We start from the raw sequence: 72089 nt of genomic DNA, 5'->3' as shown, positions 1-72089 counted from the left end.
GTAATATAACATTATGGCTTTGAACCAGAAAACCATGATACTCTTTGCATTGTAAAGCTATATGAACTATCAGTCACAACAGGTAGTTGTGCAGCTGGAAAGTTTTCTTGTCATCTTCAGGCATGGCATGTTTGTCCCCAGGAGGATCAGCTCCATATGTCACTGGCACTTGGATCACTCTGTACTTGAAGGGGCATGGTATTGAGGTGGGTACAAGCAATGCACATGTGCTCATGGTGGCCTCCAGAGGGGCCATAAGAGCATACAGAACCCACTCTTCTATCTGTTCACCATACATGATGTACAGGACAGTGAAGAGCAGACATTCCTGCACCCAAGCCGACCCTGACCCAACTGTGCCAGGGTTTGGCCAGCCGGCCACAGGAATAAGAGGACTCCCTGGTGCTCTGTGCTTAGTGCTGCTAAACAGGCTTTTGTATGTGCTATACACAATGCTCCATCACTGGCACTTTGGACAGCGTGAGGGCTCTGCTGCCAAGGGAGCTCCTAGCTGTTGTTCTTTTCATCTAAGTTAAGCCACTTGGCCCGCGGAAGAATGGACATGGAGAAGAAAGGACGAGCAGAGAGGCCTGTGGGAGATGGCAAGATTCCTCCCCGTCTCCCTCTGGGACATGTTTCCCCCTGCATTTTATCCTCACACCCTTGGTCTGATTCACCATGAATTCTTTGGAACACTTTGGTAGCGCTTAATTTACATGTATGCCAACAGGCTTTTAATGTATTTAAAACTTGGATGATGTTCAAAGGAGGCTATAATTCCTCTGAAATAGGCCTTTTGAAGGCTTTATCTTGTTCTTTCTCTTCTGGCTAATCTTGGAGCCCCTCCGTATGCCAGGGCAATTTTTCTAATGCCAATTAAGCTTGACATTAGCATAAAACAGCTTTCAAAGTTTTTTTTTTCTTTGTGAATGAAAGAGTGATGTTAAATGGACACTTATTTACACTCCAATCGTCTGTCTTTGGAGTTTCAACACTGAGCAACCTCAGTGGGTCAAAAGGACCTTCGTCTTTGTTTCTTTTGTCTAGTTATTAGCAAAAGGGAATATGAAGGCCAAAATTCCTTCAATAACAACTCAACACATTTTTTTTTTGCAAATTAGCAGTCCCTGTGGTACAACATCACATAGTCAGCTTTGTGTCCAATTGGAGGTTATGCTATTAATGCAGAACATGTTGGCAGTCTCTCATTTCACCCAAGAACTGTAGTAATTGCCACAGAGTGCTAGGAATCAATTAATTAGCATTAGGGCTTAATTCCAGGGCACAGTGAAACACACAGCAAATGGTTTTTCATTAGCCACAAATGTGCAAATGTGACCCACGGGAGAAACATAAATTCTTAGCAGATTTCTTGCATTTCTGAGTGGAAGTTAAAAGCGTTGTTCTTTCTCCACATGGAGAGCAGGGACACATTCCACTCCCAGGGAAAAAGTGCAGGTCCCACTCATGGAAGCGCTGTGGGAAAACTCAAGCTGTTGTTGGGTTTGTGTTTGTCAGAGCTGAGAAGAGTGGGACCAAATAAATCTGCGGTATAAATTCAATTACTTTGTGTTGTGGGATTATTTGAATTATGATAAACAGCTTCATTAATCAAATCCTTTGAAGTGAAATTGTTTATTTAGTCGATTTCATAACATAAGAGAGCAGACTGATGTGGACAAGCAATCTAAAGGCAGTGGTGGTGATGAGGAACAATAACACATTTGTAAATACTTGGTGCAAGTTTATCTTATGGTTCATTTGACACATGGCAACAGAAAGTGAGCAACAACAAGAACAATAGCTGCATGCAAGCAAGATGCTTTTACATCTGGGTGTATTACTGTGTACTATATGCAGAAATGGGTTTCCACTGAAGCTCAACTTAGTGCTGTTCCCCCATTGCTGTTGTTTTACAATGGCCTGTCCATTGCAGTGCTATACATTACTATGCAAATACATTTTTCTATTTCCTCATTTACTCTCTTTCCATTTAGGTTTCTCATTACGCCATCATGCTAATGAGGCAGCAGGCACGACACCAGGGCCCTGAAACTGACACACCGAGAATGTAGTCATCATTAATGTTATTAATTACACCGGAGCTTTTCTTGCAACAACAAGCCATATGTCTGCATATATATGTATTAGTATTGAACCATCAAGCCTGGTACACACATGGGATGCGCACATGTGTTTTGCATACATCTGATTGGGAAAGAGGGTGGAGAATATATCTATTTTCATTACACACTTACCTGTGTTTCTGCTTTGATGAAGGTTGACCGAAAGTTTGGCTGTTTCATAAAAATGTAATAAAAGAGTTCTTTGTCACTTTTATGGCCTGATTAGACCTCTTCTCAGGACTGCGTGTGTGGGGGCTCGATTGACACCTCGCTGAATTTCCTTTGTTTGTGTCATTTGTTAGAGCAGGTTAACATACAAGTTTATAGCTCTGCCCGAAATCACTCCATTGTTCACTCATTGCAGACACTGCAGTGCAGTAAATTGAAATTTTAGACACTTATCAATCAGGCGTAGTGTTGCATGACTGTAATGAAGTAGAATATTTCTATGAAGTGTGATGCGTTGTGGCAACTTTTTTGTTCCATTTGACTTTTTGAGCAATATTGACCTTTTCCACTGCAGGAAAAGCATGTTGCATAAATTTCACATCAAGAATTTAGACACTGAAATAAAATGGCACACAGTAAATGAAGTGCATGATATAGTAAATAGGGTTTATTTCAGATTTTGGCCTCTATTTCTTATAGGTATATGGAGTTTGGGGGCCTGGTGTAAATGACAGCATAGCTCTGCCCATCTTCAACCTGAGTAAGAGGTTTAAATTGTGTGGGTGTGAAGGGCCTTTTTTATGTCGTTTAATTGGTCTAATAAAAGATCAGGTGCATTCCTGTCCCACGGAACAGTATCCACGAGCGGAAAAGCCTCCTCGCTAGGGAAAATGTCTGCTCTGCGTGCACAAATGTGTTCCAGCGAGCACAGGGCTGTGACAAATGCTCACTCGACCTTCACGACACACTCGCAAGTGCTCAACACTCGCTCGCTTGTCAAGTTGACTTTTGAGATTTTTTGGCGGCAGAATCATCAAGAAGAAGGTTTCGGGGGAAAAAAGTGGTAAAATGAGGAACAGCCACTTCTATAATGTCCTTAACACAAGTAAATCATGCATAACCAACATGTAACAGGGGCTGTTTGTGTTGACAGCAGTGACATATATGATCCATGTCGTATACAATTGCTACCACAAAATGTAGACCCAATGAATAAGTTAGTTAAGGTCAGATCTAGCAACTGCCTGAAGAACTTATTTTCACCTACACGCGACGGAGTCATTTCCAGTCATTCAAATGCTAAAACCAGTTTTAGACGTAGTTCTATCCAGTCATTACTGTGCAGTTCGCTGCCTGTAATTTAAAGCATTATCAAAGCACTGCATGCAATTTAAAAACCTTTTGAGATGAACTACTCTACCTTAGATTATGGGCTGCACATCCTGCTCAGTAACTTCCCTTGCCCTGTAAACATCTTACTCTTCACTGGAGTGTCTTTATAGACTGGGGAAATAAAAATCTCACACTTGAAAAGTATAGCTGATTCCACATCTAACCTGTACATTGTGGTAGAGACAAAAGTGGACAAAAAGCCCCTGGACCCTTGATCAAATGTTTCCTTGTAATTAGTGGGGATTAGGTATACTATTAAAATCCTTACATATTGGTACATATAGTCCTTGTATATTTTCTTGTGGCATGTAGAGGACACTTATAAAGGGCAGAGTTTCTTGTGCGTGTTGCCTTACATTTAAGCCACCTGTTAGCTTACTTGCCTTTCTCTTTTTGCGTTTCCCATAGAATTTATTCAGGTGACCCACCCACATAGATTTCCTCCCACCCACAAAAAGGTTTTTCTGCTGCATTAAGTCTTCTTTCCAGAATGTATATGAATATGCAGTATATTAGAAATAGGTTTCTTAATTAGAAGGGAGCCTGTGACTGCAGTCTGCAGATTTCTGGTGGTCCTGCCGTCGAGGTCAACCACCACAAAGAATTCCCCGGCCTGTGGGGAAACGCTGCCTGTTCTGACTACATGTTGGAAATGTGAACCTGCCGATTTTCTGAGATGTTTTTTTCTGATGCTCCTCGCCTGTCTGTTACTGACCATCATACGCCTGATCTTGACAAAGTAAACTGCCTTTTAACTCTACCTGCAGCGTGTTCTCCCCCGGTTGCTTGCTGTGTTACCTGCTGCCAAACTGACAGTTTAATTGTGAAGTATTGATACCCTGTATGAAGCCCAGCAAGCCAAGCCTCCCAATCATTTTGAGGATTTGACAAGATGTGTTTGCATGGAAATTTATACAAAGACAATGATTTTTAGACTGGTTGAGCAGAGTGTTGCTCTAGGAGCTGGTGTGTGAAGAATTTGACGATACTTCTGCCATACTGCTGAGTCTAATGCCAAAGCAGCTCTTGTTTCCAGTGTAATGAGTCCATAATCTGAAACAGGTACTTCAGTGATATCCACTAAGTGGGAAAAAGTGACCATCCATAAACATTGAGGGCGACAACATACAGCATCTGCAGTGTGAAGCTGAAGTGTAAAGCCTTTGCTCTCTGGTTTCTGAGTTAAGTAAACTCAGACATAGTGCTGCTTGCACATTCCTGAAAAAAGTTGGAGAAGACAGTAGTGCTGACAGGGAACAGGTCTCCAAGTAAAGAGGCTTTGAGATCACTTCTGAAGAGTCCGTGAACACATCTCTCAACACCCTCTTGTGTTTCTGTCTCGTTATCTGATTCTTTAATCACATCTCTGTTCCTTTGTAACGCTGCTGCGACAGTGCTTTGCCGCTGTCACCTCACAGCTATTGTGGGGTACCGTTGTGAATCCAAAGCCGATTCACTGCCTCAGAACAGAGCAGCCAGAATCACAGTAAGACAGACTTTAAAATGAGAGCCACATCTAGTCTCAGCAAAAGCTGGAGGAATATAAGAGCAAACAAGATAAATGTGCAAACTTCATAATTTTCTCGAAAGGAAATAAAGAACCATTCCTGTCCCAAAGTATGAGACAGCCCCCCCCTCAAAAAAGTGGGAGTGCAACCCATTAGCAGCAAGTCACTCGCACTGATCGTCAGCATTAGAAAGTGCTTTCAACTCTGCTGGCTGTCAGCAACTCTGGCAGCTTGGAAGAGCTTTAGCTTCGACTCTGACTCTTTGCAGAGAGGCTGTGGTCGGCAATGACAAAATCAGTTTGAACTCTTATGTGGAGGGTCTGTTAAAAGGGGTTTCGGATCAAAGCAGCCTAAGTGGGTCAAAATTACCTTGACCATCTGAGAACAGTCACATTTTGAGGGCGGGCGGGGGTAATCTGCAATGTAGAGGGTAGATTAACATTTTGCTGAGGAGATTCCTCCCAAAGACGTCAGATCAAAGCGGAGCGAAGCTTTTATTTCTTCTCTTCCGACGTTCCACTGATTCAGTGTTAATTTTGTAATTTGGCTGGTGCTTTTCTGCGTGTAGCAAGGCGAAATGTGTTTACCTTTTCAGTGTTTGGAGAAATGTCCGTGGGCCTCCATTGCTTTGCTTTTCATATGAAATGATACAAAAAAATAAAACGTTTATGAGGGTCTTTAGGAATATGAATGTGCTCAACATCACCTCCAGTGTGTGATGGTGTAAACTTTTCGCAGTGAGAAATGTTTTATTTTACACTTCTGAGCAGATTTACTGCTGAGTGCACACAGTCTGCTTTCATTTGGAAGAGATGGTGACGAACAAAATAGTAAACAGTACAGGGGTGTTATTTAGAAGGTCTGACAAGAGACAGAAAGGAATGCAATTTCGATGTTTATCCTTTGTTTAATTTCTCTTTTTAGCCATGCTAACTGCGTGGCTTTGTGCCTGACAACACCGGCTGTGTGGTCGGTCGGTTCACTACTTTGATTTCACAACCATTGGATGAATTGACAAGAAATGTTGTAGAGACATTCATGGTGTCCAGAGGAGGAATCCTAGTTACTTTGGTGATCTCCTGACTTTTCCTCCAGCGCCACCATGAGGTTGTCATTTGTGGTTTTGAGTGAAATATCTCTGTTGAATGGATTGATTTGGTACAAACATTCATGTTCCCCACTGGGTGAAATGTGCTAACTTCAGTGATCTCTTAAGTTTCCCATCCACCAGCAGGTTAAATTCTAATTTGTCCAATATTCTGTAGACTCTTAGTCTAACTTTCAAAGAAAAATGACTGCTGTCTTGTTGCTTTTTATTACTCGTTTGGGCTTTTGATCTCATCCCTGTTATGATATAAAACTGATTTCACCTTGCTTTTTACAAAGGTCAGCAGCAACCCTCGCCTCTCTCTCACTGCCAGTGTGAGCTTTGCTGGAGAGAAGCAACAACCTAATCCAGCCACTCCTGGCAAAAATGGTTTGGTATTGGAGCTGTAATGAGCCATGGCAGTTACTCAATGGGAGCTCTGTATGAGCAAATGGACAAGAGGACAGGAGCCATAATAGATTAAAATCAGACAAAACCTGTATTGATAAATCACTGCAGCTCTTCCATGCGCTTTCAGCAAAATCACCAGGAGGGTACAAATACCTGTTGGCTTCCCGCCCCTCCTGTTAATAACTTGCTACTGTATACTGTAGCTGCAGGGCTTTCTTTTAACCCTATAACCGCAAAAAGCAAACAAAACTGCACTGTCTGCGTGAAAAACCTTTTCTTTTTGATTTTCACCACTTTATATTAACAACAAATGTTTTCCTGTAGTAGAATCTGATCTAGAAACACTTCTCATGGTATTTGTTTTGTAGCACCAATTTCTCCGGCTTCTTTCTTTATATATACTTTTTAATAAATGGTAAATGACAGAGGGGAAATTGTGTGCTTTAATGGAGGACTTACAGAAATCATCTCGCCTCCGTTCATTAGCAGAGGTAATTTCTGTTTTAACCTCGGCCGTGCTAATTCCAGCCTGGCCTTTCGTACATGCGAGGCAGCCCTTTAAAGACGGCTCGCTTTTGAAGCCTGCTGGTCGAGCTGTTCAAAGCTGCAGCTGTTTTTGGTGGTGTTTGACAGCTTTAATTGATGTTTATTTTGGCATCGAGTTTCATTCCTTTCATGCAAATGTCCTGCATGCAGCGAAATGGGTCAGGGCAGCACTAGGTGGGCACAGTTTGTGTGTACCAGGATAAGAGCAAAGTGCTTAACGAATTTACATTTTAGATCACAGAATCTCAACAAGCAGAGCACAACAAAAAGCAGCCACACTAATGCTTAAAATGAAAAATGGCTTCACAGATCTCTTTGATTAGATAATGGCTGGTGAAAACATTAATGTCTTATATTACAAAGAAGCCTTTTCTTCAGTTTCCAGAACCAGATAACGAGGCTATAATTTTCATTTTCACCTTCATGTTTTGTGAGAAAAATACACATCCCTTTAACTTCTCTCTTAAGATGTTTCATTTTTCTTTTCAATAGTTTCTCCACATGTGACATATGTGTGAGCTCTTTTGCTGTGTTTTGCAGTAGTGTTGCTCTCAGTCTGCCCACCTGTAAAACGTGCTGAGAGTCGGCCGCCTCTCAGACAGGCTCACCGCATGTCCCCCACTCCTCCACCTCCCACCCCCATCCCACCATGCTTTACCCCAACACCAGGGCTGACATCACCATGGAGGCACGCAGGGGCCTCCTCATCTGCTCCCAATTACAGCCTCGCAAACTCCTTCATTGTAAAAGACTTCAAACTGTTATGAAGCCGAGAGGAACAACCTGAGACCTCAAGAAAGCGAGCCGGTGATGAGGCTCGCCACCAGCAAGCCTGGCAAGGTGTGGATCTGTGTGCGATCATCCGACGCCACTTTATTTCAAAGCATCAGCTGGGCTTAGAGGATTTTATCAGAGGCAGTATTATGGACGTGGAAATGTAAGATGTCCTGACGTAGCAAGCAAGGTCTGGATGTGCAGCAGCCCCGTAAGAGAGACTGGGAATATGATGTTGTTTGTCCTTCCATTCCCACTGAATTCGCATGAGAATAAACCGGACAGTCCGACTGACTTGTATTTGAACCTCGGGGTTGTCCTGCGCCAAATATATAGGAGGCCCTAAAATCCAGAGAGGTCAAAAATGAAACGGCACAAATGGCCTTTTCATATTTGTTGCTGTTTTTGGTTCAGTGTCAACATCTTTTTATCCTCACAGATTTATCCTGAGCTCAAGTTTTCAAAAGCATTTCTGATTTGATAGATGGAGGGAGATTTGTACATCGTACTGAGAAAACATGCCTAATCTTGGATTAAGCTGCACTACCATTTTTAAGGTCAGAGGTCCACCAGCAGTCATCATGCATCAAAGTCTGATACAGTAAAGTAGAAACAACACAGATACCATGGAAGGCCCTTTTTGAGTCTGTGGTCTGTGGTCATAGTTACATTGATATGTAACCATCGAGACACTGTGTAACGAAGCAAGAAAAAATAAGCAGATACTTAGCTGGTTTCCAGGACTGGGTTGCACCAGCTAATCGAAAATCCTTCACTAAGTTTGTGTGTAAAGTCCTTCCTAGGTTATTAGTAACTACTAGCTTCAAACTAGTGATTTACAAAATCAGGTTGCACCATTAAAACCGAAGAAATGTCTAAAAGGAATTTAGAAATGTGTAAACCGGTTGCAAGGTAATATCTGTAGACTGTCACTGCATCAAGAGCTGTAACATAACTGACAAGAATTACAGTTTCAGGGGGCCAAGTGATATATCAAAATTATGTATGTAAATTATGTAATTATTATTATATACACAATATTGTGTAAATTATGAAATGTGTATCAGATTAGTATTCTTCATTCAGTTTAGAGAGAGTTGGATAAATCTTAACTTGCGTCATTTATGTTGTTGGTTCAGTTAACTAACACTACACATACACCTGGCAACTACTGGCTTTAAATATTAAGCAACAACTAATCTCTACATAAGAAGTAGTTTCAGTGGTGCAACACGTATGAATACAGTGCTGTGCAGCTAAGTCTCCACTTAGAAAACACTTTGCCGCAAAACTTTAAGTGCTTGGTTGATCAAACATGTAAAATCTGTATACAACAATGGAAAAATGTATTTGTTTAATTGTTGGAATTTCACATTGACATAATACTGCATTATAAGCACTTTGAATAGGTCAGGATCTCAGATCTCATTGCATTCAGGTCAGTCAGCTCTTACCACAGCTCCTTCTTTACACTCGTACACAGCCACATATGGAAGACCTGTCATGAATAGCGTCATAATAGCTACAAAGATATTCACATTTGGCTCAACAAATATTCTAAAAATGTGTGATTTTATCTGCACATGGATAAAGATCCATGAAGCTACGTGCTAAACACGCTGAACACTGCAGGGATTCTGTGCTTTCAGTGGAAGCACCCAAGTGTTCAAAACGTGTAAACCAGAGCAAATGAAAGTGTGATGCCTCAGCACCGAGGCAGAGGCTCAGTGAAGAGTCACTGAGGTAATATGAGTATGTATCAAGTAGCTGGCACGCACAATGTTTTAACAGGTGATTGTGAAGGTCACTGACATCGAGAATCTCGCAGTGAGAGGTTGCGCTGCGACCCATATGCTCTCCAGATGTTTCCCAACATGCAAAGGGAGACAGACCTGACCCTGGTCCGTCCACCAATATAATACATCTGAAAACTAGAAAGCACTTGGAGAGCATATGCCTTTGCCTAGATATTTTCTATCTACATCAGGACCTGGATTTTCTTCAAACTATACACACTAGTGCTGTAACTTTTAATTTTAACCTCCTAAGAGGCGCTATCTTAATTTCTCTTTGCTATTTGGGCTTATTGGGACCTGATAAGTATAAAAACTAAGCATCATCTTTTGACATGATGTGGTTCCGCATACAGGGACAATTTTCAATTTCCATATAAGCAGAATTATTATTGAAAGTATTATGGTATAACCCAAAATGTGATGTCCACGCATGTGGATGCCAGGTCTTAGGAGGTTAAAGGGGAAAAGGTCAGCATTTGATCTGTAATCGAATTCAAAATTTACAGTGTTCCTAAAATGCCTGTGTGTTTGCTGACTTTGTGAAACGCCACTGCCTTGTGACGTTAGCTTGTCTCTCAACTGAGGCAGCGGAGACACCAGAAATGAACACAACACCGTCAGCCCGGATCTCGCCAGCAAAACTGTTCTCGCTTGCTGAGCAAAAAGGTGATACAGAAACATGCTGTGGGCAGTGGAATATTACGCAGAATGTACACAGCATCTGTTTCACTGTGTATGTGGAAGACAAAGACAGTAACAAATGCACCATTAAAACACATTCTAGTTACAAGTTGATAAGCAATAAATACAGGCGTTTATACACATTTACACGTGAATTTCATGCTTCAGACATAAAGGACTCGGAGGCAGTGGACACACGTGTACTGGCTAGGATGGCAGCAGATTGTCTCTGGAAGTCAATGCAGCTGGATCCTGTGTACATTGATCGTTAGGCTGTACATACAAAAGTGTTACACAGGTAGGAACCCTTGTATCATGTCAAGCCAAATAGATGTGTGTTCTCTGGTCATAACTTTCAAGTTTACTGTTTACCGTACTTTAAAAGGTAAAATTGTTGGTATAAACTGAGAGGTAGCATGGCTTTCTGTCAAACACTTTACTGTCATTACCCTTTATGTTCTTGCACTCACTGCAGACAAGCAGTGTTGCTCCTTCTCTGCCGCTTGTATTACCTTGCCATGTAATTCGCCAAAATTACATGCTTGTCCAAAATCGCTCGAACTAGATGGCTGTCATTTTTCAGTGTTTTTCAGCCATCTAGTCAACACATAGTCATAATCAATCATAGGATACATGGGGGCAACATTTGTTTTTCATTAAATTAAATGCTGTAGTTCATGATTATATGATGAAAATGTTGTAATATGTCCTATCATGCAGAGTTTAAAAGTCACTGGATCCAGTTCCGATTGCACTCCAAATCTCTTCTCTGTACCAGTAGGCAACAAAAGGCGCAACCTCCAGCAGGATGACATCACTGGCCTCCATGGACCCTCCACCCCCTTTCCCCTCACCTTCACCCCTACCCCCACCTTCAGAGCTAGTCGTTGGACCGCCAACCATCCACCCGGCCAGCCTTTCTCTCTCTGGGAACACAACTTCATTACAGAGATGAACTGTCTTATTGTGAGGACCGAACTGCCCCCTCTTGCAGGAGAGGGTGGAGCCTCGCTGGACATCGGGGCATCATGCGGTGACCCGGCTTCAGGGGTCAGTTCACCCACTGTTTGAAAAGCATCTCACGTAACGCATCACTGGATGACTGCCCCCTCTTCTCAGCCGAGGGCCCTCTCACTGCCACACCAAGCATCAATGCTCTGAACATCTTTGTACATCTTTTACGATATTTAATGAGTGTACACTTATGGACAGTACATATAAGTTGAATATGACTTTTTTAATACCAAATGGCCAGTTTGTTTGGGTAAGAGAAGAAATAGGAGAGAAATATTTAGCATGCCCGATGATTTTTGACAAAAAAGAATTTATTTGATCGTTTTTCTGGCCATATACTCTCACTTACAGCTGTACCTCTACTCGATCAATATTGTTGAGTACTTGTTTAATTCCTACTTTTTGAATTCGATTTTGGCTTTACTCTTCAGTGTGACCCTGGATGTACTGCCCCCTCTTATGATGAAAAGAGTTTGTGGATGGTCACTTACTGTGTGGATGGTCTTTGATGGTGGTCTACTTGAAGACTAACACCATTGTGTAGGAAAAACACTTTCTTTATCAAATTTGCATGCTCTTTTTGCAAAGTAGGCAGTAGGCAAGCAAACCCTTGGAGGCAGACATCTGTGGGGTGAGTTATGAAGAGTCAGGTTGGTTGGAGAGTGTTTTATCAGCTCCTGGAGGAAGCTGCAGTTTCCCCCTGTGGAGGACACAGTCCATGTATGTCACTGTAAACTATACGAGCCTGGACACATGCATCGTTCAACGGGATAGTGAAGCACACGATCTAGCTAACACAATCACAGTCATAATACTGCAATGGTAAAAAGCTAAAGTGGCTATAATCAATAATTTTATGATAACAAAATCAAATGACAAGGTGAAAACAATATGACAATGTGAAAGGGGTTGCTCATAATGCTGAACCCACAGAGAATTATCCCCTCAATCTGCAGCTCCCCTCGGCTTTTTGGAGCTTTATAGTGAGTTTAAGCTCATTGTTTAGATGTCCGGCTCACAACTTTACTGTTTTGGTGGAAAAGCTCTAAAACCCCACTGTAGAGGTGAAATTCTTGGTTCAAGGGAAACTCAAGAGTGACATCTTATTCACTTTGACCATCCACAGATTACCAGCTAATCCAAGGATTTCAATCAACAACATTGTTGGTTCAAGTGGACCTCTCTTAAAGAGCTACCACAAATGTATTTTTGATATCTAGAAAGAACATTCTGGACATCTGCAATAGCATTCTTACTATGAAAAATTTCAGATACCTACAATCCAATTATTACTAGTCATAATTTTAATTTAAGATATCCAAAATGAAAAACCATTCCAGATATACATAAAGTAATTTTGAATGTATTACAATGTATTGTAGTCAGTTCTATGTTAGTCAGAATGGCATTAGAGATATCTGCAATGACATTCTTATTAGTAGAAATTGTACTTCAAGATATCTAAAACTTCATTTCTCCTGTGACATTCTTCCTATCCACAATTGTCATTTCAGATATCCACAATGCCACAAATTATGTCCCTTTTGCCATTCATGTGTATTGGGCTTTCAATTTCAGATATCCACTATTGCATTTTTGATATCTGCAATAGAATTCTTACTAGAAAAACTCCCATTTTAGATATCTACAATCCAATTGTTTCTAGTCATAATTATAATTTCAGATATTCAGAAAATAAAGAAACATTCCAGATATCCATAATGTCATTTTGAATGTCCAAAATACATTTTGATTAGTAAAAATGTAATTCTGGATATGTACAACTGCAATTCTCAAATCTGAAATTATAAAGAAGAAGAATGAACATAATTGTGACAGTTGACGCAGTGTTTTGACTTGTAACTGTGCGTGACAGCTTCCTATAGTTACTCCAGGGTTTGTCAGTACACTGTGACATCACTGGTGGGTGTGGCTGCAGGTGCAACTGAGCCCACGTCTGACTGAAACAGACTTGGTTTAAGCCTGGTGTAAAGTTACACTTAAGTTTGGAGTGTCAACTGTTTTTTCAAGAAAGAATCTGACCAACTTTAGCAACACTAAAAGCTGGTGCGTCAGTTGATCTGTCACTTTAGTCCAGAGTGAAATATCTTTGCATGGATCTTTGGATTTGCATTCATGTTCTTTAAAGGATGAATTGTAATAACTGTAGAGATCTCTTGACATTTCATAAGTCAAAATGTAGCTTTCTCTATTACTTACAAAGTATTTTGCAGGTAGTGCTAATTAGCAAATAAGCAAACTAGGATGATGAACATGTGGTAAACATCATTATGAGTGTGTCGCCACGCTGACACTAGCATTTAGCTCAAAGCTCTGCTGTGCTGCTTCACAGAACCGCTAACATGGCTGTAGACTTATCTTGTTTAACTTTTATTTTAGCTTTGTTGTGTCATTACAGTCGAACCATATTCAAGTGTTGAGGCTGGCACTTAGACTAGTTTGGCTTGTGCCAGAAATTGTGCTATAAAAGGAATCAATATTCTTTATCATTTATTTGTTCATTGAAACGTACAGTCGTTGAAACATTTTATAGAGGTGGAAACCAGCCAGCAAAGAATTAGTGTTGCTTTTATTGCTTTTCTTCTGAAATGTCCTCACTGCTTTCTTGCCAAGCAGCTACAAGCAGAAGTCTGTGGGGGTGGCTGTGAGCCAACAGAGAAATGTTTTATTGTTGTGGAAAAATTATTCTAAGTACTTGCTTTACAATGCTGCTTGAGGCATGCCTGCTTCTGCTGACAGCACTGTAGCTTTTGTCTGGTTAAATGATATGCTTTACAAGATTTTTTTTAAGAAAACACATAAAAAGAACAATGTCAAAACAGTGTGTTGTGAAATGCTCTTTGGAATAGTCCTGTTAGCAGAGTGCTCCATATGATTATTTTTCTGTTGAGCGAGATCAGTGAACGCATGAGCCTTTAAACGTACCTGATCACCTCTCACCTTTTATACAGCCTGTTCAAGGGGGGAATGTTTTCTGTCTAAAGTAAATATAAATGAAATGTATAATGAAATGAAATGAAATATTATATTATTGATGGGCATTATCAAAGGCAAACTCAGTATAGAAAGATAGGGCTGGCGGTAGCAGCCCTGCACCAGCAAAGCTGTCTGTGTGGACACCACATGCGTGTGAGTTCAGCGAGGTAGCTGTCACGTACAGGTGGCGGTGGGCGGTGTGGCTGAGACGTAAACCGGCAGCGAAGGTAGTAACAGAGCCAAATCGACACTTGTGTAAAATGGGAGAGCCGGCAGGACGAGTTACGTGTGTGACCCACCACCGGGGGATTTAAAAAGCAGCTAACTCAAACAAGAATAAGAAGTTAGCAGCTAACATACAGCAACTGAAAATGTCTGGGAATTGGGGAAACGAGGAATTTGATAAAATTGTTGTTGTTGTGATATGGCTTGGCTTCTTTTGGCAGAGGTATGTATTTTGATTTTCCATTTTCGCCCCAAAAATGAGAAATTGTTCAGCTTGTTTTCCTGTGGATCAGTAGGTGAAAGGTCACAGGTTTGTGGACAGGAAGCCATTCTGCAACAAGAGCCCAGAGGCTCACAGCGCCGAGTGTTATTCCGAAACGGGCCTCTTTGCTGCGGAAAGTGCTGCTAAATATTTGGGTATTAGCCTGCCATTGTTTTCCTGTGTGGACCTCAGCCTCGCGTCTCAAGCTGAATGCCCTGAAGATGATATAACACTCAGTGCAATTTGATCGTGGCCTCTGTGATTGAACCCAAGCAGAGAGTGCAATTTCAAAGCCTCCTGAAACTATTCAAAACACCAGCGGCCCGTTAACGGCCCAACGTAATGAATTCCACGGCAATGTGTGGGAGACTCGGAGCTTAGCTAAATAAACCCTGTCTGGCTGAGTGGCCCCACTGGTGCCCGGCCCTATGGGGACGAGAGCAGCCTGGTCTCTCACAGGTCACTGGATGGGGTTCAGTGTTAATGACAGCCTCATTTACCCTAAACTCCCTGTTACATCCACTAGCGACATCCCACAAGTCACACCTCCACTCAATCACAAAGGATAGGCTACTGTTGGCAAGGGCATTGTTAGTGGCTCAGCTTGAAATGACAAACTGTGTCTACAGAGGGTTCATAGAAGTTGTGCTGGTTGAAGCTGATAGCAGAGATCACTAGTGTTCCCTGTGGTGGGAGTGACAGGCTCTGATTTTTTCCCCCCTCTCTTCATTAACCATTCACATTTGCACCTTACGTGCAGATCACCATCGCCACTCGACATGAGTCCAAGCAGTTCAAAGGAGCCGTTGCTTGGAAGTGTGCACGCCACCCCAGGAGTCGCCGGGCCTCGGACCCCTGCAGAGTGGTGGGTGCTGAGAGCTTGGGCGTGTTTGGATCAGGCACTGAATTTTCCTCTGAAGATGAGGAAAAGGTTTATGGCACGCTCCCATGAGAGTGTCTCCTGCTCTTTGAAGCTCCTGTCTTGGTGGCTGCTCTTATCTTGGGAAAGGATTATTTTATCTCCCCCCCTGTTCATTTCTTTCTCTTCTTCTTCTTCTCTCTCTCGCTTTCCATCAACTCAGGTTTTCTGCGGATCTCTTAGTAGATCTTCTCCTTGCCCTTGCCTTTTTACTCCACTCATTTCCCCCTTTCAGAGCACACCCATTCCTTTTTCCACCACCACCCCCACTCTCTTCCCTCTGCTGCACCCCACTCTCTTTTTCTTTTTCCCTATCTCCTCTATTCTACCCTTCCAACACATGACAGACTGTGTAATTAATGAGCATCATAAACCTCTCTTTCTATTAGCTACCCATTAGTAAACCTGGCAAGCCTGTCATTTTGGACAAAAACACACAGCTCCTTCATTTGATCCCCACATCAAAGGGGGAACCCCACTGTTTTCGGCTGAATACACTAATTGTGTCCTCGTTCTGGATGGGGCTACACCCCCACCGCTTCAAAAAAGCAGCCAGTGCCGAGTGCAGATAGTAAAGAGAAGTACAGAAGCAGAAAGTATTGATTATACAGGCATATATTTGGAGAGTTTTTGACGTAAAAATTCAGCGGCACGCCTAAAAGTCCGCACAAGCGTGTTTGTTTATCATCACTTGCTCTGTTCAGTTTCACTGTAGACACATTTTGCAAAAAAAAAAAAAAAAATGTCAGTTGGCTTAAGGCCCTGTTACGAGTGCTTATATGTTGCTGCTAAGATAAAAAGGAATTTTTAAGTGGGGTGGTAAGTATTTCCCTATTTTACACTACAAACCCATAATGTAAAGTACGGCTTCAGCAATCTAAATCTAAAATAAAAGTCCCATCTGGAGGATTTTTTAAATGTTTGCATATATTGTAGTCTCAAAACCTTCACTGTAACTTTGTGCAGCTTTATGACTTTTTGTGCTAATATGACAAAACAAATTAAGACCAAAATAAACTTTGAGGTTTTACTGTAACTGCAAACAAGTTATGTATACAGTTAATGCTATTGAAACTGCACTACTTCACACAACCCATCGTTTTGAAGACTTTAATATGTGCAGTTTACGAAAACATTTCATAACTTCGAATGTAAACGCATCCTTTGTGCCTGTTATGTGTGTACACATGTTAATAAAAATTGGTGTATAAATACATTGAATTTTACTTAGCAACTACGGAAGTGTTCATGTAAAGTAGCCTTATTGCTGTGAAAGCCCAAAATATACCAATATGTCCAGGAACATTGTGTATTCAGGCTATTTCCATTGCTTCCAGTATGCAGAATGGCAAACGCATGCCAGACTGTCTTTCCCTCCCTGCAGACCCTTTGCCTGACACATCACACGCTGGGCCACCACAATGGGCTGAGTCACCACCGCTGCAGGAATCAACACTGTACTTCAGTCATGATTGTCTTCTGCCCTTTACAACATCTATGCCCTTTTGTTCCTCAAGATAAAGGCAACAGTCACATGTTTGAGCTTTAAGCGCCCAGCAGCTGCTCTTCTCTCCCTCTATATGCTTCACATCCCCCTCCTCACCACCAGGCAGCATTCCCTCCGGTGGGCTCTCCAGGCATCAGGCCCCTAACATTGTTACAAGGACATAAACACAGACAAACCATTAGATCCCCCTGAATCTGGCCGTCTGAATGCCCCCCATTATGCCTGTTTCCAGGGAGAATGCCGAGTTTTACGGTGGAATGAGCTGGAGTTGGCCACCAAGGTAGGAGCTCCCCCAGGTCAATAAATATCAACATCAATCAGGCAGGTGTCTAGAGAATTCAGCTTTTGTTCTATGAAGCTTTTCCACCATAAAAGAAGAAACACAACAGAAAACAGGAGACAGAGTTCCACAGGATTTGACAAATGCCTCAATAACAGCCAAATATCTACTTCATTTATTCTCCGATTTGATGTTGTGTCAAGCTAAAATAACTGGATCCCACGATAATGGGGATTGATTGGAGGTTTGGGGGTTCATGAGATGGAACTCTGGCTTTAAACCCCCGCCACCTCCTCTCTTGCAGGCATCAAAGGCGAAGCTTGGAAATAGGGCCCGCAAAGCCATCTCTCGGTTGGCCTCTTCAAAGGACAGGAAGTGTGTCAGAGGGACAGGCCTTCTTTCCCAGCAAATTCGGGCGAGTTGCTATAATAACAAGCTCATCTGTGTGTCTGTGGCAGTCTAGTTCAAAGGGGAGCCTGATTCCTCTTGGTGCAACATGTGATGATGGAGTCAGGATGCGTAAACCACTGTTTAGTAGAAATGCAACTGGAGGGCAGCGTTAGAACCATGTGTCCAGGGTATAGCCACATCCCTAAAGATGTGAAAACCTTTCCCTGAAAATTGGGGACAGATTACATTTTTGATCTTGACTTCCACAGAAATCATCCCAACCCAGTTATATTTGCATATCTCACCCTTGGCTATTAGCTGCTTAACTATGTACAGGAATTCATAGGACCTCTTCTGCATGTAGTTGGTGTATTAAACTCTACGAAGGCTCAAGCTGGATTTACAGTTGTGCGTTAAAGGGTTACAGAGCCTGTGGCGTCTGTGCGTAGGCTCCTTATCTACGCTGTAGGCTACGGCGTAACTGATGTGTGCCTTCTCAAAAAAGTAGCTACCTGTTGGGGCTACAGAGACACCACGTGGGCACCGCAAGAACTGTGATTGGTCAGCATGGGCTACTTGTGTGTTCTCCTACAAGTTTCTGATGATAGAGACTGATGATAATGAATACAACAATAAGGAAGTTGAAGAAAGACTCAATAATTTTGCTGCTTTTCAATAACACACATCTAACAAAGCCATCTTTGCTGCAAAGCTTCAGCTCATTACAATCTCTGTCACAATGAATGAAAGAACTTTTTTCCTTTAGATGAATAAACTGATAGATAGATAGATAGATAGATAGATAGTCCTCCAACCAAGATGTATGTGATGGAGGCATGGAGGCACTGAATACAGGCCAGGCCTGTAAATGATCATTTAAAGGCCATACCACTCAACCATGTGGGAACCATCCATTAAATTAGTCATATATTTTGCCATTTAAGCAGCATTTCAACAAGTCCATACACTGTTACAGATGTTTAGTTTTCAGATTATGTCCTAAAATTGAACAAAGCCTCCCCTAAGATTTTAATCCGCTGTTTTTAGACTTAAAAGGAAAAATACACCATGACACAGAAATGACAAGAGAAGAGTTTTGCTCTAAAATTAGACATCCAGCTTTGGCACTTTGTTTTTTTACAACTCGATTGATAACACAAAGAAACACTACCTTTCAAGCAAAACTGCCCTCAGAAAACCTTTTAGATGAAAAATAGTGTATTATTTAAATGTATTTAAGTGCACTGCTTTTGAAGATGCTTATTTGTTTTATTGTAATGTGTAATGTGGGCAGTGATTTTATAAAACAGAATTACAGTACATCGAGGACACACTTTATAAAAACTAACCAAAATACTTCTGGAAATGCTGCAGCAATGAGTAAAAAAGTGCTATATTTTCTGTAGGCTATATTGTATTTTCATATTTCAACATTACTGTGAAATTTAAGTTATGTGGTTTGTTTCTAGTACAGAAATATACTGTTTTCACGTGCATATTTTTTTCCCCAATCATGGTATGAATGATTTCTCTTTGAGGGTTACTTTTCACAGAATTTCAGTGAAAATTAGCAATGTTGCTAATCTGGGATCGTTCAACAGTCACATATTGAAGATGCATGATAAGACCATGCATTGATAACTATTAAACATTAATGTGGTATCTCTTAAGAACCTTAATCAGTGCTTTCTCATGAGATGCTGCCCACAGTGTGTATTTATTAGTGCCACATTGGGCCACTCGCAGCCTGGCCTGACACGTGGCACAGCGGCTTCAGTCTTTTATTATATAATTGAAGACTTCAAAAGAATCTTTGCTTGCTTTCATCCGCTGCCTCAGTCCAATAAGTGTAACTGTGATTTGTGATTTCTAAACCTTATTCTCATATCAAAGACCCCAAACAGACAGATTCACACTGTCCACAGAACCCAATATCATACGATTTTGTCCCCAGGAAGCCCATCTGAGAGGATTATTGCTGGTACTGTTTCTTAGGCTGTTATGAAATGTTTTAGGGTGTTAATTAATTCTAAATTATGGAAAAAATCTTGTAGCAAATGTTTTGTGATTATATGTAGGCTAGGTGATTCAATTAATCATAGAGGAATCATCAGTCCTGCTCCACTGAGGCAAACTTTTTACAACTTCCTACTAAGTACCTGTGGCATTTTGCTTATCTTATTGGCTCTCAAATAAAATGCCATAAACTACATGGTGTGATTTGGACTTATTTGAGCTGAGGTGGTTGGTCCTGCTAACCCGCTAATGTCCTGGGACCCCTGCAGGAAGTCCCCAGACCTCATTTTAGGGAACCACCGACTCAGTGCGTTTACATGCTCTAGCTGGTAGTCTGGGGTGAGGTGCAAATCCGGATCTTTCGGCGGTTGAAATTAAGATTTTCTTGACGCCTGATCAGCCCTTTGAAGAGAAACAAGAGGGGGGGGCTGAGTCAAGTTTGCCAGAAAAAGTCAACTAACACCGGAAAATACTACATTAACTTTCATAATAAAAATATGAAATTTAAATACTAAATTGGCACGACATGGGCTGCTGTGGGCCTGTTTCTGATCGGTTGGTTCAGCTGTTACAGTTGATGATTTTACTACAATTTGCCTAGGTGAAATTTTTTTTCTCTGGTTTCATACATTTTAAACGTATAGAGCGACAACGTTGCAAATGTTATGAATATTTTTGTTCTACCTTTTTCAAAACTTAACACTAGTTGGCCATATGCCATCTGTATTTTTTTTGTCTAAAAGTTATTTTGTGTGGCCAAATTGTCGCAGCTATTACGTGTTTTATTCTGAAAGCGTCGACAGGAAGTCGCCCTGTGTGTGCGTTGTCAGTGGCGGCGCTCTGGATCAAAGGCTCGGTTGGCTCTCCAGTCATACGGTCCTGTACTGAGCGCAGTCTGCCCTCGGTCTCTACGGACGCTCCCCTGTCTGGATATTGTAGCCTGTTTCTTTTTTTTTCTTGGGATTATATTCTTCTGATGGTTTTCAACTTCAACTCGATGCATAGAAATGGGTAAACTGCACTCGAAACATGGTAAGATCTGTTATTCCTCAGAGAAATCACAGCTATAGCTCTTCTTCTGCTGCTGCGATACTTTCGAGTAACAGTATTCATTGTCTTCTGACTTTCTTTCTCTCAAGCTGCTATTTGTAAACCGAGGGAGAGTCCAGAAGGTAAGAGCGCTCCTTTTCTTATTGTACATGATAAAGTCCCACATTTCGGTCAGTTTGTGAACAGCAGAACAGTTTTCAGAGTGAGCTCTCGGCTCTTAAGCGATACAGCGCTGAGTCCGACTCTTTGAAGATGGACCGCTTATGGAAAACATGAGTGTAGCGCGAGGAAATATAGTGTGTAGCTGCTAATAATGCGCTTCTTTGTTTCAGGCGACAGCTTTGTAGTCAATGCCTGTTTGGCGAGGAAGGGAATCGATGACTGGCTCGTGAAGCAGAAATACTATTGCACGAGCTCTCGCCTCGAGCAACGGGACTGTCACCACAAGAATAACTGCGGTTTGACTGCACGGGTGAGTACGAGGCTGTCCACGAGGTTTATGGTGAAGCAGCACATCAGAATTTCTAATGTTACATTGTCTCCTCACGGTGCTTATTGTGCGCATTTCACACAGTTTTTTCAACTGTGCGCTTCAAGGATATCAGCAGCTTTACATGAGGCTGCTGTTAGTCTCCAGCTTATGTCTGTCTTTTGCCGAAGTCTTACTCTTCTAATGCACTCAAAGTCTTTGCAAACTTTTTCAAAGCTTTGCTGGTGGTCAAACTTTTAGCAATGGTGGCGGGGGTAGGTATTTGTCCGTGTACATCAGTGATGTAGACTACTATTTTGGAAACGCACACATAACTGCAGAAACAGTTTTGTGTCTGTGGCAGTCTTACCTTTGCTTTCCTGTTTCACGGTGACAAAATGAAACGACGGATTTTAACAGAGGTACACCGCTTATCTACTCATGTAGGGAACAAATGTTGCAATCGTCCTATGCACCGATCTGACGTTTTTTTTTTAAAGGTAACAATAGATCCAGCCTGAGTTGAAAGCATTGCTGTGTGGCAGTCTGGTGACAAGTGTGGATTGTAAAGGCAGGGGAGAAATGTTGGAGGTCATGCTTATTTTGTATTTTGGCATTGCCGTAAACACTGTGCTGTTGTTGTCAAGTGAGGAAATCCTTTGGAATTGCTTCAGAGGAGCCTTAAGCCTCTTTGGTTAGTGATGCCTTCCTCAAAGGCAGCATGTTTGAGGAATTGGAGCCCATCAAGACAAAAGGAACATCAGTTCCTCCACCCACGATCCAGACACTGCAGAGTAGAAATGCATCTATCTATTAAATGCAGTCTAGGATTCAGGATCTCTAGCATTTGAACACATTATAGAGCGCCGACTGTAATGTTCTGTTGTTATGTTGTGTGGCATGATTTTTCCTTTTTGACAGCCCCTTCAGTTGCACACCATTTTGAAAAAACTAGAATCCTATCATCATTAGCATGTGGCTGCTTGAAATAAACAGTCAATCTTATTTCACCTTTTCTTTACCTGTCATTTGCTTTTTATGATGATAAAGCTTTTGTTCTTACAGCATGTGTCAGTTCTTGTGTAAAGGTCATGTTATACCATCCATTTAAACTGATTATCATGCAAGCAAGACACAACTGCACATGCCAGGTTGAATTCTTGGAAAAAAAGGAGCCATTGGTATGAGGATTTATTGGCATGCTGGTGAGGAGAAGGCAAACATCAAACTTGAGGATGTCTTAGGCAACTGAAATATCTACTGATTCCTGCCTAAGTCCAGTCTAAAGTCCACTATTGTTTTGTCTTCTGCGGCAAGGTGTTTTTCATAGGTTTGCTTTGCCTGAAGGGCAGCCATGGTTTTGCATGGTGGGTTAGTGATGAAGTCCTTTTATGAATGTCTCAGTCTGAGGTGATGTGCGAGTGATTGAGTGTGGTCGAGTGTTGGGAGGTTGGGACTGGCTTTACATGTTGCACCCACATGGTGTCAAAGTTACTAATCCTGATACGGTCCGAAAGCTTCAGTAAATTTCTTCATATAGTAACAGGATCCAACTTGCAGGGCCATTTTTGGGGGGGGGTGGCTCTATGAAAAACACCTGAAACTATGTTTATTTTCTAGACCACGTCGGCTGCTGCAGCAGAAAAGTCATGCCATTTACATGGTTGCTTATGTGTTGTGTGAGGTTCATATGCTTTGGGCAATTTAAGCATTTAAAACCACATTATTACCACGCAATTACCATACATTATTACCACAAAAACAAACATTCATAACTTTGTACCTGGAAATATTTATGTGCTTCTTTTCCGAACAACAGTGGTGTGCAAAGTTTTGGCCCAGATGGGAGTTAGTGGAGCTCAGTTTGTATAAATAATTCAAGTCTGGGTGCCTAATGGCTTCTATAGCTCAGAGGGAAAACGAATAAAAGAAGAAAGGTCTTTTCACCATCAATATTTATTTGGGTGCTTGATCCTTTTGTTTTGTGATTATAAACTGAATCCAAAATATTTAATGTTTCATTTTTTAGTTTAAACTATTTGATTGCTTCTTGCCGTATTTTGAGTACCATAGAACCTATTTCTTCACGTTTATGAAGTCATGGTTTTGTAAGAAATGGGCAGAAAAATCCTTGTTCACGCATGGAGCTTTTGACATTGCAACAATCACGTATCCAGGACCTTGGCATTCAGACATTGATTTTTGAATGGGACAACTCCATGTTGAGTCTATAAACACATGGCTTGAGAATTCTGGAGGCACTAGCCATCTTTTTCCTCTCACCACAGTGGAACCACTACTGCAGGGTGGCGTGGGGTTGTAAAATAAGAACATAAAAGATGTTGCCAATTCTTACACAGACTGCCTAAAAAGTTGATTTTAAAACTTATTCTATAATTGGATGCTTGGTGGTGCTTTAATACTGGTGGCCTGTGCTAAAAACAGTCATGGCTTTTTGTCATGTGGGGTACAAGAATTATGCTAAATATATAAATAATTGCAACTTTTATAAGTCATAGAACATTGTAAGCTAATGTTTTATTTGTTAATTTTGCTGCTTTTGTGTTACACAAATGTTATGAGTTCCTGACATTTTCAGAGCATTTATGGATCAAATTCCAAGTGTGAAAGTCATTTTAGTTCAAGAGATATACACTCAAAATTAGAAATGATCAAAACGATGCCATCCCTAACCCTAACTGCATTAGAAATTGTAACGTTCTGAGAAGAAGTTTAAAAGCTCAACCTCGCGGTAATTTCATATGAAAACAGAAGCTAACCCCTTAGGTGAGAGAATGCGAGTCAACTCTCTTAGCTTTAAAAGCTGCCTATATTGTATAGAATACCTGGTGAGACAGTTATTTATAGCCGCTGTTCTTTGAGCCCCCCTCCCAGCTGAACCAGGGTCCAGGAGAATGTGGGTCGAGTGTCAACAGTAGGGAGCCCATGCTTGGAATTCTTTTGATCTGATCTTTTCCAAACCGTATTCCCTATAGGAGCAAAGCTGGTTTCATACAAGTCATTGTTTTGAAGAGCTGCTCACATTAGCAGTTAGTCTTCGTTAATGGTTGAAAATTGAAAATGTGAAAATGGATAGACTGAGCCATAAAGACACACTTAATGATGTCTCCACGCAGACTCATTCATGAGCTCTACAGTCAGATGCAGCGTTTGTTTGAGCGTGGCAGACAGTGAGTGAGTGGTGAGAGCAGGTGGATCTGTGGGTCTCAACACACGAGATCCGGGTCATGTGAGCCCGGGCACACTTTCTCCCCTGTTTACAGCATGGTGTCTACACCTACCCTTAAATTTGATATGTAATGTGCACCCTGTAGAATTATGTCGCTGACACAGGCATTGAAAGGGAGGAAGGTTTTCACAAGTTATGACTTGGAGTTTCAAATTTCTGTTGGTTGGTTTATTAAGTTGCTTCTCTTGGCATCAGATGAAAGAAGAGTCCATTATGTTTGTAGCATGTCAAGACTCAAAAGTAAAAAAATGTTTTTAAAATTCTTATTCCTCACAAAGTTACTCCTTTCTATACTTAAAATCCCCATCCCCCTCCTGGCTCTCCCCTCTCCTCCTGTCTCCCCTCCTAGTCTCCATCTGTTTCTTGATTTTACCCTGTGGTCCTGTGTTGGTTGTGGCTGATGAAATGAGACTGCATTTGAAGTGGGCCACGCAGGGAGGTGTTTGTAGTGACACTGATGGCTCCTCCTCCTCCTCCTCCTCCTCCGGGAAGCCCTACCCTCTGTGGAGTAAAAGCCACCTCCAGTCTTCCTGAGCCACAGCTCTTAGAATATACGTTTTTTTTTTAAACCGAGCTTCCGTCAACTTGTATGGAATCGTAGACAAAAAGCAAAGGTACATTTGACGACAGAATGCAACTCAAAAGTGAATCACAGTGAAACTTCTGCCCCTAACCCCCTTTTGTCTCGCAGTTGGTTGCCAGCTCTTTGATTTTTTTGATTTTTTTTTGAAAGTAGAAAGGTGTTTTTGGAAGTAGGCCTAAAGCTTTTAAACGCATTCCCTCAGCCTCCAAGTCTGATAAAAGACATGGCAGATTTCGCGCCCCCTTCGTCTCTCGCTTCGGCTGTTGTGCTTTTTCTCTCCTTGTCGTTTTTCACAAAGCTCGGGCCGTTGTCTAGAAGCTGAAAGCACCTTTCAAATGCAGACTCCTCTTCCTCTTTCCCTCCTTCTTTCTGTCCTCTCCCTGTGCGTTTTCTTTTCCCACCGGCTGGCCTCTTGTGCGTGCTGTGTGACGTATGCCCCTCTCCCACCGGGCTCTACCCCCTCTGTGCTCCCAAGGGACCAAGGGCCTGTTGTTGCTCTTTGAAGAGGCTGGGAGAAAAGTTTGGAGCCACACTCTAAAGAGAAGAAAAGCCTTAGCCTTTGGGGAGGAGGGGTAGCACCTGGCCATAGAGGGGCTCTGTGATTTTTTTTTTCATTTTCCCATGAGAAGATGGGGTGGAAGTCTTGAGGCTGACGTCAATGTAGCTGGGGGACTGGGAGGTTCGAGGACGTGCAGGTGGCTTTAATGTCACATCCGGCATCGTATGTCACATAGATTACTAAAAGCTGGAGGAGTTTCTCCTGTGTGACAAAGCAGAGCGGATAACTCTTGGTTGCTGTGAATTGTGCCTTCTGGAAAGGATTTTTGTGAAAGAATGATCGTGGTTTATCCACCTTTCTCTTTTTTTGTGCTAAAGCATCTCCTCTCCATCTCTCTATGTATTTCACGATGGCCATTATATATCACATACCATTTCCTGATTTTATGAAATAGTGCAGTATCTTTATTTGTTTTGTGTAGTTGTAGAGGTATCTTAATTCTTTAACAAGTAACGTGTTAAAAGTTTGTAAAAGCAATGATCACTTGGGGGTGTCATTTGGAATAAAACCATGTATTTGGCATTGAAACAGCATGAGTAAAATGGCGCTCATGTATGTGCAAATCTGTGCGTGCATGTGAGTGTGCAGCGTGTCTGGAGTCAGCTGTACGGATGCACTCCAGAGATCAAAGGCTTCTGGGGGAATGTGCTCTAAATCTCAGAGGATTAGCAGCTGAGATTGTGCTTTGTTTCCCCAAATATATGCTCAGTTTGGAGCGACGGATAGCTGTTGATCAAAGTGTCTCTCACCACCCTTTCACAGTTTACCCTTTCACATTTAGGCTGGAGGGGTTTGTTCCACACTTGAGGGTGGCATTTATTTCACAATTCTAAGAAACATAGATTTTTTTTTTAGGATGTTCGGAAGTTTTCCTTTGTTTTGAAACTGGACTAAGATTCCAATGACTTGCAGTTGATACGCATGTCCCTAGTATAATTAGTGTGATACTCTGAGCAGATAATCCATCTAAGTCTAGAGTATATTTAACTGACATCATCATCTTTGCCGTGATGCTTGCATATCTTCAACCGTTTGATGTGTGTGTATGCCTTAGACATGCTGATGCCTTTTGAAAAGCTTCAGGAAAGTGTTCCTTTCCACCTTTGACTTGAAATATTAAGTTAGAAAGGAGAGCAATTAATTGTTGAATATTTGAGTTGATAGATAATGGCTAGTTTCATGCAGCCAATATGGTAGATCAAAGACTTTTACTACTAGGCATGCACATTTTTATAGAATTCCTTTGATAGATTAATATTGATTTTAATGAAAGCGGCAGTGCTTCAAGAATACGTTTCAATCTATCACAACATTAAATATGAGGACTATGTGTTGGTTACCATGCTGGTTTTATTACAGCAAACTACACTGAAGAGAAGGTCTTAAAAAAGGTCTGTAAAAATGTATAAAACAGAAAAATAGCCCAATAGCATGGGCAACATATTCTATTAATACACAGCCATCACAGTGAAAAAGCAAACCATTTTCACTGTTGGTAATTTGACTTGTAGCACAGGTGTATCAACCAAGTGTCCCGCTAAGCCATGCCTCTGAGCCAGCATGCAAAATACCAAGACCCTGGACCTGGCTCACCTAAATGGAACTCAACACTATATGTCTGTTGTAGGTTGGGGATTGACAGGACTGTGTGTGTCGGTGTGTGGGTCTGGGAGAAACTCTAGGTGACTCGGGCTCCTGTGGTGGCGCTGAGCTCCTCTGAGCTTTCCGTGGGAGCTCAGTGCCCATTTTAATCATCCACTTAAAAGGCTCTGCTGAAGTGGGTGTTTAAGTGTTTAAACCCTGAATAATTCTCTCTTGTTTGTTTATCAGGTTCCCCTGCGGGTTGCGCTCTGGCCCGTGCAGTAAGTGCTGAATAATTTGACTGAGCACTCAAAGTGGCTCTCAAATAGGACGAGATCAACATCTGCATAAAACTGCTATCAAGCTCTCATGAGAGCGTGCCCGTGCACAGGATCGTGCATGCACACTTATGTGACATGAAGCACACAGGCACTCACAAATATACATACACACATTACCCATTTGTTTACCCTAATATGTGAATCCATTTATCACTGCTCACAGACGCACAGTCCCTGCGTGATTCCCTTCCACTTGTTTTTCTTACGAACTGGTCTAGGGAAACACCAGTGATAGACTCCACAGCTTCCACAAGCCCTGCTGTTGTATTTATCCTTCTTGTGTTTGGGAGCTTTTGTGACCAGGGCTCTAAGGCCACCTGAGGTAGAGGGAATGGAGGAAGTGGATATAGGTAAACAGAGTTGGGAGAGCATTGTGCCTCCCACAGACAGAGGGTCCAGGGCTCTTCGGCTCTTCCTGTGGCGCCAGGGCTGGAGGAGGTCTGGATTGTCTGTTAGGGGATGTTTTTGGTAGAAGGAAAGCTAAACAGAGGAGCAGCCCTGCTGAAAGGAAAGCTGTCCTCCCCTGGTGTGTTTATGCTCCACAGGTGCCACAACCTAAAGAGGACCTCACCCTGTAGACTCTCAATGAAGCAGGCCAACCCTGTGCTCCCCAAAGGGCCATTTGCCCTGTCCGTCAAATCCACCACTCCCCCTCAAGAACAGCAGAGGTTTCAAGTGTGGTGTTTTGTAAGCTTTTGTCTTATTCAGAGGAGCACATAAGTCGCATGATGCTAAATTTGATCCCTCTCTGCTGGTATTTACTTTTGTTGATATAACTTTTAACTTTCCACTTAGTCATAAATGGTGTTACATGTCAGTATGCTGATGATGTGATTGTTTAACTTATATTCAAGACAAATACAATGGAGCAATGAAACCAATACATGTACTTGTTAAAGGAATTCAGGGATTGAGAACAAATGCATAGTTAGATAGATGTATTCCTTAGCTTTTTCATAAGTATTGTTTCTTGGTTCGTGTGTGTGCACATTTCTGTTTTTCTCATATTCAAGTGTACAGTGTATGCTAATGCATGTATGAGCATCGGTAGTAGAATTGGGTAGCAGTTTGCAACTGAGTAACCTGCTCTGCTGCAAGTTCATTATGGTGAGCAGTGACACAAGCCACTAATTCCAGGCAGCTATGAATAGAAACCTGCCCCTGGCACCAGCGCACTTGTATATAGTAGTTGAAGTGTCTATTTCTGCTGCTATGTTTACTTGCAAAGTTGAAACACTCTCTGTAATTACAGAGATTTTAGGTCCACAGTTAAAAGGTCAGATGTGAGGGATGTTTAGAGGTAGTGGCTTGTGGCTGGCAGGATGTCGGCTCCAAACATGCCGTGCATGTGTGCATGCTTGTGTGTGTTGAGAGTATGGATGTGAGTGTGCATATGAAGAGAGGAAGAATGGCCACCTTGGTGTTGAGGTCAATTCCATCTGGTCCACATGCACACGTCAGAGGTTTTCATAACTGCTACCTACCACATGGAGCTCCGCTGTTGATTGTAGTGACATGGTTTGGTAACTGGCTTTGAATGAAATAAGATTGGCTCGTCGTTATAGATGTTTCTGACAACTGTCATTTGGAGGAGTTGTAGAGATCTGATTATACAGATCAGCTTTTATGACATCACCTCATCTACAATTGCTTCTTTGTCACTGTGTATAGTGGCTGGATCGCATCCGGACTCCTTAATTGCACTCACAAAGAAACCGGGACAACAACAAAACTTGTGCAGTTGATCAGAAAAAAGCAAAAACACATCATCTAGTTTCTAGGGCTGCCCCCTAACAGTCAACCAAACCATTAGGCGATGAGAAGAGTCTTAGTTGACCAAGTTTTCATTGGTGGGTTAATCGCAGAAACCCCTGTGTCTTGTTGTTAGGGCCGGGATGAAAGTATCAGGGGTACGGTTGCAACACGGACCTTTTCTCTTGTAACACAGAAGTCAGGAACATGCCATCCACAGGAAATACACCCCAAAAATCGATTTGATCAGTTTTGAGTTACAGTAGAAACACTGATTTTTCACTTGGTAAAAAACACAAACAGAAGTGTTTTCTGTTTTTAAGGTAATGTTAATTTGTGGAAGATTGTAAAAAGTATAGAATTTGTTCGACCTATCCGTAGGCTAAGTATCAGTGAAGGTTTCATTCATTGAGCTAACACATTAAAGAGAAGACTTTGATTAATTAGAAAACATTACTAACTTGAGGGCTCGTCTGTCATCTCTTTAAGGTAACATTTTTAAAACACAATTGAATATTGTGTAAACATCAAGGATCAATCTCAAAAAAAGAATATACACTTTTTTAGAGTGAAATTAAGCTGTAGTTACAGACATGACAGGACGTGCTTCTTCTCATTTGGCTGTGGTTAAAGGTTGAGGTGCCTGTCACTTTCTTGCTGCCCTTGAGGTAGACTTCCTGACTAAAAGCTTGTTCCTCCCACACTTTGCAGCACTTGAGACTGGCGTCTGAAGCCACCCAGACGACTGAAGGACTGTCTCTCCTCAAAGAGAGCTTTGACTAATTACCAAGACCCTCTAGACACAGCGGAGAACACTCACTCTTAAACACAACACACATGGAAGCAGGCATGTTGGCAACCAGTGGTCTTAAATGTATAATCCATCCTTTTTTTTGCAATAACGATTGACACACATGCACGCACTCTGAAAGCCAGTGTCACCTCAGCAGGGCTGCTCTGCCCTTTTTGCAGAGGAAGTTAAAGGTTCCAGAGCAAACTCATTTTCTTCATGAAGGGTGAGCTATCCTATTGCTGTACTAACCACGCAAGCTTATGGAGATGAGGTGTGTCATTTTCTATCCACTCTTTTTTTCTCATTCTTTTTAACTGAGCTCTGAATTCAGAGGGCCATAATGTTGTGATTTGTTGCTCTTGGCAGGCGGAGACCACCTGTAAATCAAGGCCAAGCGACAGGCTGTCTCCATTCCCTTCCAAACCGTAGCTTCCTCTTGGGAATGCAAGGTCCCAAAGTGGAGTTCATTGGCTGGTGGAGAGTGTGTTTTAAGGATTCACCTCTAGCTCAGATTCCCTGTTAACTCTCTGACTCCCAAAGAAACTTGAGGATAAAAACAGAAGTGGCTTTACTCACACTGCTCACATGTTACCGTAATGCCTGTGTGTTACTGGCTGTTTACGGGCACTATTACCTAGAAGTTCAGCTGCAGCCAATAATAAACAGTAATGACCATGTATTAACAGTAGTAGTGTTGGTCTCATTTGTTCTAAAGACTACAGTAGTGTCCACAGCTACTGGGCCTGCAAACTATTGCTAATTGCTGGCACTCATATCAATTCTGTGCGTTGTCTTTTTTTTTTTTTTTTTACGAACAAATTTAGAAAGAAAGAAAGTAAGAGCACATGTGATTGATGCCCAATGTTTCTCTTGTTTTAGAAAATGAAAGCATTCTCAGCATTTGGTATCTAAATTGCTGGAGGGGTGATCATGCAGTTAGACTCTTGATCTTGACACCTTGTATCCTCTCCCTCTCCTCCTCTCTGTTGAGATAAGACTTTGATAAACAGTGTGATAAATGTTAATTGCAGTGGTTATGTATTTTTCAAAAGCTAATAAAGGCTGTTACCTTGAGTAACAGGCAGGGTTTAGTGCCCCGAGGGGGCTGGCTGAGTTGTAAAAGCTTATCTTTGCAGGTGTAAAAGTTTTGTAAATGGGTCATTAAAGTGTTGGCCAACTTCACACATAAAACAAAAAAAGGGAGAGGGGGAGGGAGATTACTTCAGATCAGCATGTTTCTGAAGCGTAGAGATGAAGGCTGTAAATCTCTGCTAATATTCCACTGAGCCTTTCAGGAGGCAGCCTTTGATGTGGGTGAGGTAATGTGACCAGCAGTGTTTGCAATGTTAATCTGACGTGGAGAAATGATTGGTGGCTGTGCACTATCGCTCTACAAAAGGAAGGCATCCAATCGCAGCACTCGTGGGTGCTGTAAAAAAAACACAAATACATTCAGAGAGAAAGCAACATGTGTACAAAAATGCACACATCCACATGAACGTGGCTGCACAGACACGTGTCTGTGCAGCCTCTTATGCAGCAATGCCAGAGAGTTAATTTACACAGACAAACAGTATAATTTGACTTAATATATATAGTACACAAACTCTACTGAACTGTACCTCCTTCATATGCAGGGCTTTTTCTTCAACCTCACTAAAGTGTTTTTGGTGTGTGTGTGTATGTTTGCATGTGTGGAGAATTGCAGCATGACCGGTGTTGTGAACTAGAGTTAACATGGTAAGCCTTCTGGCATGTGCTGCCTCCTCAAACCCCTCCAGTCTCGGTGTTGCTGACCATGCACACTTTAATCATAGAGCAGCTTCCTCCAACCTGCCTGGTGATGGATCCCAACTCCATGGCTATAATTTCCTTCCTGGGGTGCAGGAAGAGAAGTGGGTGTGCCGTGACTGAAGGGTGTCAGGCATGGGGCCACAGAGTCTGGAGAGAAGGTGTCTGTCTTTGATGCTCCCTCCGAGATGTCAAATTACATGTTAGCCCCCTTCAGTCGACAGGGTTTAAGGAGTTACTTGTCCAATTACTTTTTCAGTTTATTGTCCACTCATCTCAAGTATTGCTCTTTCTCTAGAGATAAAGTGGTTGAGACGCAGAAGAGAAAGCTTAAGTGGACATGTGTGGCCTACATGTGGTTTTAAAGTTTGGTGTCGTAACCACTTGTTGATATTTTCCCATCTGATAAAGCCCCTAAATTGTTAACTTTGCAATAATGCTTTTCAGCAGTGTAATATTTGTACTTTTGCATTGAATGTACTGTAAGGTGCATCAGATTAAAAGCTTCCACCAGATAGCGTATGTTTTGTTAATGGTGCATGTGAAGGGCTCAACATCAAAAGATTTACAGTCTGTGACCTCTGGAAAGGCATTGAGTTTCTTATCAAAGGCATAAAATTGCATTGTAAAACACAGCAGATATGACTTCCACTTGGCACTGCAGGCTGCTCATGAGATCAGTTTTATGCATTTGTTTGGTTGGTAATTGTAAAGACATTTCAGAAGACCCAAGCATTTGTTTACAGGAGCAAATTCAAGAAACTAGCTCAATGCATCATGTGATGATGAGCCTGATAGTCTTTGTAAAACCCCAGATATTTCTTGTTTGGCTAGAGAGAAAGGCAGAGACATTAATTTGCCATGGCTCTCACTCTGTAGGTATTGTATGAAAATTGGCCCCATCTCCCCTTCCTCCATAAATGGAACCGTCTCGCGTCAGCTTTGCTATGCTATATGATTATCTGAGATCTTTATTTCATGTGTGAAAACTGATCCCCTTTGAAGCCTCACTCTGAGGCAGTGCTGCGCTTCACTACCTCACATCAACACTCTTTATCTTGGCTCCATCTCGGGGCGTCATGTTTTACTGCTACGTGGGGCTTTGAATGGGGCTGTTTAATGTTGCTGGAAGGTGAGGAGTACTCCAGCGTAAAGAACTGCAAAAGGCTGGACCCGGGTTTAAACTGCTGTCTGATGATGACTGGTGGTCCGTGGTGGTGGTGCTGCTGGAGGAGGAAAAAAACACCAGATTCCAGGAGTTGTGCTGCTCCGTCCTTTGAAACTGCCTCCGGTGTATCTCAGTTTACTCTTTGGGATGGTGGAGAGGGATGGGTATTTCCTCTCTTGAGGTCTCCTGTGAGTAACACTACACCTATAAGCTCATTTGCAGCTCTAAAACTAATAAGAGTTTTTGGTTGTTTTACTTCTTGGTTTTCAACATTGATGCTATGTGTGCACTAGAGCTTCATGAAAGATTTAGAAAATTCCCATGCTATACAGCTGTTTTCACCATTAGTAATTCATAAACTTAAGCTAATGGCTGCTCTCCAGGCTAGACAGAATCAGTCAAAATCATTTTATTTGCCAAGCGCACTGAATTTATGGGACAAAGTACAAAGACATGATGACAAGTTAAGTGTATCTTAACACCTGGTGCAAGGACAGCAAGGTATCGCATGTCTGGCACTGTCTCTTTGTATTTTATGATGCTACCTGTAGTATGATATTGGACTGTAGCTGTGACGAATATTGCGCAAGTGAGAATAATCACTGAACACTTTCTTTAATGCACTGTTTCACCTTCTCCAGTGCTGGGTGGCTTTTATGTGAGTGTCAGCGACCTCACCCGTCTCCTGTTTGAAAGGCCCAGGGGAAGCAGACATATACTTGGAAAAGCGCCGCTGCTATTCCCACATTCTCCCTTGTCTCTGTCACTCGGCCTGTCTCGCCCACTTGGGTAAATGGCCTTTCATGTGTGTCGCTCAACACTTCATGCTGGCACCGCTGCTCCAAATGCCGCTGTCCTGAAGGTGTTTTCTTGCGATGGGTGGGGGACAGAGCAGGAGGCACCCAGTTGCAGTCCTAATGAGATTTTTCCTGGGTTTTGATGGAGTGCCAGTAGCGCTGCCATTGCTCTAGAGGCCTGCCTCCACTGAGCCCTGGCGCGCGATCAGGCGGAGCTGTCGTCGGCCGCATAAATTGTCAGCCTGTGTGGCGGGTCGTGGAGGCAGACAGCGTAGAGACCAAGAGGCCTTGTGGGACTTTCCCACAATCACATACAAGTACATATTATTTGCACTTTAATGTACCCTTTTGCTTTCAAACACAGACTCACAGCAGAAAAAAAATTTGGCCCAGTGGGTCCATGTCTGCAGTGCCAGAGTAAGGATGACGCTGGAGGCAACTTTCTGTCTTAACTCACCAAGTGGGTTCTGTGCCAGCATGCGCTCACTGTCTTTTTCACTTTCTCTGTCTCCCTCGCTCTCCATCCAGAGGCATAAGACCAGAAAGTCACCCTACAATATGGACCCTAAAATGCAAAATTCAAAGCTCTTGTCATACTTTTTTAACCTTATTTTTTTCGGGATAGGCTAACTGAGCAGAGTGCTCTTTGCAGCTACACACTGCTCTACATTAGTTCAAGATGCACTCAATCAATTATTTCATCATTCATATTCATGCTTATCAAGGATAGCAACCAAGGGATCAATTGGGTCATTTAACATCATCACACTATTTTGAAGAAAATGTAATGATTTAAAGCTTCTGACCAGATGGAGTGTTTTAAGTCTGTGAGGTTTTCAGGGCTGTCACATTTGACTTGTGAGCCAAGATGAAAATGGCCAGTGTTAATAGCTATGTAGCATTTAATTTCCTTAAGAATGTGGCCTCAGACTGACTGTGCTTGTACAGACACAAAGTCATGGCTACCGCTCTTCCATCTACACTGCATGTTGGTACGTTACAATAAATGCAGTTATCCTTTTATTCCACCATATCTTTGGGCTTCATGTATTACATTGCTTCACCAAGTTAAACCAGAAGAAAGAGGTGCTAACTTCTGTAAGCTATGTTAGTTACAGCTATCTAAACATATATTGTCCTGTGCTCTAATGTTGAGGTAAATACTTTAGTCTAATGCTTTAAGCAAAGAAATCATACAAATGAAAATGTGTTCTTAAAGTCTTGCAGAGTATTGCAGTTCAAGTGCTGCCTCTTGATTTACTCACACTGTAATTGGTGCACTACAATGGAGTTTAACTGAATTATTATTGAATATTAGAGTGCTATAGTGGATGTTAATCAATCAAACGACTGGTGTTGAATGAGCATTCCTCATGGTAATGTTTTAGAGCTGACATTTCCATTAGTAAGGAAAACAAGCAGAGGGGAGTAGAGTGTTTGTTCAGTAAATATTATCATTCGTAAATATGCTAGTATGTCCAAATTCATATTCTTTAAGTGTGCCATTGATGAGGTTTGCCAAATAGTTCCAATGTCCAAACCAAACAGGCCTTCAGGCCGGCGAGTAATGTAGATGGGATGTTGTAATGGGGCAGGCACACTGTGTTCTGTGTTATAGTCCAGTAATAAATCACTTTCTGTGAAGGGGCATTAACAACTTTAAAACACATGGGGGCCGTACAATCCCTTGTCCTAAAGGCCCTGAAGAAGCTCTGAAGGACTTGGCTGCTGTTGAAAGTAGAATGCTTTATGCTTTGGTTTCCACAGAACATTTAACATCATGTCTGGAAAATTGTTTTAGCTGGTCCCAAGTGTGGTAGAAAGATGCTTGTTTGTGCCCTGAAGCCAGCACCTCTGACCGAATCCTGCAGAGACGCAGGGGAGTGACACCTCACTGTAGATTTTGTAAGACTGTTTGGACCCCAAGCTACAATGACAAGCAGCAACACAATGTCACTTGGTGTGGGAAGGTGGGGTGGCTTCTCCTCTGGCCTGAAATGCTTTCCCACAGTGACCTCTGACCCTTGAATTAGCAACGGTCTCAAGAGAAGCCCATCATTGCTTATCGTCATTTTACATACATAAAGTTATCATGGTCATTGTGCACGCATACCATGTGTGCTAGAATTTAATGAGAGCCGGTTTTTCAGATTCGCTAACTGTTTGCAAATGTTGCATCAGTTGAGCCTGGTCTTTACTCATTTGTTGAGAAATCACATTAGAGGGGGGGTGACCAGCATTGCAGTTTTGGGCAAATCTACTTTGAGCTCTTTCATTTCAAATCAATCTGAAGGGAGTGAGTTCGAGCCTTTTTTTCTCTGTGGCTTAACAAACTGGACTGACTTGTCTAACATGCAGTTACTACTACTGTCACTGTCACTACAACTGCTATTTCTGTTACTTTTACGTCTTAGTATGCAAGAATGTAATTCTGTTTTACATTTCTGTCCTTTACAAAATATATTCAGTCTTGTCATGTCTGTTTAATAGTCTTCCAATTTGCATTCTATGCTGCCTTTAATCTCCATAAACAGATGCCTATGTATGAATGCAGAATCTGTAGATTTTGTTATTGGAAGCATTCTGGTTTTTGTTTGTAGTCCATTTGTTGTCCGAGTAGTTTTGACCAATCGCGTTTGAGCTGGCTTTTGTGGAGAGCAAAAGAGGCAGAACACATTGGCCAAAATGCAATCTCGGAACCCATTGGCTATCATCTGACGCCAATTTAGCCTTTTATCAATCTTGGAACCCTAGAGATCAGCTTTTTATTAGCTTTTTAAAAAATGTATCAAATCTGTGTCAGACGATAGCTGATGGGTTCCGAGGTTGCTAATTGGACTGTAAACAATGACCAGCACACGAGAGGAGGTCTTGGACTGGATAGCCGTTATCCATTATCCGGATATCCGCTGGCTTCACTGGAAGCCCCGAAACATGCCCCAAGAAGCTAAATCGTTGTCAGACAGACGATGGGCTCAGAGATTGTGCTGCCTTCAGTTTGGTACACTGAAGATCATGAACATGAAATAGTGTTTGATGTTAAATAATGCTTAGTTGTGTTTTTCACCTTGGAGAACAAGGCTGGTTGGTTTCTGTAAAACATTCTTTCTAACCTACTCTAGTATACTTTGGTGGAGTTTGTGAGTCATATCATGATATGAATCATAGACAAAGGAGATGAAGCAAGAATGTGTCAGGAAGACGGACGATCTAGAACCAGACCCGGTAGCGTTTGTTACAGCAGAAAAACACAGAAAAGGAGATTTTATGTTAATTTACTATATCAAACAAGGAAGACTGGTGATTTTAAAGTCTAGCTGAAGAGAAGAGCCAAAGCATCTTAGTAATAAGACCAAGAATCCTGTCAATCCTTCCCTACTAGGAGTGACAGAACTGTTAAGTGTATCATTAAAGTTACAGGTGGGGTTGAGAAGATTAATCTCTTTCTCCTAGGTCTGAATAGAACTCTTACTTCTGCCATTAAAATCTCCCTTTTCTGGAGCTGGGCAGAGAAATGATTCTTGTGACCAATTGGCTGGTGGGAACACAGGATACTCTGAAACAAACATTCCTTATTTTTAGAACTCCTACATGTTATTTTTTGGCACAGGACAATCTTATCAATCACTACCAGAGCCAGAAACTAAGCTAAGCTCGAACGTGGTAGTGTCATCGGGTCGGTCAGTCTGGAGGTGCTCTTCAGAGACTGTATTAGAACAGATTGTAAGGATGAGTGTGTCAGATCAACCGCAGCCAAGGAGATTATCCGGGGAAATGGATACAGTCCTTGGTTCAAAGCTGTATTGCCATAGAAGCTGAGAACAAAAACTCTCTTTTTATTAAGCAGATTTAGACTTTATACCTGACATCATTACTACTCTTTAAGGTTTCCTAATCAGGTTGCAGGAATAACAATCTACACAGGACAAAGAAAAATGCACTTATAAGGAATGATGAAAAATATTGGTTTTCTACCCCAGTTTGAAAATTCTTCTTGTTTATTTTTCTGCTTCCTTGTATATCCATTTCCATTTAGTGGTCAGAGACTTCATGAGAGGAGGAGGAAGTGCGTGTGTGTGTGTGAAGTACAAAAAAGGCATTGGATATTTTTTTTTCTTAACACTGACCAGAGCAAACCCCAGAGGAACCCTAGCAGACTAATAATGCGGCTCCCATCCATCACCACAGACAACAACCAATTAGCACATTCCTCTTCCCCCGTTTTCTCATGTTCTTGGCTAACCTCTCAATAATTTCGGATCATTCATCAAACAGAAATACATTCAAGACGCTGTATCTGTGTGTGTGTGTGTGTGTGTGTGTGTGTGTGTGTGTGTGTGTGTGTGTGTGTGCGCGTGCATGGATGTGTCTTTATGTGTGAGGAGTTGAAGGAATGTTGATTGTGGAGGGATTTTATTTTTCTGTTGGGCTACGAGGAAACAGAGGTCAGTGTTAATGTCACCACAGTCTAATACCCCATTTAGATCGACACAGTGACACAGGACATATCCATGTCTGTGATCTATCTCAACGGGTCAGCATGCACCTCCTTTGTGACCATCCCTCCGACCTGGGATGGACACGAGTTGTAGTAATTAATGTTACTCTGTATAATTCTGTGATTTAGCCGTGAAATATGTGGAACAAACTGCAGACTGGAGTCTCTGCTCAGGGTGACAACCAGTGATTAACCTGCGACAGCTGTCTCATACGAATGGGTCCAATGCAGGTTGAATGGTTTCTTTTAAAGCAAACTAAATGATACAAACTTCTGACTGAAATGAGGCTGATTATCTGATTACACTAAAACATCCACCAGTATACAGGAGAGTATTCCAACAGTACTTTTTTCTAGTGAATTTTACCACGTTGAATTATTGTGCATTTAAATTCAAAACTAGCTCCGGACCATATACAGGAAGCCAGATCGAAACGTGTGTTGACCCATTCATACCAACAACAAACCTGCCCTGCTGTGGGGTATCAGTCTGACAGCCAGCCAGCCGGTTAGTCCTGTGGTTTGCTGTATTCTCTTCCTGAGGCCACCCACAGTGCTGCGGCCCGACCGGCACTAGTCTGAGGAGGGTAGGATCACACCATCTGACCTTCTACCTCTCTGGATTACACAGAAATCCCCTCTCACGCTGTCACAGCCTCACCTCTGACACACACACACACACACACACACACACCTATGAACACACCAGCATGTATACATGCTCCTACACTCATATCCAAGGAGACATTTTAAGAAGTTATTTATTAATTATTAAGGTTAATCATCACCTATGATGATAAGACTGCTGTTCGTATGTTCTGTCTCAGCAGAGTCTGTGTGCAATTTATCTAGTTTTTGATGGCTGACAGAAATGTGTTTTTGTGGTAGTTTGGGTGCAATGGAAAACTTTGAAATGAGGCTAGGGGTGGGTCTTTGGATGTGTGTGTATGCGTTGGACTATATGTGTAGGGATGTGTGCTTGCACTGTATATGTGTTTGTCAGTCTGTGAGTAATGGTTTTTCGACCAGATGACTGTCATGCCGCGTGGATACCTGAGCCGGACTTTTCCATGGTGAACCCCGGGGATCACATGTCCCTCCAGTCTCTGTGGTATGCACTAACAGACAGAGCTGCCGGGAGAGGGGGCCCGGGTGAAAACAGTCGGGGATAAAAACAAGCCTCTGAACGTATCGCTGCAACGATAGCCCGCCACCCGCCACCGAAATAGCCATACTACCAGCCCTCTTTCTCAGAATTCCTTGCAGGGCTGGCTGCGGTGATTTAGATGCTTCTTTCATAGTTTTAATTCCGTCTGCCAGTCTTCTGCTCAGTTCGTTTCAGTCCTGCAATTACCGTCCTCTTAAACGTTCCGCTGCTGTTTAAGCTCAGCGCACAGTTGTCAAACTTTGTTCATATATAGACATATAAACGCTGTAATTTTGATCGGGCATGTCACTCTGTGTTGGAAAGCTGTTCTGTGGATTTGCATCATTAAAGATGTTTGTTTTTATGTGACGAAAATATGATACTTCTCCATTATATGACTTGAAACAGTGATATATTATCTTTTTTTCTCTCTCTCCAGGACTCCATGGATGAAGCATGTGCAGAGGGGATTAGTGATGAACACTACCGTTTGGAAGGTAGGCTCCCTGCTCTTCATCATCATCTCCAAAGGCTACACCAGCTCATTTCACTGATTTTGGTCCCGATTATTTTGATTGAAATGAAAACCTGCTAAAATTCTGTTCGCAAATGCCCTCCAGGTACTTGTGTGGTTCTTTTTTCATCCTTTCCCGTCTGCTCCACACCCACTCTCTAAGCCCAAACAATGTGCTGATGAGGTCCCCTTTACCTTTCCTCCCGCCTCTCCACCTCCTCCGGCTCTCGTCCACCCCTCCCCCCGTGGTGCTCTGCAAAATGCCTCCATTCCTCCATGTTTTTTCCCCTGATGTGATGTGATCCTGGATTAAGAGCTCCGGGAGGAGAAAGTCTCTCCCTCCCATTTAAAGACAGGATTGGACGTGAGGTGGAGGCAGAAGTGAAGAGTTGAACGAGATCATCCCAGAATTTGGAAGCGTGGCAGAGAATTCACTTTTATTTCAGCTCTCCTTCACAAAGTAGAGAGATGGGAGATAACGCGACTAATAAATGGAGTATGAAGTTATTTTTAATCATTGGGCTGAAGCTGAGTCGGGCTGAGGTTGTCCTCCCTTCAAGACAGATGTTGCTAATTAGAACATGCTGCTCTGTTCATTCTTAATGATTAAAAGGTGAAAGCCGAAATAATTTGCTTCAATAAAATGTTTCATAGATTTCCATAATATGGACTTCTAAAAAATGTTTCACGTTCGAGTTACCAAGGCAAACTCATTCACTGACAGCTTGCAAGGAGAGGCAACTGTGTCACATTTGTGGGTGGAGAAATGTCACAATACTGGTTGAGTGCAGTTGAGGTTAATAAATAGTTCTTCTTTTCATACCATCAGGCTTTTTTCAAGCTTCATGCGCCAGAGATTTTACTTTATGGATAAGTTCAAGTTATTTTGTCATCCAGAGAAATTGTCAAATGTTGTCTAAACGGTTCTTTATTATAGTTTGGAATAAATTGTAGGCTCACTAAATCCCAAATAAAGACAGCTGTGGAGGATTTATGATGTCCCCTGCATGAACTGCATTTAGAGCACAATCAGATTCATTGTGCATAAATCTAACAAAGACAAGTTAAATAAAAATGAGAGAGAAATCAGTGAGAGCAGAGATGACAGAACAACTAACATAAAACTCATAAAAGCCCTCTTTCCTCTGGTTAAGGAAATACTTCCAAAGAATGTTTTGTGGGAATTAAAAAGAACTTGCTGGCAAGAATTGCAAAGGAGGGAAGGGCTCAATGATGAAAGTGTCTTTAGGGTACTTTACACCGGTACTACAAGCATGCATGAAGAATAGCCTACATGGACTTTTTATTACGTTCTTTTAAGCTTTTGTGAACAAAAGAGTTTGATGAAGAGACTCTTGTTCATGAGCACCTTGTTTCAGATTATATTACACCCAGCACAGTCCAGTACTGTTGCTAAACGAGGCCGCAGGATGATTAAGTGCCTTGCTTATGAGTACTTCAGTGGTGGCTTCTGAAGGAGGGGAAAAAGTTACAGTCACCACAAAGGCCATCCCATCCTGGCCATCACAGGATCCCTTTAATACCCAGCACTGAGCTTTCCGAATGTACGCGGGGGACAGGCCCAGTTATGTGTAATACAGTAGCCTAGCTAAGCTGGTGTGATTGCTCACAGTGTGTGGCAGCTTTCCCAACCTGCCTTCGTTTCTGCATGTGTGTATGAGTGTATGGACGCGTGTGTACGAGTGTATGGACACACGTGTGTGTGTGGCAGGGCTGCTGGAACAGGCTTGGCTTGAAAGGTGCCTGCCTCGGCTGCCCTCGTCTTGCCCCTTAGATCTGATGTACAGCCAATCCCCTGGCTCAGCTCCTCTCATAAAGAGCTGGCTTATGTCTGTGGTGGGGGGGGGGGGTCAGAGGGGGAGGAGAGTGATAGCAGATTACTGTTACTCCTCCCGGCATTTTATTAGCTCCGAGATAAGCATCTCACCACCATATTGAGCCTGCTACGGAACAGATTTGCCCTCGCACACAATGTTCCCTTTGAGCACCTCAGATGATCAAACAGCGGGACCCCAAATGCTGCTTCTCTCCAAAAAGTTGGTAAAAGCTCCCTGGGATGATGCCTTTCATTTCTGGCATTTTCCCCTACCCAGGGATGAGACAGGTCTGCTTTGATCTGCTTTGGATCAGGAGGAAAGAAATTGGGCTGTTGTGTCTGCTCCGTTGGCGAGCAAACAAACAGTGTTTCAGATTTGACTTGGCTTAATTAATTAGTGATTCTGTTTTACAGCCAGTCTGATCCTCTTCCAAAAGGTTTGAGAATGGGACTTCAAAGTATGGCGGAGAGAGAGAGAAGCAGCGGAGGGTGGAGAGAGGGGTGTGGCCTGTGTGGGTTTATGGGTGTGTGCACGGCCTGCAGGGCTGTGATTGGATGAGGGGGGCGGCTGATGCTCACGCAAAACTAAATGACCAGAGGTGAAATGTACAGGGGCTGTGGCTGGGTAACTGTAACTCAGAGGCTCACAAAGGAGCCGACATGTACGTCTCCCAAATCTCAGTTACATGTTGTGTGTGTCTGCAGTCTCATGTGTCAAACAAATGCTAGATTTCAAAGCAGAGAAGGATATCTGCTAGCATTACATCTGGGCCAACATCCAACACTGAAACATCGAACCAGACAGCGGCACTTGTGTTATTTTTCGTCCACCAGGATGAAAGGAACCTGAGAATGTAGTGCAATCCAAAAATATACCACCATTAACTGTGGCCATAGACATTAACATACTGTTGAATGAACCCCTGTATGATGATGTTTTAACAAAATATAATCATGATTAAAGGCTACACAAAGGATTATTGTAATGGATTGCATTAGTAGTATTGTGTTGTTTTTGTTTTGTCTACCCCTTATTGGGTCTCACCCTACAGAGTAACTTGTGCTCACAGATTCATAACAAAGCAGTGTTGATGCATTCGAGTCAGTGGCACACGTAGGTCTTTCCTAGGCTCATTGATTGGGTGTCAGTTTGAATCCTGCTGGGTTTACCTGTGTAGTACAGTGAAGCTATCATTGACTTCTACGGTATAGGAAATTTTGTCAGGCTCTACACAGGTCGTCTAAGTGCATATGACAGATGAGTACTCCCTCTGGAATGTCTGCCTTAACTGGATGTCTGGCTGGTAATGTACGGTGAATGTCATCATCCCATAAAATGATGAGCTTTGCTGCACTGAGCCAGGGACTCAGGGGTCTCCTATAGGCCTTTTGATGTTCACATGCTGTTTCCGATCCTCCACTTTTAACCGAATACCACCTAATATTCTATCATGTCTTAGACACGTTAATGTCATTCAGTTTCATGTTTGACATCCCCTCGCAGTGTGAACCCAGTGGGAAAGATATACTGTAACTAAGAACTTAAAAACTACTACTATATGTGTGACTGATGGAACAGTTTTTGCCATTGGAGAATTTGTGCTGTCACAGTTTCAACATTTTTTCTTTTTGCAGTAGATTGACATTTTGGATTTCCATTTCCAGTGTTGCTATCACTGCTTCTAGTCGCCAGTACTTCTGCTCTCTGGAACGATGCAATAATTCACTCGTTAACTGACATGAAATACTGCAAAATAAGCACCTTAAAATGTCTTCAAAGAGACAATGAGATCAGATTCTTGGATTTTTGTTGAACCCTGTTGTGACAGGACCCCGCTGATCACTGATCAATTTCCTCTGCTTCCCTGTGGTGTTTTTAACATGCCATGTTCCTAAGAGCACTCTTTGACTGTGAGAGCCAAATTGTGCTTTGATTTTAAACACCGTAAATACGCCGTACAAGCTCCTTGCATTTGAGCAGCCGATTAAAATTTAAATTAAGAGTTCTGATTTGCAAGTTGCAACATTTAAAGTTGGTGACCCTGTGTATATATTACTTATGCTAAACACAATAGAGTCTGTGTTGTATTAGAAATGTAACATTACTAATGAAGATGTTGATATTAATATAAAAATACAATTTGAGCATACAGGCAGAGAGAGTAAGGAGTTTGGCTGTGTAGGTTTATTTCCAACCAGGAGCACTTGAATGTGTGACACATCTTAATTGTAGCTGCCAAACTCGGAAGTCGGAGCTTACAAGTAACACTTGAAGGCGACGACATATCCTCAGGTTATGACTGCACCCAACGTTTCCATCCTCAGGCTCTCTCTTTTATCTTTGTGTGTGTGTGTGTCTATGTGCGTGTGTGTGCCACTGCAGTGGCTTTACCCCCAGAGAAGACAGACAGCTGCTGTGTGGAGGAGAAGATGCAGGAGAGGGACAGCCAATCTCCCGCAGGGCCACAGAAACAGCTCCAGTTTGAAGTGAGTGTCAACACCGAACAGGACGTTTATTACTTCCCCTCTGGGTGAAACTAGTGCAATGGCAGGACACACACACACAAATACACAACTCACATACACACTGGATGATATTGATAGTTCAACGCTGCTGCGCTGTTTCAGGAGCTGGAGTGCGCTGTGTCGGTGGAGGAGGATAACAGGCAGGAGTGGACCTTCACCCTCTACGACTTTGACAACAACGGCAAAGTCACCCGAGAGGTAATAGTCTTCTGCTCCGAGCGGTGATTAATCTGGATGAATAAGCCTTTGATGAATGAATGAATGAAAGTAAATAAATACAGTATACAGACATCAAACAAACATCTGTCAACACCACACAGTAGCTGTAGTAGATACCTGTTGCAGACCTTAACATGTCAAGAGTATTGTAGTATTGTATTTATCATGTAATGAGGCCTTTAAAACAGTTCACTTTGTCAACCATTTATAAATACTCAGATGGTCAGCAGCTCACAGCTCCAAAACACCCTCCTTTTGGGTATGGGAAGGAATCAATAACTTCCTAGAAAACCTTAAATTTTGCTCTATTCTGGTGTCACCACACCCCAAAAAGAAAGTGAGAATAGAAGTTAACCCAATCTCACTCCTAAGAACCAAATCCAGCGACATCTGTGTGTTTCCGCTCCTGCGAGGTACCTTGTGGCTTACGTCTGCCTGGTACAGATCTGAGGGAACATCCAGAAAGGCCCGTGTTTTTTGAAAACAACTTGAAACAGCGCAAAGAGACTGGAGCTGTCCTCGGTGTGGTTGGCTGTGCAGTTTTTTTGGCATTGCCTGTGGCTCCATGGCTCATGAGACAGCAGGCGGCGGCTTGGAGGGGGAAAGAAAAGCTTTCTTCTCCAACTCTTTTTTATTTTTTTATCCCTTCACACAAATAAGAAACAGAAGGAATCCAGAAATGACACAGGAAGCTTTTATTTTATTTCATTTTATTTTTTTATTTTTTTTACACTGCGTCTATGTCTGAAACCAGTATGTGGAACCGGTCCCTAAAGAATTCATAATAGTCCTTTTTGTTATGAGGCAGAGTACTATAGTGAGTGAAAATCATGCTGTTGGAGTCTTTGTGTGGTGTTGGCTTAATTCTCAGCAGTTTTGTCAAAGGGGCTCTTATTGTGAAGCTGTGTCACCATCTAAAGTAAAACACTAATGAGATTTGAGATGCTGCGAGTCAGTTCATTTCATTTCACTTACCAGGTGAGGTGTTTATGGACAATTAGGTTTGCTAGGAAAAGATCCAGCACAGTTGCTAACACAGAAGAGCGAGTCATTAGCGCAGTATGGTGCACAGAAACACTCACCAGTGCAAAATATAGCTTCTAAACAGCCACAAGAGACTGATTTATTTCATGTGCAAATTAATCAGGCCAAATATAGTCCGTTACCTTGTTCGGAAGTGAACACTTGAAATTTGAAAGTATTTACGTTGATAATTGTTTTTTTTTTTGATCCTGTAATTCTGTCTCTATTTCTCTGAGATCCCTCAATTTCCTTGACCTTTACTGACCTGAGGTCAGGTCTTTATAATGACCCTTATTTACATGGAAATATCTGTTTGCATGCTTCTGTGTTCCTACACGGACACGGGCACGAGTTACTTTGCATGTGAATGTGTGTTTTGAGTCTATGTATACCTGATTTTGTGCATTTATTTGGAAGGTGTCGTTTCCTATGCAGATGTCATTTTAGAGACATTGAGGAATTAAACAGAGAAAGTGTAGCACTCACACAACTGTAACACGACTCATATCAGGCCTGGCATCCCAGTTAGCCTCTCTTGCTACCGCCAAGGCGGTTCTTTTCATGTATTTATGACTTGTCTTTACACCCTGTCTGATCGCTTCACTTGGAAAGCTGAACTAAAACAACTGACATCAGTGTGTTTCTCTCTTCTGTGTCACTTCTATAAATTCCTAGCTAGCATGAAGTTTATGATACAAGGCTTCAGAATATTGAATTCAAACAGTATAGTGATAAGAATAGTCTCCTGTGCTCCTTCTTTCTTGATGTTTTGGTAAAATATGTGCTTAATTTGTGTCTCTGCATCAAGGTCAAGATTTTTTGTACATGGTGATCAAATGATTCTCATCTCACTTCAATGGAAGCTGTTTATCAAGAAGCCCAGATTAAACTCACCTCCACCTCCAATGTCCTGCAGGATATCACCAGCCTGCTCCACACCATCTACGAGGTTGTGGATGCCTCCGTCAACCATTCTCCCAGCAGCAGCAAGACACTGCGGGTCAAGCTCTCGGTGGCTCCGGACTCCAGCCAGCGGTGGAGGAGTTGCACGCAGGGTGCAGCAGGTAAAGCTGGCGTTAACGCGGTGGGTGGGGGGCGGAGGAGAAGAGAGGGCATTTTGGGGTCCCCCTTGTGTTGCCTGCTGTCAGCTCACCCAGAGATGTGTTTGTTGTCATGCAGAAAGGCGGCTGCGTCGGGCCTGTCAGGGCTTTGTTCCTCGCAGTCTCTGTGTCGCTCCATCTCTCCCACTCAATGGGGTTCATTTTTAATGATGGGGGGAGTGACAGAGCTAAGAGAGGACCCCCTCCCTCAGCGCCTTCAAATACTCTGAAAGAAACCTTAAGAGATGTGCCGAGTCCTTTTGATAACCACAGCCATTTTTCTTTTCTCCAAAGTTCCCTTTTTTCCCCTCTTCTCCCCCTCTCTTCCTCCCCCCGTCTCAGGGCTGCCGGGAAAATATAGCTACGTTCAACTTAACTTTTCTCACTGACGACTTGGTAAACAAGTAGTCAGGGAAAAATATCTCAAAAAGTATATATTCCTGCGTGTTTGTGTCCTATTGTTTTGGCTATAAATATCCGTCAAAAGATCCAAACAGAGCAAGCTTTGAAAATATCGCGGGTTGCCTTCATGCTAATTTGAAACTGCATCAGATCTCGCGTCCTTAATAAACTATTTCTGAAGTCTGCATGTTTTTTATTTCATTCCACGCCTTATAAGGCTGGGAGTTGAAAATAGAATAAATGAAGCATTGTTGTTTTTCTTTTTCTATAGATCTTCAAAGTAAAAACCCAAAACAAAGGTTGCTTTCTTCTGAGGCTTGTGTGACTGTCATGTGTGTGTGTGTGTGTGTGTGTGTGTGTGTGTGGCTGCTCTGTGTAGCTCTCTTTGATAATAGCCTCCTGTCTTTCACACATACACAGACATGTCCCACCCCAGAGAGAAAAATGACAAGTGCATAGAAGACCCCAAGAGTGCAGACAAGAAGACTCGAGCGCTCCTAAGGTAAACCCACCTCCCCTGTACGGTTCAGTCTCTATTGTTGAGGCTTGTGGTGTCTACAAGAAGAGGAAGTTTATTATTATCATATTTTTTATTATGTCACTGATTATAACACCCACTTTTTAACAGAGAAAACTAGAAACTTTCTCATTCAAAGTGACTCGGAGCTGTGGTTGTTTGAGGAAGGATCCACACTTGGGAGCTGCAATAGTCCTCCACTCTTCAATTAGTTTTGCCCAAATTTACCTGCACTATACTAAAAAGGAGTTAACGGTGGAGGGGAGAGTTAGCCCTCTCACTGCACTGTTCAAATACTCCCAGTTGAGGTTTAAACCTTTGATTTTCCAGTCACAATCTCACTTCTCTAACAATTACTCTGCTACTGCCCGATCATAAGGAACACTAGTTTTACTTTCTTCAAACACCACCATACTGAACCTCTCTGACCCAAACTGCTACCTAATGAGAGGTGCCGCTTGTGTCCACAGGCGCCACCACAGTGACCACCACACCCAGCCGGGCTGCCAGCGCCACTGTGTGGATGAGAACCTGGAACGCAGGAACCACTACTTGGACCTGGCAGGCATCGAAAACTACACATCCCGCTTCGGAGCCGGTGAGTGGACCGGGGCCAGGGGTGTAGGGGGGGTGGGGGCACAGACGTGGCCCTTTGAAGCTGCATCCAGGGGCCCTCATTACTGCGGCACCTGCTTTGAGCCATTAGGTGGAACTACCAGCCCACTGCGCTCCTCGCCAGTACAAACATCTGGGCCCAGGCAAGCACAATACATCAAGTGTTCAAGGCTAAGCAAAGTGAAATATTAGGTCTAATAAGCAGCAGCCTTGATCTGATGGTCAGTGATGACATGTTGGTCCTGTTGGGAAAATGCTAACAGAGATCTGCTCTATGTCACAATGTGTCAGAGTTATCCGCATGAAGAAAGAACCTGAAGGAAAGCTGCCAGAATCTTATCCCGGAGCTTTTTAGTGGATCTTTAATAGTGAGCTGTTGGCACAATAATTCGCACATAATGGGTTGTTTTTCTTCCCTTATTTTTTCAGGGTTTTGAGCTCATGTATTGAGTTTTGACATTGACCAGTTCTGTGATGGAACTGTTGTTATTTCTCTGCAACCTTGAAGTTTGTCGTTGATCTCAGTTCAAATAAATACCCGCGTCTGTCTCCTTCACAGCCCCCGCCGCAGAGCCGACCAAGGCAGAGCCCCAGACCCGCTCATCCAACCAGGCTCGCTCTCGCTCCCACGAACCACAAAACGGCCACTCCCATCCCCACCACCGCCGCTTGCAGACTGTTGTGGACACTGTTGCTCCGGACAGCCTCCACCCTGCCCGTATGCGCGGCCAAGACTCAGGGAAACATGCCCTCCGCTCTCCTAAGACCCACAGCCGCACACCTCCTGCGCAGATCAGTGGCAGGGTGATGAGAAGCCGTGGTGTCCCTCCTCCCCCGGCGCTACCCAGCCAGACCCCCCCTCACCAGTCCACGGCCCCCTACCGCAAGCACAAACAGCGGTCAAAGGAGATCCAGGGCTACAGGGCCTTAGGCTCTCTGGCAGCTCCGGGACCAGTGGTGGAGAAGGAGCAGGTGAGGGACCTGCCCAGCGTTCTGCTCTACGAGGGGGGGCTGGCACAAGTGGTGCAGCGGCATGAGCATCACCACCATCATGAACACCATCACCACTACCACCACTTTTACCAGTCCTGAATATCCACCCTGCCTGGGACAGCTCAGCACTCCTGCAGCCCCTCAAAGCCCAGCCAGGCCTGCAGGCACTGGCTGCAGTGAGCCAGGCTACCCTACATTGTGCAGTACTGCAGTGGCTTTGTAGTGGACACGGCATAGGCAGGAGAGGAGGATTGTGGGAGGGGTGTCCCAGTGCTGAGAGGTTATTAATCAGTGTTAAAAAGAGGTTGGTCAGACATACAAAAGCTTGGGTATGCAGCAGGACAGTGATTCAGAGCCACAGTACGGCCAGGAATGAGGATCACGGCTGGGGCTAGAGAGGAGGCACAGAGGGACAATTAAACAAAAAACCCAGAGGTTCCTCTCCCCCCTGACCCTGTCATCCTGTAACTGATGAACTCTACGGCTCCAAACTAGCATCACAACCTTTCCAGACCACTAAGCCAAGAGGTTTTTAGGGAAAAGGAGGGACGAGAGGAAGAAAGACTGTGACGTTAAGATGAAAATAAATGAAGGAATATAGGTGATAAGAGAGCAGGGCATAGTGTGTGTTTGGGTGTGTGTCTAAAACAGCATGAATGTGTGGGCATAGCAAGAGTGTGTGTGTGTGTGTGTGTATGTGAGTGTCACGACACTGGTGTCTGTTGAAAACCACTTGAAGTGCGCTCATGGGTGCGTGAGTATTTAAAGCAGGCTGTCAGGCAGGTATTTGAAGATGAAAATGAAGCTTCTGATTCAAGCACGCAATACCCCGTAAGCAACAATGGGAAGGAAAATGTTATAAAGTAAAAAAAAAGAAGAAAAAAAAAAGATCAGAGATCCCAAACCCGCTGCTACCTCTAATTTTATCCTAATTGTTGTTGTAATGGTGACTTTGACTAAGCATTCAGAGGTTATTTTCAAATGACTTGGAAACTTTTTTGAAAGAAGAGCAATCGTGTCACAATCTGCAGTACTGAAGTGTCAAAAAGCTCCTTACTTTTATTAACTAACATTTACTGTACATAAGGTATATATTGTTATCAATTTTATAAGCTTTATTGATAATGTGATTTCTTTGTATTCACTATCTGAAGCTTTTATGTTTGTTCTCCTTCACAGCGGCATTTTATAAGACCACTAGGAGCCTCATTTTGACTAGAAAATGTACAACTGTATGGCTCACTCCATCTCACGCTCTCTCTCTCATTCTCCCTCCGTTTCCACAGTCTCACCATGTGCTAAGATACATAACTCTGATCTAGCAATTATGCCTGAATGACAGAAATCGCAACTCTCAGTGCTGTTCAGTAGCCCGACCTCACATCACATACAAGTGTTTTATAGAGCGCATGTTTGACTGTCCTCCATGCTGGAAACGAGGAATTATTTGAAGCACAAAAGCAAAAGACAGAAAGTGTAAGAAAATCTCTCTTTTATTTGAATGCCCAAAATGTCAGCATTTGAATTAAATGTCCTCAGTCTCACGATACACTTAAAAACAAAACTGGAGGTGGTGAAATCTCCAGTTCTGGCTCCGGCCTTTTGGCATATTTGCATAAACTGAAACCCTATTCCATCCAGCCAGTTAGAGGTTGGTGTATTCATTCATCAGTATGGAGTTTGGCCTTTAAGGAGTTTTTTTTATTTATGCAGGGAAATGTTTTGCTGAGCATGCATGTCATTTTTCAACCCCGCCCTGCTTCAGATCCAAGCAGTTACCCATATTCACACCTGGGAGCTGCCCAGCACCATGGTTTTCTTTTTGGACTTTCAGGCTGGCACTTTTCCCTAACTCGTGGCAGCTCTGTTGTCTGGCCCCCTGGCCTGGCTCAGGGTCACACGGCCGCTCCCTCTGTTTCCATGGCATCTTCCTGTCCCCCAGCTGTCAGCAGGTCTTTCACCGTGCCGCCATGTGGCCTCAGAGCTCAGCCAACAAGGCTCTGTTTGTGGTGCGGCAGGGCGAGGGCTCTTTCAGCTGTCCCATTCCTCTGGTGCTGGATAACACTGGGCTCGGCCCACGGTCTCCACTAGATACCATAACTCACTACTGCTGCAAGCACCAGGGACTGTCTGTTCATAGGATCCCATAATGCTCTATGGGTGCTGCCATAGACCTGCAGATGTTAATGCCACGGACATGCGAGGCAGTGAGAGCTGTAAATGCAAGGGTGTTGATCACCTTGTTGGTTCTACCTGGATAGTTGTTAACTGTTTTCTCCATGGTTTTCATTGTCTTTTGTTAGGGCTTAAGTGCCGTGCTCTAGGACAACCTCATCCATACAGACAAAATGGTAGTTGTGTGAAACAGACCCCAGTGCCAACTAGTGTTCAAACTATATCCACCATGTTTGATTTGTTAGTCTGCCATAAGCGTGTGCATGTGTTTGTGATGAGCAAGCCCTCAGCCCTGCGGCGTCCTCTCACAGCTGCAGGCCGTCCTTTAGCAGAGGCATCGGTCAGACGGGCCGTCTCAAGGGACCCGGTGGTGGAAACTCTATCATTCCCCCGAGGGGGATCACAGCTGCGCTCCATTCCTCAGCTTCCTCACCTCACACTGCTTTTCACTGGACGAGTCCTTGCTACTGGAGCCCCCATAAAGCTGTAAGTCCTTTGTCAATGGTTTCCCCTCACCCGAAACAGCGTTGATACCAGTGTGACTCTCCAAATATAAGTTGTGTGGAAATGGTCGTGTGGTTGTGTGAACGGACAGCACGCAGGCGACCATTCGTCCTGCAGGGTGGTCCGATTGGACACGGTGAGCGAGGGCTTCTGAAGGAATTTGGGTGGAAGGATCGGTCAGACCCACTGCCAGGTTGCAATATTTAAACTTCTTTTACCCGGAGAGAGTTTTACTGAACAGGCTGAACTCTTTTCTTTAATGCCGTGTACTATTGGTACTATTAACTCGCACTAGAAAGCTGCTCACTACAAACACACTTCCATACTTCAAAGCAGCATCACTGGAGCAACTGGAGGTGATATGCCTTGCTACAGAGCACCTTGGCAGTATTCGTTGAGAGTTGGGAAAGCAGAGTTTACCAGATGCTCTGGGGAATAAACTTCTTTTTGAAAGTTTTTAACATTTTAGGATAGGTGGCAATACATCTATATATTGGGATCAAGAAAGTAATATTTAGGTTTTCAGCTATCCGTGTAGATCGACCAGAGTGTTTTTTTTTATTTTTTTATTTCAAATTATGAATGCCTCCTTTTGGATCGAAAACATTTCAAATCATGTCACACAAACTTCTCTACATCCACCATCTCCTGTCCTGTTGTATAGAGTTTTCAGCATTCAGAGCCACTCCTCCATGTTAACACAGTATGTATTGCACCACTAATTTGCTTTGTAAAGTCACTTGTTAAAAATCTGATGTATATAGTGGACTGCAGAAAGGATAAACCGGCATCATGTAGTAAGAATATAATGCGTATTTAAAATTAAATAACTGTCAAGCTCTGTCACTCACCTACTGTCAGCTAGTACTCCAATATTCACCTCGTCAGTCCCACTATCTGTCTATAACACAAGCTGTTTCTCTCTCTCTCCACACACAGACACACTTTCACTTGGTGTTTGCTGAAAATAAATTTGTTTAGCACTAGCTGCCCCCCCCCCCTCCTAATGTTCCTTCATGACTTTGTTTAGTTTATATAGATTGTATTTGATTAATTGCTTTATTTATTTGATAGCAGATCTGTGCCAAGGGGAAATACCCTTTTATTAAAATATGAACCTGTTCCTTATAAACACACCGACTCCTGGGGTCATTTTATTTTATTTATACTGTGTGCATGTTACTGCGCACAACATTACATGTGTATTTACAATATGGACATATTATTTCTATCCCTTGAAAATATACCAGCTTAGCTTTCTTGCTGAGACTTAGATGAGAGGATCGATACCACTCTCATGTCGGGAGTCTTGTCGTCACCCTAAGGTTCCCAGACAACCAGAAGTTCCTGCATCTGGCAGAAAAATAGTCTGGCACATAAACCTAACAAATGAGATGTAACGTGTTATATATATAAAGATATATACTTTATATAATTAGTGAGCTTTAGCGGCGGTGGATGGTAGACTTTGTTGGACAGAGTCAGGCTAGCTGCTTCCCCCAGTTTCAGTCGTAATGCTGAGCTAAGCTAACCATCTGTAGCCGTATTTACTAAGAGTGGCATCAATCTTTACCATCTAACTCTCGGCAAGAAAGAGAATGTGTGAATCTTTACTTTACATGCAGTATTAAACATCAAACGTTTGAACAAGCGCTGTATGGTCTGATTCCACATGTTGCACTAGTTTCACTGGAGTTTCATGAAACTTCATGGAGTCTCGCACTGTGTGGGAAGTTGAATCAAATATTGATCAAAAATATTTTCATTTTTATTAATTCATGTTGTCACTTTCATCAGATATTTTCTATTTGTAATTTGTTACAAAAGATCAACTACATCCATCCATATCTATATTTATGCTGTCCTCTCACGGGGAGAACATGCACACTCCACACGGAAATGGCACAAAGTCTTGCTGTGAAGCAATCCACCGACTAACTGTGCCACTTTTGGCCGTACGGGGCCTTCAGGATCAAAACAAGGGGTGAGAGAGGGCCTGTACTATTTGGGTTTACATGTTTACTTTTGCCTGGTATAAAGCCAGACCAAATTCATTTCATTTCATTTATAATTGTCATTGAAATAGTTTTTTTTCCAATGCTGATAAAGTTTCTCATGCATTTTGCACTTTTCATTCGGTGTATCTTTTCCTTTGATCTACTTTTTTATTTTCAATTTCCAAGAAGTCAGCTGGATTGACATGAAGGGGAAATGTGTGTGTGTGTGTGTGTGTGTGTGAGTGTGTATAGTGAAGTAAAGCTCCTCTCCACTGTATCTTAACCGTGGTGTCACAGAGGGTTCCCAAATCTGGCTGACCACAGCTGCTCACCACGCAACACTGTCTACATGCACACACACTTTCATCTGCAGCTTAGCAGCTTATCTCTGGTCGGGGCAACCGCAGAGAGTCTGCCTCTTGGCAATGTGATACGCCTTCCTTGCACGAACACGGCTATTTGTGTAAGCAATGCGGTGCAACCCGCAGAACGTGTATCATCATTACAAATGGTTTCTATCCCAACACAGCTTACCAGGTTATTATTACGGCTGCTTTACGCGTTTCAGCTATTAAAAGCATCAGATGTCCACATCAGAGGTGTCAAGTAAGTTATTACGATTATAATAGCAAATTTGCTCTCAAAGGCTACAGGGAAATATTTCATATATATTTGCATAATATTCTAAATACTTTTGTGCACATTTTATGTTTATATACAAAAGTATTTTAAATATATGGTAAATAGGTAGTGTATGGTAAAACAAAGCTCTTAATTTCCACTAATGTTTTACTTTGGAACCCATTGTATAAGGCTAAGGAGGAATAATAACTGGAGATATTAAAGTCAAATTGTTTGAGATATTAAAGTCGAATTATTGACCAACGAGACATTTTTTGCCTGAAACCTTTTTTCAGCTGATGAAGTGACATGTTTTCTGCAGAGGTTTGAAACTAAGTCTGCAATGTCAGCAATCAACAGCAAAGCAATCAGAAACGCTGAAGCCTTTAAACAAAGACTTTGACAGATCTCCATGTGGCTGAGCATTTATAGGTATTAGATGCACTTTTAAAGTATGATGAGACAGGCTTACTTGTGCTACTGGAGATTTTTCTTTTTCTTTTTCAAAGACAAAAAGAGCGAGAGTATAGTCCTGGCTTGAGTCGTACCATTGCATACAAATTGCAAACAATAAAGAAGTGGCTCTGAAGCATTACGTCTATTAACCAGCACAGGAAAAAGCACTGCAAAATAATGCTACCCATCAGAAAAATGCCAAGTCCCTACATTGAGCACAATACCGTGGCAGTGAATGAAGTGTTGCTGTACCTGCAGTCACCAGAGATGTAAATGGTCAGGATGAACACATCATTCAGCCTCACTGCCTGTTCACCAAAGGTTTTTTGTTAGCGTTGTTGAGAGTAGACACAGATAGAAAACATATTTGAAGTGATTTAAAGAGATCACAAGTGAGTGAGCATCACTCAAAAGAAACAGCACTGTTTCATAAGCGCTTGGCAACTCGAGTAAATTCCATGCTTGCTCTGCATAAAACTGCTTTGCTATATTTGCCATAACTAATGAAAGCCATGAGTTTCACATTCTACAAGGAGAAGAAAACACAAGTTCGACCGGCGGTCCTAACCTGATGTATGAAGGTGAAGGCACTTCATGAGTCCAGCAAACAGTAATTAACCCGAAGCTGTGTAGAGGTAGGACCATCTTTACTTGACGTTTTCTTTCTGAATCACAGTGCATATTGAACTGGTGACACATTGTTTTCTGCTGCATGAAATGCAGATTGTGGGCGATAAGCTCTGGATTGTCTTTGTCCTCTGCAACAATCTTTGAAAAAAAAAGAAATGCTCAAAAACTCCAAAACTTTCCTTGCATCTTCATTGCAAGTCTCAGATGCCGTATAGCCGAAGGGGCCATTTCCTACTGTATCCTCTTGCATCCTCTCTTCTCTGTAGCCTGGCATGAAACTTTTTCTTTTTTTTTGACATTTTCTTCATTTTTTTTTTTTTACTTTGACTTTGATCTGTACTCCTTTCAACTCTTCACATATGTTGGTAATAGCCTTGGTGTTCATGGAGATTTTCTTCTCCAGTGCAGAGTAACGGTTGGATAATGCATTCACGCCTTTTGAAATGACAGCACTGGAGACAGTGTCCTCCCTCTCATCTATAAGCCGGTCTCTGCCGCTCAGTCTCTTTGGTTCGGGACTCTTCGTAAGTGTGTCAGGTAAAAAGTAAGGGGTGTAGAACACATTTTACAAGTTCAAACTAAAGTTTGCTTTGGAGTTCTGAGGAAAGATGGTCTACATTACATTACATTTCTACATGCATTGATTTCTTTCCACTATATTCGACCTTTCTTTTTGCTGGAGACCTTAGTCTCCTTGATCTATGTGATCCAGTTGCATATAAAGTGGAACACTAACATACTAACATCCATCAATAGGGGAGATAACATCAAGTTTAATTTAAACCTGCAACATGTAAATGATGTTTATACTGTAATGCATCAGTAAAAAGATCAATACAATCAATATCAAACAGATCAATAATACATAATAATATAACACTGCCTGGGTTCCCTGTCCATAATTAATACTTTTACTTTTCTTACTTTAAGTGCATTTAAATAATTATTTAAATGATATAATACTAACTTTTACTGAAGTCATATTTGACTGCAGGACTTAAGATTATACATTGTGTCATTGCTACTTTTACTGAAACCCCCAAACAATGAACATTGAGATATCTCCTTTTAAGTTGGTGAGCAGTTGCTTATTTATACATCCAGCAGCTACAGAGTAACATTATCATCCATGTGAAGTTGTGTTTCTGGCCACCTGATGAATGTAAGTCCCATATTCACTCTCTTTTAGCTCTGTTTTTGCTTTCTCTACCAAATCCTGAGGGAAATATCTGGCTCTTTAGCTGCTTAATGCTCCACTATGTTCACCAGCTAGTCGCTAACCGTGTCTGTCTGCTGTTTGCTGCTGAGCAGGTAGCGTACAGTGGGTTTTTAACCGCAGAGTCAGGTGATAATTCTCTGTAGGTTCAACATCATGAATGACTCCTTTCACATTGTCACATTGTTTTCACATTGTCATTTGATACAGTTATTATTATATTATATTATTATTATTATAGCCGCTTTAAGTAAAGCATCTAAGTACTGCTTCCACCACCACTAAAACTCTGGGAATTTACTGTACAACTGCCAAAATACATGGGGATGTATATAGATGTTGGAATGCCAAGGAAAAGAAAAGAAACTCTTTAGGGGGAGATCTACCCCTTAAATGTTCAGCCAACTGAAAGGTATGTTTTATTGCATTGTGACACCATTGTTATGTTACCATTCAGTTATTTTATAAGGCACTACAGTCGTAATCAAAACATTTCCCCTTTGGTCTTTTCCAGAAGTTGTACAGTGTGAAGCGTCTGTTATCTTCTATATATTTATCTGAAAAGCTGGAACACTAATAGGAATCCAATGCCTGAAGAAATCAATATAAAAGGGGACAAAGGATCTAGGTGTTGATGGATTCCTTAATTCTCAGCAAAGTGAACAAAGGTTGGTCACTTACAACACTACCTGAGCAAAGGGTACTTGATCATTTATAGATGAGCAGCAGTGAGCACTTACTCCAGAGACCTGAACGCCTCACACTGAAGGAAATAAAGAGCAGCAGTGAGGGGAGTAATGCTCTCTCAGTACAGCGCAGCACAGAGCTATTTAAGACTACAATCTGAATTTTTATTCACTTACTCTAATAACTCTGCCATTGCCCAAGAGGATATTCATTTGTATTATGGTAAGTACAAACTGTGTAGTGTAATTATAGTTGTCTAACAAGTTAATCAAGGTATAAGGAGTTCAACACAGTGGGATTTTACTGAACATAAGGCCAAATGACTAAATGACTGGTTTAAGCATGAATCATTCATTTTTTATTACATTTAGTTTAATATAATTTTTCTAAGTCTTTTCCATATTTGCAGCAATGACCAGCTCGGTGACTGTCAGGGAAAAAGTCAACATTAGACGGGACTATAATGGGATAAACCTTTCCTGTGCATGTGTACTGTGATCTATTTGTGTTGACACAGGTTACAGGGAATGGTCTTTTTGTGGTAGAAATAAACCCTATCTCTGTGTTGCCACTGGCCACAAAAAAATGCAGTGATATTGACTTAAATATGGGGAAATGAGAGGCTGCCATAATATGTTCTGTGTGCTTTGTTTCCAGCAGATAGGCAGAGAGCTTTGAAGTGTGGATTGGCACAGCAGGGTGCTAGCTTCTGTAAAGGCGAGATGCTAAACACTAAAGAATGAGAAGGACATGAGGTAGTCTATTACCAATACAGGAGCAAAGAGAAAAAAAACCCCTCAAATCCAATGATAATGTACATCTGTTCCAGTGAATTTATGAGCTTTGAACATTTTTTCATGTGGGATAAGTGGATCCTTTTTCTTACTGAATCTCAGAACTTCAAAGCAGATTCGCTTTGGATAATGCAAATGATCGGAATATGCTGGTTCCTGCCTACTCAAGAGCATGAAAAGAAAGAGGGGAGACGGAGAATTACAGTTAATTGGCATGGCAGTCTTTTATGTGTGGAAAGAAGGGCAAAAATAAAACACTTCAATTATTGTCAAGTTCATTCAATTAGGAAACAAGCTGACAAAGTGCTGAAGTTCAGTGTGCCCGACCCAGTAGCCACTTGCATTAAATGGCACTTTTCACTGTCGACATTTCCCTTGTTATATCTGATGAAATTATAATTAGCAGGATTAAATCCTTACTATAATCACCAAGCTGGCACTGCAGGGAGAGGCTGTTTTCTTCAGCTCTGACGCTGTGGTGACCGGGGCCTGGGGGTAGAGGTTATTCATCTGTTGGTCCAATATTTTGCTGTTCATGCACAGTGCTCGTACCATTAATCCCATGGTTTCCAAATATGTTGTTTTATTATAATTTTTGCACCTTAATTTAAAGAGAAATCTCTCTATAAACAAAGGAATGGAGCAATAGCAAGCGACCACCTGGAGACAATATGAAAGTGACTCCACATGCACTGCAAGTAACAAATACCTATTTGTTCTTCTGATCCCTCAGATTAATGACAGGCAACCGAACCACAAAAGGGCCATTTGTGTCCAGGAGAGATTTTTCATCTTGTGGCGTCTTCACCAGCCGTTTTTTTTTTACCAAACTGGTGGGAAAAGCACAGCAAAAACACCTTTGTCACCTGCAGAAAAGGCCTTTTAGGACAAAAGCAACATACTTAAACACTGGGAATTAAAAGACACTTTTAAGTTGATTACTTTTAGATGGATTGGACAAGTTGTATGTGTTTGTATGCATGTGCATATGTCAGGGTGAGTGTGATCTATATCCTGGAACCAAAGAAAATTTGATTACTTCCTCATATGCTGTATCTCACACAGATTTTAACGACCTGGTTGCACTTTCGTTTTTGGTGTCTGGTGATAAAATGACATGAATATCCATTGATTCATTACATATATTGTCCACTTACTAGGACAACAAGTACTTAAATTGCTAGAAGATAATGTAGAAAATGTACCCAGTGAAGCCTGTCACAGTCATGTTTTTCATTTTCATCCATTAATGCAGACATCAGTATGATGGCCTGTATAAAGGGACATGTTGACCCATTTTCTCATGGATGTAATGGATGTCTGCCTTTGACGAGCCATTTTACATACACTTTAAAGCTGAATCTCCTGAATATCCCCTTCAGCTTCATCAAATATGACACTCACCATAGGAATTGTAATGCTGAAAACACAAACCCCACCACGTTCAATATAAAAGGTTGTTGACCGTCTTTTCACCAGTTGTTCATTCACTTCATTTTCAAAAGTGTACAGTTCAACTTTTCCAAATTACAAATCTGCTGTCTGGACTTCTAGAGACTGACTCCAGACTTCTAGAGATAGCAAATGAATTAAACAAGGCTCTAGAAAGTTGCATTGGTTTTTAGTAGATCATTGGAGCTCTTTCTTTTTGCAACATCAAAGGCAGCCGCAGCTCTTTGATGTGGCAGCATGCTGTTTAAGGTACAGAGTGAATGGAGAGATGTCAAGCTGCAAGGTGCCTCTGTAGTTTACGTTGAGTGCTGCAGAGAGCTGCAGATGAAAGGAGCAAACAGAGTTTGATAATGAATGTCCAACAAGTAGGACCCATCTCAGACAGCGCACGCTCAGCGGGGTGCCCACGCTAACCTTGAGCGCAGCACCCCAAACTTCGGGCAGACGCTGGAGACCAGACTCCTTCAACTTGGCTGCTCCTGCAAAAAGGGGGCTCTCAGATGTGAGCTTTAATCTTCCTGTCAATTAAATCCCAATTGACACACGCACACCCATGCACACATGGCCATGCACATGTGCTCCCCTGAAAGAGATGCCATCCACTTCCTCTGTTGAATGCCTCTCTTCCTGGCTTGGCGAGGCCTTTTCTAATTATACACTAATCCGTCCAATGTATGAGTCAGTGAGGCTTGAACGTCTGCATTGCTATAGTATTGCTGTACATAGTGATCCTCTTACTGTTAATGTCTACATTCATCAAATGAGGTAATAATCCGCCTCTATTTGTCACCCCCCTCTGTCTCAGAGGAATATGAGATTACAGGTTGTTAATATATAACTCACAGCTTTTTTTTACTTGACACCATTGATAAAATGGCTGTCATTGTTTTTGCATTTATAACTCCCCGGTAGTAAACATACGGCTCTCAATGCTTGTTTAAAGGGCTGTGTAAATGAATGCACTGGACAGAGGAGTTTTGGTTGTATCATTTGTTCGGGGACTGGGAATCCTCACTTTTATTTTCTTAGTGTGAGCCATCTATAAATGTTGATTCATTAAAATATTGTCTAGACGTTGTAGCTACCCATTGCAAATTGCTATGTATCATTCAAAACATGTAAAGTCTGTGCCTTTGTAGTAACTCAACACTAAACACTGTATCAATCCCCATCAGCTCTGATGTCCAAATGTATTACTATTTCCCAGAATCCTAACTGTGGGGGGATGTGATCTCTGAAAGCAATATGAAACAACATTTTAGCTTAAATAATGAATATGAAATTCCAAGGTACCATTAATATACTGTATGTGCATCTTCCTTCTAATTAAGGTAAACATGTATGTCTTTATTTTACTGTCCCTCACCTGAAGCTCAGCAAGCAAACACTTTCTGGGCAAACATCAAGAGGGGAATTCACGCTGAAGGACTGAACGAAAACTGTGGATTTTCCCCCCAATCTCTGACACTGGAGTGAAAGGGAAGCCAGTAAGGACAGCAACCAATGCCTTTCAACATACATTTGTATTTGCATATCTTTGTGTGGTACAGCTGTGCATTCTTTCACAGTTCACAATATCAAAAAGTAAAGTATTATTTCTGAACATGTGGGTAATTGGTCATGTATAACAGCTTGCGTGTAGATTTACTTCAGAGTTCATAGAAGATGAGACGTGCTGATTTGCTTCTGGGAGTTCCGTGTGTCTGGCAAACCACTCAGTGCACGTACAGTACACCAGTGCACCTGGCCTGACGCTGAGCTCACCACATGTGCTTTTGATATCTGCAACAGAAAGAATGCGCAGCGATGAAATGACTGGAGCCAAAGTATTCCGTCTCTCTGCTATGAGAGAGGGGTGGATCCAGCACTGAACCGCGCTGTTATTCATTGACATACAGTTTAAAACTGACTTGGGTGGACAAGGTTATTTAGTGCCGGGCAGCAGTTTCAGTGGAGTACACAGAGCTGAACTGACTCCATATGGAGCAAGACTTAACTTTCATGCCCAAATAAACTGCAAGCTGTGGAGTGAATCCTCCAGGCCAAGTTTAAGTCAACCTATCTGTGTGTCTCTGGTGGAAGAATGAGTACTCATCACAATCGTCTGTAAAGTGATTTGGAGGGACAAAAAGACCCAGAAGGATTCTTTCTCTTGATCCAATAACGACGTCTGATGCCTATTAACAAATCAGAATGAGCGGGCACTGCAGCCTCTGACCCTATTTGCTATTACAATGCAAATACCTTGTTTTGTTGTTACCTGGATATGTGATGTATAGTAGTCTGACCCCTCTCAATGCATCTAATCCAAGCCCAGATTCTGAAATCCCAGATAGACTCTTTGGAGATATGAGGTGTACAGGAAGATGACAGACTATCCAAACATACACAAGCAGAAGAAAATAATTCAGACTTTATCCAATACTTATTTGTTGTGTGATCCAAAGTTAATGAGTTACAGCCTTTGGCCACATATGTAGACAAAGTGTGTGTTTCTTGGCTAGTCTAACAGGTCCAAAGATCTCTTCATTAATAATGAAGACAGTTATATAGTCCCAATGGAAGAAGCTGGAGCCACATACGTTCCTTGCTTTGACACAGGGTGTTAAGAATTCTGTTGCAACAGAGGACGGAAATATTCAGAAATGTCTCTTGGGATTATATCTGTATTTCTTTTTATTGACAATTTCTTACCTTCTTTCTTATCCATCCAAACTTGTCTGGACCCCCTGCTGTGATTTGGATGACAGAACTCCACGTTAGAGCTTCATGTAGGATGCCTGACAGAGAGTACTCTGCATTACACTCCCCTTGGTGGAGTTGCCTGTTTCTTAGACAAGGAAAAGAAGAATGAAAAAAGAAAAGAAACTCACTTTAGAAAGTTTTATTCCAGTCTGTCTTTGATTACTCCTGCCTTTGTGCGTGTTTGAGGATTTTCTCCCACAGGGCACAGTGAAGAAACACAGTAAACTAATCATGGTACTCAGGAGGGGGCTATAATAACAATGATGATAAATCATCTGACTGTCCATCCAAAAAGTCATTCTTGCATTTTTTTTTTTCTAAATCTTGACATCAAAGAATGCAAGGGGAGTAAGAGGCAATCACAATATGAGCTGTTCCCAGCAATGTCTTTTTTATTGAAATCATATACGCAGCACGCTGGCAAGGCTGCAGGTTCCCAGTGGCTATAATATTATTACTATTATAATACTGTCAAATCGTCACCATACTAAGATTATCACATTGTATGTTTATTTCCAACAAACCCTCCAAGACCCACTCATAACAGCTTGTAATCATCATCAGAGAGAGGGTTGGGGGTGCGTGTAGGCTGTTGGGAAGAAGTCAGCCTCTGACACAAGGAATAAAGAAATGTGACCAAAAAAAGGAATTAACAAATCTGACAAAAAGGGAATACAGAAATGTGTCAAAAAGGGAAGAAAAGAAAAAGGCCCAGCCTCTTGAACAAAGGTTGGTTTATTTATGCAATAGTTCCATCAAGTGGTTGCATGACCAAATTACAACTAGTGAGGACCTACGACTTAAACCTGCCAATTTCCTCTTCAGTGTATTTCTGGTGGCTTTTCTTACAAATATATCAAATTAATCAACTTCTGCTTTTTAAAAACAACAATTCCTCTTTATGGTATTTCTAAATGCAGTACTCTCATACTGAAAACCCCTGGCAAGAGGATGTAGAAATGTCATTACATCTCTGTGAACAGTGGGCACTGACGTGTGGCAAACTCTATTCAAATATCAAGCAACCAACTGTGAAACATTGCTTTTCTTTAAATAAACAGGGAAGTGAACTAACTGTTGCATTGCGATGTGTGCATACTACAGTAGTATTACAGTGTGTTGCAGGTCAGTCAGTCAGTCTCATTTCAAGGCTTGGTTTCCATCTTACAGGAGGGACTTGGAAAGAGAGGAAGTTTCACTTTCAGCCGTGGAATGAGGAAGAGGCAAGTGCAAAGTAATGCAGCGTCTCTGCCCAAATGACAGATGGAGGGAAGAAAGCTCTCTGTTACAGAGGCTCTAACGTGAGTAATAAGCTTACAACAGCGTTACTGTGTATTGCATGGCTTTGCAGTTGAAGTCCTTTAGATGAATCTTGTGTGTTTGTACACGTGTTAAATGAACGTGTAACATTTACATCAACAAGAATCAACAACAAAAAAGCGTTGGTGTTTGTAAGGATACTTATTCCTCAAAATGTTCAAAATGAGAATGATACTCAGGGTGCCTAGAAGTAGCATAATGACATGTGGGTGTTTGCTGTGCCAGGTCGTGATACTGGAAGCAGCATAAGTACACGTTGGATGTCCCTGATTATGGACGCTTACATGCAAAAAGCATGTTTGTTCAGGAGCTCGTGCTGAAACAAAGGACAGAGATACTGCATGCACTGTGCTGCAGCGGGTCAGCTGAACATCTGGAGCAGGTCCTCGACATACTGCTGGCCCAGGGGGAGCTACTATGGGAGGACTACCAGAACATACAGGTACCGGGTAGAGCACTGTATACCAACGCCAGACAGTTGCTCGACCTGGTTTATACAAAGGGTGTGGACAACTGTGGGCTCTTCCTCGCTGCTCTCAAACAGGTCCTGCCTGAAGAGCAGGGAGCGGGCCTCTTATTTTCAGAATGCTGTTCAAATCTAGAAGAAAAAGAAGAATACCAGAGCACATCTACTGATACTCTTGTGACTCAAAGACCAAGCCTGGTCAGCAAGCTACAAGGCTGCATAGATGGTGCTCTAAAAGCTCTCGTCATATCAGGACACTTCACCCCAGCAGACTGCGATGAAGTGCGACTACCTATACACACCCCCCCTCAGCAGGTACTGTAAATGGCCCATGTTTTATACACTGTGTTAAACTATGGCTTGACTTCCTGTTCTTTACCTATTCAATTGTCTTGGAAGGTTCTTTATGTAAGTCCTTATTATGGAAAACTTGGGATGTTATACAGAAGCTATTTCTGGTTTTATGTTAATATTGCTCAGTATACCCACAGTCTATTTCTTTATGACTTAAAATAGATTTGATACTATCATGAACTGCCTTTGTGCGAATGCTCATTTTAAAGGAATAGTTTGAAATGTGCTTCTTCACTATCTAGCTAGATAGGGCTAGATAAGAATATCAATACCACTCTCATGTCAGTACAGTAAATGTGAAGCTAGCACCAGCAGCCTGTTAGCTTAGCTTAGCACAGAGACAGCGGGAAACAGCTGTAACAAAGGTAACAAAATACGCCTACCTGCACTTCTAAAGGTCACTAGTCTTTTCCAGAAGATTACTGAAACTGGCCTAGAAATAGTCCGCCACATAACCCCCTGTAACACTGCAATGTGTTTACACTTTAGTGAACTTTAGAGGTGCTGGAAGGTGGATTTTTCTACCTGTGGACAGAGCCAGGCTAGCTGTTTCCCCGTTTCCAGCCCACATGCTAAGCTAAGCTAACGGTCTGCTTGTGCTAGCTTTGTATTTCGTGTACAGACATGAAAGCGGTATCAACCTTTTCATCTAACTCTTGGCAAGAAAGCCAAAAATCGTATTTCCCAAAATGTTGAGCTTTAATAATGAATCTGTTGCCATTCACATGTCAATCAGGCAAGGCGTTTGCTTGACCATGTCACATCAAAAGGAGAATCGGCTGCAAAGGTTGTACTGCAGTACATTCAGCAAGAACAGGAATCTGGATCCCCACTGATCCAGGAGAAACTGACTCCTCCCAAAGGTATGTCATTATTAAGGACAACTGTAATATGAGATTCTGTGTGCAAGCTAAACCTACAGCAAATGCGCATCCTTGTTTAAAGTTGTGGGTGGCCTGTCTGAAATATACGAAATATACGCATTTCCTTGGTGGAGATCCAAAAATAGAGCTTGTTTAAAAAAAAAAGACTAATTCAAAAATGTGAAAAGATCAGTTGTCAGCACGACACATATCAATTACACAATATGTATCATTTTGCAATGCTATGTATTTACTGTAGTTTATCTCATGTGTATGCTTTCTCTCACAGAGCTCCTAAAGTATCAGAAGAAGCTCAGCAGTTCTGTGTCTGCCCAGTCCTGCTTTCTCAGTACTTATGGAGGGACCAGCCACATGTCTCTGGATGACATCTACACTGAAGGCCAGCTGGAACTCGCTCATGACTGCGTTGATGTCCATGGACCGTTGGGCCTGGAGGACATAGTTGGTATGGTGGGTACGGTGAACAAGGAGGCCGACACAGTGCTAGTGTCTGGGGAGGCAGGCAGCGGGAAGAGCACCTTACTCCAGAGGCTGCACTTGCTTTGGGCTCGAGGGGCAGCCCTCCAGGATTTTCTTCTTCTGTTTCCATTCAGCTGCCGCAGGTTGAACTCAGAGCACAGGGAACTGTCTCTCCAAGAATTGCTGTTTCAGCACTGCTGCTGGCCAGACAGGGAGCAGGAGGAGATTTTCCAGTTTATCTTGGACCACCCACATCTCATCCTCTTCACTTTCGATGGCCTGGATGAGCTCAAGCAGAGCTTTTCAGATGAGCACAGGCTCTGCTGCCCCACCCAGCCTGCACCTATTCACATACTACTGTTCAACTTAATCCAGGGTTCCCTAATGAAGGGAGTGCGGAAGGTGGTAACTAGCCGCCCAGAGGCAGTGGGCTCTGTGTTGAAGAAACACCTTCGCAAAGAGGTCTTCCTGAAAGGCTTTTCCCCAATTGGGATTGACTGTTTTGTGAGGAAACATCATAGTGACCCCACTGTGGCTGCTAAGGTTCTAGAGTCCCTACAGACCAACACTGCTTTACTGGGACTGTGTCATAGTCCAGTCCTCTGCTGGATTGTCTCACAGTGCCATATGGAGCTGCTAGGCCGTGGAGAGGGCAGCCCACAAACAATCACAGATGTTTACCTAATGATTTTACAGCACTTTTTCCAGCACCAAAGCTCCCCGAAGAGCACCGTGGGTCTAGGTTGGCTTCAGGAGCACCTAAACACTGTCTTGCATCTAGGGCATCTTGCCTTTGAGGGGCTAGGAAGCACCTGTTACATCTTCTCAGGTACAGACCTGGAGACATGTGGTGTAACTGAAAAGGATATCTGCATTGGCTTTCTCATACAAAGCAAAGACATATCCTCCACCCGCAGCAAACGCTATGAATTCCTTCATGTGACTATGCAGTGTTTCTTTGCTGCTCTGTACACTGTTTTGTCAAATGACACTGACCGTTCAACTATCCTGAAGCTCTTTGAGCTGAAAGACATGAGGGAGACAGGTCTGAGCAGCACATGCTTCGGGGTCTGCTTTCCTTCCACTGCCCAAGACCAGCAGGTTAAAGAGGGGGAAGCTACAGCAGCTGAAACACCAAATCTGCAAATCATAGCCACCTTTGTGTCTGGACTACTGTCCCAGCGTCATCGAAGCCTTTGGCTCCACTGCTGCCCCAGTGCTGTGATGGAGAAGAAGGTCAGACAGGTGGTGAGATGCCTGTCCAAAGGCATGCAGAAACACTTCAAGTCCATCCCTCAGCCTGTAGAGGGGGAGAAGAAGAGCATGCATGCAATGCCAGGCTTCGTCTGGCTTATCAAATGCATCTATGAGATGCAGGAGAGCAGGATTGCTAAAGATGCCATGAGCAAGCTGGAGGTGGACCACTTGAAACTGACCTACTGTAACATTGGTCCTGTGGAGTGCACTGCACTAGCTTATGTGCTCCAGCATTTAACGAATCCTGTTGGCCTCCAGCTGGACAACAACTCTGTAGGCGATGTCGGAGTGGAGCAGCTCCTTCCCTGCATGCACATTTGTAATTCTCTGTAGTGAGTATGAACAGGTTTAATTCTTCCTCCATCTTTACATTATAACAAACAAAGCTTCCACAATAGCATTTACAGGCAGAAAGATTCATGTCATGCATAAGTGTCCTATATTTTTCCTTTATCAGCCTCAGGAATAATAACATTACAGATGAAGGGATCCGCAAACTGATTGCTAAAGGTATCCAGTGTGACAACTTCCGGAAAATTGCGTGAGTATCGTCAAGATGATTACTAACAGTATCATGAAGTTACAAATGACATTTGATGAATTACCTTTCATAATCATTTTGTTTCTCTCTAGGCTCTTCAACAACAAGCTAACTGATGCTTGTACGCAACACTTTTCTCATCTCCTGAAGACCAAGCAGGATTTCCTTTCTCTAAAGTCAGTGCACACAGTATTTTCAGCACTCATCAGATGTGACACTAATATGGAGTGTGTAGTGTAAAAGGAATAGCAAATGAACTTCTCTATTTTCTTTCAGGCTCGGCAACAATAATATTACAGCAGAAGGAGCAAGGCAGCTGGCAGAGGGACTGAAATGCAACCATTCACTGCAGTATTTAGGGTAAATGTCTCTCTGTAAAATTCCATTCCATATTGGTGGTGTATTTCCATTTACTACTCTGTCTTTGTATTCCCAGGCTTTGGGGCAATAAGATAGGTGATGCAGGAGCAGAGGCCCTTGCCAGAGCCCTAGAGAGCAGCAAAACTCTGGTGTGGCTGAGGTAATATTTGCTTTAAATTTGGTACATTTTATATAGACTTAGGACGGTGTGGAAGATGTATTACAAATATGTATTAAAACATGTCCCACATGTGTGAGGTTGCATAGTGACCACAAATATATGTATATTATATATAATATGTTTCTGTAAGTTGCGAAATATACATCTCTGCACCTTTTACTTATGTAGAGTACTTTCCTTGAATATAATTCAAATTTTATGTAATGGCAGCCTGGTAGGCAATGGTGTAGGGAGTGCAGGAGCGTGTGCCCTTGCCAACATTATCAGGAACAGTACGTCACTGGAGGAGATTTGGTAAGTGTTGGAGACAAGTTATACTTGTATTGACAATGCACACGACATTTGTATTAACCGAATGGCTGAGTTGACATTTGCGCACTCTCTGTACACCCTCTTATTTCCTGTAAAAGGTTGACAGAGAACTGCATCACCAGAACAGGAGTTGAATGTCTGATTCAAGCCCTAGAAAATAACACTCGCATGAAATCAATATGGTACGTGATGCACACTGAGTCATACACTAATTTCTTATGTGGTTACATGTTCTTGGTGGTTGTTTGCATCCTGGATTTGGGGCAATGCACGACTGCTATTGCTAGTGTCAGTGCCAAGAAAAAGTGTTGTTGACTAGAATGTTATTTTGGCTTTAAGCTTCGTTTCCATTTCCAAACTGGCTGGGCATTGTCATTGATTGCTTTTGTTTTTTCCTATTACACCGCAGGTTGAGAAAAAATGAGCTCAGTTTGGAGGAAAGAGAGGAGATGACACAACGTGAATCAAGACTGGTCTTCTGATTTTGAATGAAATAGGCTAAGGACTGTGCATTGCTTTAAGAATTGTTTATATTTATCATAGAGAAGATTTTATATTAAAATGTGAAATGTGATATAAAAGTGTAAAGTGTGTCTTGTTTTCTACTCAGAGGATCAAAATGCCACTTTTCATCGTTTATCCAAATACAAAAAATATATCCACCTTTATCTTTCTTTTGTGGTTTAGGTGGTGATAAGATCACATAACACCATACCACCAACAAAACAAAAGCAGTTTGTTTGTAAATGAATTGCCTGTAGTCACTGATGGAGAGTAACCAAACAAATTCATTCCAGTTACCTGAGTACAGTTTTGAGGTCAGTTTTATGCTACTTACTATACTATACTTCATACTATATATATTGAAATATACATTGAAATCATTTATATATATAAATATTTTATATATATAAATATTTTTTGCACTTCATTTATTTGACAGCTAGTTAAACCTCCCAACAGTATATAAGGCAGTGGTAGATAGCTCTACCTCAACCAGCTGCAGCTTTGAAATGCTTCATATATATAAATGCATCATTAATAACAATACAATAATATCATATATAACACACAAAAATAGTATAACAATCTGAAAGGGGCCAATTCTGCATATTGAGACCTTTCACTTTACTAAATACATGTTGCTGATAATAATACTTATCTATTTTTGTTCAGTAAAATTTTGAGTGCTTACCAGATATAACGTATTTTTATATAATTTAGTAATGCTTCTTTTATTTAACTAAATACAGTAAATACTTCTTCCACCACTGCCTGTAGTTGGTTAGAGGCAGCATTATCTGCCCCGAAAGCTACACTTCAACCGAACTATGTGTTCTGCCATTCATGGGAAAACCCCACAGAGTGGGACTTGGTTACAAACACCCTAAACAGCCAATCAGCGCTTGAGAATGAAGAGAATGACCAATGCCTATCAGGTAGTGCAATGACGTCATATATGAAGTTTCGTCAGGTCGTCTCCTGTAAATAATATATCTAATAGCTGTAGCGGTACACTGTATTATTTCACGTATTTCCCATGAAGAACAGATTTACCTAAATGCTGATAGCATACTGTAGAGGGTGGCAGTCCTCTGCCAGCCTGCTTGCTGTCGCTCAGCTCGCTAGGCTAACTTTAGCGTGATACTTAGCTTGTTAGGACGCTGGCATTAGCTAGCCATTTAGCTAATCAGAGGTTATTACGGGAGGAATCTAGCTTGTTTTCAGAGGCCCGTATCTAATTGAGATGGACATTTGAAATGACAGTCATCTGTAGCCTCTAACTGAACTGACTCGTATCAAAGGTAAGGTGTCCACGTCGTTAGCATTGAGCGTAAATTACTATTTGGTGCATTTTAGCTGACGGTACGTTAGCTACTTCCCCCTCTTAAAGGGCCTTTGACTGACAGCTTTTGCTTGGTGATGACACACTGCTGCTGTGGTTGTCAGGGAAAATGTTGAAAACGAGTCATGATATTGCTGTCAGTGACGCCGACACTGGATTAAACAAAACTTGTGGTTGTCACCCCAAAGACCATGCTAAATAAAAGTCAGATCAGGTAAGCGCTAGCCCATGTCAGGTTGAAATTACTTTCAATTTTCTGTCTGTGTTGTCACTTAGCCCGGTGCCGCGGTAGCCTAACAGTATTGACTTAATGTTGATAACCGTATGTTGTTACGCTGAGGTTACATCATGTATTGAAAACAACACTATAATAACCAAGTTCGTATTGTAAACCAGCATCTACTGTCATGCTTGACACAAATGACGGATGTACGTTAGTGTGAATGTGCTCTTGACTGTGCCGGGTGGTTGAGCATCACATCTGAGGTGTCATTGGGGGAAATCCAAATTGTCTGGTATCTGAGTCTTGCCCTGGGTGTCAGATTAAGTCAACAGTCTGCTCGCCGTCTATTTTTAGAATATTCAAATCAGTAGATATGAGTAATGTTACACGAGGTCCTGCTAAAAACAGGGGTGCTGCTAAGGGATGACTGGGCAGTAGAGAGGGGAGAATACACAGCCGAGACCACCATGACCTGTTAGATTAACTAACCACACCAAGCAAACTGGACCAGCGTTCTGTTCATTAAAGATCAGGGATCAGATGATGAAAAGTTACCATGCAGATTTGAATCTATTTTGTCTTTTATTATTCAGAAAATATTCTCTTTCACCTTAATGCCGTGGTTTGATCACGGTTAGTAGTTTCCTATTTCAAAATGGCTCATAAGCCATCCATTTACAAACTGATTAATGAAACTATCTCCAGAAACACACAGTGTGCTCATTACTTGGTTTCAGTTGGTGCTTAGGAAAGAAAGTTTGTGTGCATTCAGAGCTACAGTTGTCCTTGAATGCATTTTTTTTAATTGCAGCCATTTGTTACTTGTCCCTACAGACCACAGGTCAAGCTTGCCTTGATGTTGGTACTCCTGCCTAGCATGCAGCCATGAGCTCTGCCCTGTGGAGCCAGGAGAAGCCCAGTGGGGGCTTCAGGGAGGACTGGCGCTTTTACATGGTCATAAAGGAGTGTACGGTGGAGAAGCCTCCTCAGAAGACCCTGAGGATCCCCCGTGGCAGTCTCGGTCAGGCCTGCCAGGAGCGCAACAGCCTGGGGCGAACACTGCCCACATGCAAGGGCAAAAAAAGTCTCCGCATCCTGGACCAGACCAACGTGGTGCTGAGCCTGGACGAGCGGGACGTCCTGGAGCTGGATGAGAAGCTAGCTGAGCTGCTGTTCCCCATTACCAACTGTGAGGAGCGATACG

At 42.3% G+C, this 72089-nt stretch overlaps 3 protein-coding genes across 4 annotated transcripts in view; all 3 read left to right on the top strand.

Moving 5' to 3' along the window:
* The first annotated feature begins 20887 nt into the window (after positions 1-20887).
* nkd1 (NKD inhibitor of WNT signaling pathway 1) lies at positions 20888-49504 on the top strand. The gene is made up of 10 exons (XM_070910151.1): positions 20888-20912; positions 21020-21052; positions 21263-21402; positions 40099-40156; positions 44394-44497; positions 44639-44734; positions 46695-46842; positions 47701-47782; positions 48268-48395; positions 48972-49504. Exons 1-10 carry the CDS (start codon positions 20888-20890, stop codon positions 49502-49504), a joined length of 1347 nt encoding a protein of 448 aa, XP_070766252.1.
* Positions 49505-63898: 14394 nt separating this feature from the next.
* Positions 63899-69384, top strand: nod2 (nucleotide-binding oligomerization domain containing 2). The gene is made up of 11 exons (XM_070931159.1): positions 63899-63983; positions 64228-64783; positions 65559-65685; positions 65975-67754; positions 67880-67963; positions 68056-68139; positions 68240-68323; positions 68400-68483; positions 68715-68798; positions 68915-68998; positions 69226-69384. The coding sequence occupies exons 2-11, from the start codon at positions 64298-64300 to the stop codon at positions 69296-69298; spliced, it is 2970 nt and encodes a 989-aa protein (XP_070787260.1). The 5' UTR covers positions 63899-63983; positions 64228-64297; the 3' UTR covers positions 69299-69384.
* Positions 69385-70570: 1186 nt separating this feature from the next.
* Positions 70571-72089, top strand: part of cyld (cylindromatosis (turban tumor syndrome)) — an 18355-nt gene continuing 16836 nt past the window's right edge. For both annotated transcript variants that reach the window (XM_070901788.1, XM_070901787.1), the window contains exons 1-2: positions 70571-70621; positions 71720-72089. The exon at positions 71720-72089 is cut by the window's right edge and continues 173 nt beyond it. In XM_070901788.1, the coding sequence (XP_070757889.1) occupies positions 71771-72089 (319 nt within the window). In that variant the 5' untranslated portion in view covers positions 70571-70621; positions 71720-71770. The remainder of the gene's footprint in view (positions 70622-71719) is intronic.

This window comes from Enoplosus armatus, chromosome 1, assembly GCF_043641665.1.
Source record: "Enoplosus armatus isolate fEnoArm2 chromosome 1, fEnoArm2.hap1, whole genome shotgun sequence".
Classification (NCBI taxonomy): domain Eukaryota; kingdom Metazoa; phylum Chordata; class Actinopteri; order Centrarchiformes; family Enoplosidae; genus Enoplosus; species Enoplosus armatus.
The sequence above is the reverse complement of the archived record's forward strand: the minus strand, read 5'-3'. Positions and strand labels throughout refer to the sequence as shown.

Bases quoted from the DNA above. Each gene is read 5' to 3' on its own strand.
- nkd1 (XM_070910151.1), top strand. From the start codon at position 20,888: ATGGGTAAACTGCACTCGAAACATG. The intron at 20,913-21,019 runs GTAAGATCTGTT...CTTTCTCTCAAG, and splicing joins TAAACTGCACTCGAAACATG to CTGCTATTTGTAAACCGAGG. The intron at 21,403-40,098 runs GTGAGTACGAGG...CTCTCTCTCCAG, and splicing joins ACTGCGGTTTGACTGCACGG to GACTCCATGGATGAAGCATG.
- nod2 (XM_070931159.1), top strand. From the start codon at position 64,298: ATGTTTGTTCAGGAGCTCGTGCTGAAACAAAGGACAGAGATACTGCAT. The intron at 68,324-68,399 runs GTAAATGTCTCT...TTGTATTCCCAG, and splicing joins CATTCACTGCAGTATTTAGG to GCTTTGGGGCAATAAGATAG. The intron at 68,799-68,914 runs GTAAGTGTTGGA...TTCCTGTAAAAG, and splicing joins ACGTCACTGGAGGAGATTTG to GTTGACAGAGAACTGCATCA.